The sequence below is a fragment of the Equus przewalskii genome, chromosome 4 (genome assembly GCF_037783145.1).
Source record: "Equus przewalskii isolate Varuska chromosome 4, EquPr2, whole genome shotgun sequence".
Taxonomy (NCBI): Eukaryota; Metazoa; Chordata; class Mammalia; order Perissodactyla; family Equidae; genus Equus; species Equus przewalskii.
Window position 1 is genome coordinate 38,008,944 of NC_091834.1, and position 60,948 is coordinate 38,069,891.

At 39.5% G+C, this 60,948-nt stretch overlaps 1 protein-coding gene and 1 long non-coding RNA gene across 2 annotated transcripts; one reads left to right on the plus strand and one right to left on the minus strand.

Annotated features, from left to right (window-relative positions):
- Positions 1-22,192: 22,192 nt before the first annotated feature.
- On the plus strand, positions 22,193-57,745 carry COL1A2 (collagen type I alpha 2 chain). Its single transcript, XM_008524258.2, has 52 exons — positions 22,193-22,408; positions 24,964-24,974; positions 25,574-25,588; positions 26,229-26,264; positions 27,406-27,498; positions 28,782-28,829; positions 31,729-31,773; positions 31,862-31,915; positions 32,007-32,060; positions 32,374-32,427; positions 32,659-32,712; positions 33,234-33,287; positions 34,837-34,881; positions 35,174-35,227; positions 35,323-35,367; positions 35,732-35,785; positions 36,301-36,399; positions 36,523-36,567; positions 36,681-36,779; positions 37,221-37,274; positions 37,397-37,504; positions 37,884-37,937; positions 38,036-38,134; positions 39,038-39,091; positions 39,556-39,654; positions 40,049-40,102; positions 40,557-40,610; positions 40,762-40,815; positions 41,080-41,133; positions 42,113-42,157; positions 43,317-43,415; positions 44,605-44,712; positions 45,379-45,432; positions 46,372-46,425; positions 47,127-47,180; positions 47,278-47,331; positions 47,428-47,535; positions 47,902-47,955; positions 48,787-48,840; positions 49,821-49,982; positions 50,713-50,820; positions 51,546-51,653; positions 52,053-52,106; positions 52,194-52,301; positions 52,446-52,499; positions 52,887-52,994; positions 53,466-53,519; positions 53,639-53,746; positions 54,076-54,334; positions 54,742-54,926; positions 55,615-55,857; positions 56,752-57,745. The coding sequence occupies exons 1-52, from the start codon at positions 22,339-22,341 to the stop codon at positions 56,896-56,898; spliced, it is 4,095 nt and encodes a 1,364-aa protein (XP_008522480.1). The 5' UTR covers positions 22,193-22,338; the 3' UTR covers positions 56,899-57,745.
- On the minus strand, positions 35,811-37,398 carry LOC139083027 (uncharacterized). The gene is made up of 2 exons (XR_011539522.1): positions 37,131-37,398; positions 35,811-36,420 (listed from the first exon to the last, which is right to left on the minus strand). It is a non-coding gene; the product is annotated as an uncharacterized lncRNA (long non-coding RNA).
- Positions 57,746-60,948: the final 3,203 nt, after the last annotated feature.

The following is a 60,948-nucleotide window of genomic DNA, read 5'->3' on the forward strand; positions in this document are numbered from 1 at the left end:
TTTGCCCACTTTAAGTAGATTGCTTGGTTTGGCCACTTATGCTGTTTTTTCTGGAAACCACTCATACTTCTTCTGGGTTGCACTCCCAAAGCACTGGAAGTCGTCTGGCTGAGAAGGAATTAGAGTGCAAGTACTTTTTAATGACTTTATTTTACCTGCTCTTTTGGAGCACCCTGCACTTCAACAAACACAGAAAACAAATTTATTGACAACTTTTTACAATGATGTCCTACAGGAAGACTTTTTTCTTATCCACTTCTTCTTTCCAAGTTTTCCTGCAAAAGAAGGAGCCTTGCCAAATCCAACTGGTGACTCCCCATGGAAAAGTTTACCACAGAAACATTTGCAATCAGTTAAGACTTCGGTCCCATAATGCTTAGCAAAGGAAGCCAAAGACAATTGGGACTGGAAATAGAATTCTATACTCCAAACCTTAGAGCTAAGCTTTAAAGAGTCACTCGTGATAGATGCATATTTTTCTCGCTGTTTGGCACCTGGTGAACGGAGATGACTGTGTCTTTAAGATTTTTATTCACTATATTTGTGTCTGCATCTGTATAGAACATTATCTTCCACTTGGCAGGTCACCGAGACTTGCCCACATCTGTTTCTGCTTTCGTTTCTATTACCCTATTCATTTTGGCCAGCGCTCAAAAAGAACTGCAAGTTTATAAGTGCCACGGAGGCGTATGGTTGAAGGAAATATTTTCCCTTTTAGTAAGCCCCTGTTTCTGTTTTGAGTTTTTCCCCTATTTCTCACTTAATTAGGAGTAATCGCAATTGAGTAGAGGCTTTTACTAATATTCTGGAAAACGACATTTTAAAGAAGTATTTTAGAGTGATCCAAATGCTTAGAAACTTTATGTTTACTGCTGAGCTACAGACCATATCGAGAGGCAGCTCTTTATTGAAAGGCCATGGGCTTCAGAGGGAGGCAGAGCTAATTCTGACCCTAGTTCTGCCACTTAATGGTTGTCTGACATAGATCCTGGGTTTTCTCAACTGTATTTGCATGATTAAAAAAAACCCTAACAACTTTAGGTTGTTGTCAAGATTAACTATAAATGCATGCTAAGTGCCTGGTAAAAGGGCAGTATTGTTAATAAAGAGTATCTCTTAATAATATTTTGCAGCAGTAAAATGCAACATTCTGATCACACTCAGCAATGTAAAAAACTGTGCTGGTTATCACCCTTATGAAATCTAATTGTTATGTAGTGGTTTTCCATTAGGCCCAGTAGAATGGCATCGCCGCTATTAAAGGATGCAAAGGCTTACTGAGGCATAGAAGCTTTATTTGCTTAATGTGAGAGAATGCGCCCAAGGACAACACACTTACGGTGTGGGAAAGAGAAACAAATCACTATAATAGCATGCTGAACATGCCAGAGAAAAATACAGTATTAAAATATGTGAAAATAAGTCCTGAATAAGGTAAAACAGTGATTATCTACTGAAAATCTGGAGAGTAAACCTAAACAAAACAGACAACAAGATTAGCCGAAGGACACCATCCTCCATCTCTCTCCTCTATTCTCATGATTATAATCAGCTTTAGCTCTTAACTGAAGGAAAAGGAAGGCTCTGGCTACATAAGGCCAATGCCAATCTTAGTGACCCATTTGAGATGAGTCATCTCAAATGTCAATTGTAGTTTTGCCTGTAAGCAGTAAAATCATACACGGAGACTTATGTACACTCATCTAGCACAATCATAAACATAAAAGAGACTGAAGTTTAAAATAAAGAATTTGAACAAGATTTTAAAAGACAATAACATTGTAAGTGTTTATTTCACTCTGAAGTCAAGCAAAGTCGAGCAAGATATATTGTACTACGTATTTCGATAGGACTGACATAACCAGCTGGATTTAAAGGTTGCTTCTTCCACGTGGGTGATGGATGGTCCTTGCTGTATCAGGGGAGATATTTATGATTCTTATCTTTAAAGCAATGATTATTTCCTATACTTTCTAACAATTTCTCAGGCACCCCAAAGACAGCCACACTAACCTATCTATGTTCTCTAAAAATATATTTTGTTTCTTTTCTCTCTGTCAGGTGAGGTTGACTTTCATAAAGAAAGACAGGGATTCTGGTAAACATTGGAGTTTTTCTTTAATCAGTTTTCTTGTCTCCTATTGGATATCACTTACTTCCCTCTGGGTCATTTCAATGAAATTAGACTTCACTATGCCATACTAAATAAAGGAAAAGAGGAATATGAATTAATGAAGTTTGGGTAATATAATTCTTTTAATGAAATTCAGCTTTATTGCTTTAAAGAATCTATGGTAATTAAAACTAGACTGAGAACTGCTTCGTTGAGATTCAAATTTAATAAATAACGAAGCAAGATGTGCAATTGGATTATCATATCCAGGCACCAGCCCAAGTATTGCCAACGTCTGCTTATATTGTAAGTACCTTATTTTATTCATTTATTCATTCATTCTTTCAGCACGAACTTCCTGAGTCCGTATTAGTTGCCAGGCACTATGTTAGATGCTAGGGATAGAATGGTTAAGAGAGAATTACTTCTTCACCTGCTTGCTTCTTTTATTCTTGGAAAAACTTTTCCTCTAATTAACCTTTCCCCTTATGATCTTATTTATATTATTCCATATATTCATATAACCACAAACTCATAATTAAGTCTTAATTAACGAAGCTTTATCCTACTTTTTTCTAAGGGCAGAAACTGATCAGCAACTCTTTCTTTTTCTGCAGCTGTGTGTCGTACAAGATAAAAAGCTGTCTGAATCTATTTCCTTTTTCTCTGACAATTAACAGGAAATGGATGACTTTTGACTGAAAACGACTTACTGTTTCCACTATCCAGGTCAGTCTTTTCTTTATTCCTGCCATACCAATTATTAACAAGCATTCTAATGAACAAGTTAAGAAAAATATTATGAAATCAAGCAAATATTGTACAGTAAAAATGTGGGGGAAATACATTTTGATGGAAAGAAACCAAAACTTCCAAGAGTTCACAATAATAGCTATCTCAGGTGGCATGATGACTTTGAAAAGTTAAGCACACAAGTGTTTATGTACAGTGTAGAGTGTCCAGAAGTACATTTGACCCCTAAGCAGGATGCACCAGCCAAAAAGGGCACAGAGTCCTGGAAGGAGAACTGAGTCTGGTGGTCCCAGCTCTGCAGTGACCTTGGGCCAGTCGCCTCATCTCTTAGGGATACAGCATATTCAGAAACCCAGGAGTTGAAATCAGAAGCCTGATCTGATTTGTGACTATGGACAAAGCTGTTTGGAACAGTGGGCTCTTTTGTCAAAATGAGGTCAGACCAGAAGTTCTCTGAGAGAACCTCCAGTGTTAACATCCTTCATTTCTAGAATTAGAGTTAATGCCAGAGGTCTTTCCCAGATGGAAAACCAAAAGAAAATTGTTCTGAATGGCACCTGTCCGACTCACCACTCTCCTTCACACTATGCCTTTTGGGATCAGTGAACTACACCATCCAAGGGCACAGGAGAAGGTGGTAACCCCAAATTATGGGTTTAATTGTGTCTCCCCCAAATTTCTATGTTCCTAACCCCCAATACCTCAGAATGTGACCTTATCTCAAGAGAGTTTTTAAAGAGGTAATCAAGTTAAAATGAGGTCGTTAGGATGGGCTCTAATCCAGTATGACTGGTGTCCTTATAAAAGGGGGAGATTTGGACTGAGATACACACAGAGGGAAGGCAATGTGAAGGCAGAGGGAGAAGAAGAAAGCCATCAACCAGCCGAGGAGAGAGGCGTGGAACAGATCCCTCCCTCACAGCCCTCAGAAGGAATCAATCCTGCCAACTTAAACTGGGGGACAATACATTTCCATCATTTAAGCCACCCAGTTTGTGATACTTCGTTACAGAAGCCCTAGCAAACTAATATCCCCCATGAGCTAGTTCCAAGAAAATAAAAAAAGATTCCTAGACTTCTTGCCCTTTCTAAGCACACACCCCCATTTGCATGCTTCCCCTCCATGGCCTTTCCCTCTCCCGTATCTTCCACTCCCCAAAGCTCCCTAGAGGCACATTTTAACCAGATATAAATATGCTGAGTTGATGTTGAGGATTGGTGATCTGATTTGCCCAGGCTTTCTCACCCTACTTCCCAGCCCCAGAATAGTCTCCTCTGTAAAACTAGTTGGTCAGATTTGATAGTAAGGACTCCTTTTAGCTACAATATCTGTATAGATGTATGTAATAGGTAATAGGATCCCCTGAGAAATCTTGAAAGAAGGAAAGATACAATCAAAATGGCGCTTTAGGAAGATAATTCGTAGCACCGCAAAGGAGGGATTATTAGAAAGAGAGAGAAGTAGAGGCTGAGAGACAACAGTCACTGTAACTGTTCAAACAGGTGATGTGACCAGTCAACAGGATTAGACTACCTCAGCGCTTCTCAAACTTGAGTGTGCGCCAGAAGGCCTGGAGGGCGTGTTAACACACAGATTGCTGGGCCTGCCCCCTAAAGGTTCTGTTGCAGTAGGTCTGGGGAAAGGGCCGGGTCTATTTCTAACAGGTTTCCCAAGTGATTCTTATTTTATCAGTTTAGGGACCACACTTTAGGAATCACTGGGCTGTACCACAAGTCCCACTTCTTAAAAATCTTTTTTTTTTTTTTTTCAGTTTGGCTTATGGCAAAAACAGGATTTATTTTTGCTTTTGATTTTGTTTTGGCCTGAATTATCCAAGATGTTAAATACACAAGAGGTCCAACTCAATGATAATTGATCATGCAAAATTCTGTCTTATTTGAGGCCATGTTAACCAGGAATTAGAAGCCTCAGAACCTAAAACTGAGGAAAAAGATTATGAACTGGTGTCTTCAAATCTGGCTACCATCTTCTTTAAGTTAAAAACCTAGGTGACTACCAACCTGTTCCTCCAACTTTCCCGCCCCAGCGGAGAATCATTGATTTATAATTTGCAAAGCCTTTCCACTTGATTTTCAAGAGCACTTGGTGAATTAACAAATAATAGTTTTCAGAAACCATTATGTAGGCTGAGAAAATATTACCCCCAATTTACAGATGAAAGAAATGAGGCTCAAAGAGGATCTTACCCCTGTCTCAATTTTGGTCTTGTCAAGTTTTAATAATTTGCCAAAAAAGCTCCAGAAGTTTCCATAGTTTCCAGAAGTTTAACATACATGATAGGAACAACATTACACTGATTATTAAATTCACACAACCAACTGAAAACAAATCACCATGGAATTAGAGTGCATTAAAAACAGCCAATCAGCCCTAACAGACTTCTCCATTGGTAAATTATGGATTCTGCTTGAATATTCATCCTATAGAATTGATCAAATTTCTGTTTCTTTATGTTCTTGGAATTAATTTTATATAAGGTGACTTCAAGTCACAGATTCAGCAAATAGTCCCTTGCTAAAGGAGGAGAAAATAAGCTTCATGTTTCTGATTTCCTTCAAGTTCACAAAGAGAAAAATCCCAAGAACTGTACTTTCTATTAAATCAAGAAGAGAGATGTGTAATGAGGAAAGAATTTTGTTCAACAATAGCAGCAGTGCCACATAGCTGACCAGCTGGAGCCTAGCCTAGCTGTGGCCCCACAGCCCTCCCTTCCAGAAAGAAGCCAGCGTGGCTCCACAGAGGTGCCCTGACCGAGGGCGTCTGCCCTCAGCTTCCATCTGAGAAACTAGCCATCCTTCTTTGCAGCAGAATTTCTGCGTTTATAAAACTTTCACCATCTCTTTCTCTTCCTTTCTCTCTCTCTCTCTCCCTCTCTCTCTCTCTCTCTCACTTCCCAACTCTTATCTTTTAAATCAGTTTTGTGGCTTTCACATGAGCAGTTGAGTGTATTGGGTCCACCAGGCTATCCTTGGATTTCAATGAAAAATCAGTTGCTTTTATTTCCTTGGGGACTTAATTTTACTCAAAAGATGAAGGGTACACACTCACACTTCATCTTCATGAGAGAGAGACAGAGAGAGAGAGAGAGAGAGAGGCTGTTCTGAAACCAACATTTCGACCTTTCCTTCCTGATTGCTATTTAAAGCACTTATTCTGACTCGGAGAAAATGTAATATATAGTTCCTTAATGTGTTTAGTTAAGGACCTCATGAATCATGTGGATATCTCCACAACCTAAGTGGTTATTATGCTGACCCAAGGGTGTGCCATTTTGGGGACACTTCATCTTTGTGTCCCTGTTTATTTGTAGCGAGCAAGCTCAGTTCTGTAAGACACTGATTAGAGGGACAATGGAAGTTGTTATCTACTGTAAGTTTCGTACAGCAAAAAGCTGCCAAGCAGTGTTCACATAATTGAAGATGCCGAGCTTTCAGACTTGATTGTGATTTTGGTTTGGGGCTTCCAATTCTAGCTCAGGCTCTCAATAAGGCCAAGACTGCTCCTTACTCTGAATTATTCCTTTTCAGGAAAAACACTCTAACCATGAATCTTGCAGACTGCATAGCGGTTGTTGCATTTAAAACCTTCTTTTTTAACTACAAGAATCTCATCCTTAGTCCTCTCAAAACTAATGAACCAAAGCTGCTTCCTTTGCTTACCACTGGATTTCAACTTTGTAAGGAATTTTACTAAGTGGAGAGAGGCGGTGGGGGATGGTAATGGCGGGGACTTACACAGCTCCAGCGCTGTACTTTTTTACCAGCTGTTATAGATCAAGAAGAGACAGGATTCTGTAACCCTTTCCTGGCACACTAGTGCCAAACAAAAGCAGGACACTCGGTTTTGATAAAGATTTTTCTTTGAAAATACACACACAACACACATTAGGAATTGATTCATGTCCAAACATGATTAATAAAATGTAACACTGTGTCTGTGTTTTGGATTGTCACAAAAAAGTGTGAAAACACAGAGACATTAAACAGTGTCGGTATCATTGACATCCCCAAATGGCACCGCTATTTGCTTCTTTCTCAAGGAAAGCCACTCTTTCCACTGAGGTGGAGGTTAGGAAAACACGAATCTGAAAAATATAAAGCAAAAGGCTAGGGTTGGACCTGCTCTTGGTCAAATCCCAGAAATGTATTGAAATATGCTTCCCTTAAGGGTTAAGTAGAGGGCGCCTCCCAGGAAACGACAAATGGTTCCACAGCCAACGTTTTGCTCACTCCCCTGCCCCCAATATCCAGACTTCCCAGACTTCAAATAGTTAGAAAAAGTGTTTGGTTTGAAGCAATTCCTGAGGTTTAACTTGCTTCACAAACCACATTCTTTTTACTCTCCTCCCCCAGACCTGGAAAAAAAAGAAGAAGAAGAAGAAGAAACGGAAAATGGCTTGGAATTCTGATGATATACTTTCGTAAAATTGTCCACGTTGCTTGTTGAGGGAAAAAAAAATCTACCTAAAGATTATGACTTCTGTAGTTACTAAAATGTTTGTCTTCAATTAGAAATATTTAATTGTCTTCTATGTTTATTTCTTTACATTTTGCATTCTTACTGTAGTTTTCATTTTGCAATTTTCCATTTTAACAACTTAATTCCATTTTATTCCTATCCCCATGAAGACATCAACTATTTTGTGAAGCCCAAGGTTCCTGGATATACTAAAACCCTTAAGTCAGTGTCCGTGAGCTTTTTTTAACTTGCAGATGCCTGGGGCACATTCCTAAAAATTCTCATTCAGTGAATCTGTTTTGGGGCCTTAGAAAATGCAATTGGTCTTCCAGTGATTTTTTTTTTCTTTCGATGAGGAAGATTGGCCCTGAGCTAACATCTGTTGCCAATCTTCCCCTTTTTTTTTTTTTTTTTGGCTTGAGGAAGATTGTTGCTGAGCCAACACCTGTGTCAGTCTTCCTCTACTTTGTATGTGGGAGGGGCCACCACAGTATGGCCTGATTAGTGGTATGCAGGTCTATGCCCAGGATCCAGGCTGGGGAACCCTGGGTCACCAAAGTGGAGTGCACAAATTTAACCACTACACCACCAGGCCAGCCCCTCTCCAGAGATTTTAATGCAGAGCTTGGCTTGGAAAACACTGCTACATAGTGCATACTCACACACATATCCTTCTTCCACTTAATGACTACCATCAGAGAACAACAGTCATCATCGAGAGTTCTGTTTGTAATTCCATTGTAGAGGATACCCTATTTTTCCTTTATTGCTAAACTTCTTGAAAAAATGGCCAGCCATCCCTCACTACTACTTCCTAACCGCAACACCCACTTACACTGGGTACAATCTAAGTTTCTTCCTAATGATTCCTAGATCAGTGGTCAATGACCTCTTAATCATAAAGTTCAATGGTCTTCTTTGGTCCCCTGCTTCTTAAACATATTTTCAGCCTTAATACTTGACCATCTTTGCCTACCTGAAATTCCTTCCTCCTTTGGATTAAGGAGCTCTGCCTTCCTTCAGGTCTTTTCCTATCTCTTTCTTTGCTCTTTTCTGGATCCTTATATTTTTCCTGCTGCAAAAATTCCCCCCAAATCTGCCCTTGGCTCTTTGTTTTCCATCTCCACAAATTCTCCTCTGGCAAGCTTATTCAACCCTCCAGCTTCAGCTAGCACCCCCTCACCAGGAAGTTCCCAGGTCTCTGTCTCTAATCCTGACCTCTCTCCCAATCTCCATTCTTCTCCCTTTATTGTTTGCAACACTCCTTCAGCTGGCTCCTCCACTACACCTCTAAAGTGACATGTTCAAAAGGGAATTAATCTTATTTCCCAAACCCACTGCTCATGTGGTGTTTGGTGATTCTGTAAATAGTGGCTCAATCCTCTCATCTACTGAGGGCTGAAGCTCCATCATCATCTCTGATTGATTTCTATCACTAGCCCACCACATTCAACCGGGTATTCAGCTCTGTTGATTCTTCCACCCAAACGTCTCCAACCCAGTCTCCTCTTTTCTAGTCCTACTGCAAGACTATAAATGCTATTGTATTTTAAATATGGTTCCCTATATTTTTTGAGAACAAAAGTATTCAGAGAAAGATTCAAAATGCTCAAGATGAGACTTGAATGGTCACTGAACGACAGACAGGGTTTAGTTAAGTTAAAGGAGAGGTAGAATGGAATCTGATGGGAAGATCAGCCTGGGTAAAGGCCCAGAAGCAGGAATAAGCATGGCATGTGCACGCGCAGTGAGAATTCATCTGACTAAAGCCAGTCATGTTTATTAGTCTCCAAAGGTTGCTCCCTCATAAACCCTGCTTCTAGGTAATGACAGCCTGTGGATTCCCATCCTCTGGAATCTCAGCCGGCACTAAGGCTCTCTTTGTGATTACAGAACGTAGTGGAATTGACACTGCGTAACTTCCACGGCTATGACAGAAGCAGTCTTGCAGCTTCTGCTTAGTCTCTTAGAACACTCTGTGGGAGCCAAATAAAAAACCTGACTGCTGTGCTAGAGATGCCGCATGTAGGCATTTCTGTCAACAGTAACAGCTGAGCCCAGGCTTTCAGTCATCTCTAAGGCAAGATATACATGTGGACAAAGTCATCCTGGACCTTTCAGACCAGACCAGCTGCTAGCTGAACCCTGAGCGACCTCAGTCAATACAAAGTAGAACGGAATGATCACCTAGCTAAGCCCTACTTGAATTACTGATCCATAAATAAGAATTTGTTGTTTAAAGCCACTAAGTTCTGTGCTAATTTGTTAGGCAGCAATAGATAACCAAAGCACAAAGGCAAATTTTGTTGAGTAGTAGAAAATAAGATTAAATATGATGGTTCCAAATCATAGAAAGCCTTGAAAACGTCAAGCAGAGAGGTTCTTCTTGCTAATATAGGATAATAGGGAGCTATTGAAAGTTTTTGAGTAATAGAATAATCATCACAGTGTTAAATGATAGATAGTTTGGCAGAAATACATAAAATGCATAGATGAATGGTAAGCATCTGGCAATTTGATACAGAATATCTAGGGTCTAAACTTAGCTTTACTGACATTGAGAAAGTTATTAACTTGAACTTGTTACCAACTTAAGGGATTGTCGTGATGGCTAAACGGGTCATATACATAATAGTACTTTGAAAGCTCATTCTAAATACCATATGAAATAAGTTCTTAGTCAGATGAGGGAGAGACTAGAGACACTACAAGTTGGGACAGTAATCTGGGTGTAGTGTGATATATTCCTTATTTAAGATGATTGATTTGGTCCCTCTCTAGCCTTATTTCCAGCCATTTTCTGCTACATAATTTGTGCTCTAGCCATACTAACCATGGAAAGCAGCTTCAACATGCTATAGGTTTTCTAAGCTTCAGCTCTCTTGTTCATGCTCTGCCCTCTCCCTCTGTCTTTCTCTTCTTTATCTACCCTGCCATCCGTATTCATCTTTCAAGACTCAGCTAGAGTTTTGCTTCTCTTGTAAACTTTTCCTTGATTTTCATAGTTTGAATTAATTGCTCCCTCACTGTGGCCTCCACCATACATTGTACTCTATAATTAAATGGCATTTGTTCATTTGTGTATTTGTCTCCTCAGTGGTACTACACTCTGAGCACCTTTGATTATCTGACACACAGTACGGTCTTAACAAATGTTTTTCTTTTCTTTTTATCAACTAGAACATTAAGGACAGCAATATAAGAAGGACTGAAATAAGTAGCATCTTCAAGGAAAAAGATAGGACTTTATGACTGAATTTAGGAAACAAAGACTATGAAAGAATCAGAAATGATCCTGAGGTTTCAGATGTGTATGACAAGGAGAACATTATTGCACAAAGGGACTCCAGGAAAATGATAAGGATTCTGGACATAACGGAAGAATCTTGGAAAACTTAGATGAGAATATGTTGAATTGAGAAAATGTCAAAACATCCAAATAGAAATATCCAGAATTAGTTGTACATATAAGGCTAACACTGAGTTCATAGAACAAGAGTCAACCTTTAGTGGTCATGCTTACATTAGAGTGATGATATCCAGTTACCTCCTTGATAAAAGGTCTTTTCAGAGGAATAGTGTACAGAGAGAAGAGGAACCCCATCTTTACGGACCAAGAGAAGGAAGCAAATTATAGAGGGGAAACTGAAATAGGTCAGTATTAATAAGACTACCAATGGTGATGTCACAGAAGCCAGCAGCAGTTGCTTGCTACTCAGCAGCGGATGGATGTCCTGTTCCATCTCAAACATACCGTGTGCAAATCTAAGTGCGCATTCACGTCTGCCTTTCCCTCTATTTTTCCCATCTCTGTTAATGACACCATCATCCACTCAGTGTTCCAAAGAACATTTAGGAATCAGTCACAATGCTTCCCTTAATCCCACGGAATTTAAAGCCACTAAGCCATTGTTGTTCTCTCAACAAATTCTATAAACCCGTCCTTGAAATACGAGTCTCCTCCTCTTCTGCTATCCAACTCACCAGCACCATGTTATGTGAGATAATTGCTTTTTAACTGCTCGCCTCCAATCTCAGGTTCCTATGATCCAAGCTTCCCACTGCTGGAATAATTGTCTAAAACCCAAATGAAGCCATAGAAGTGCCCTACTGAGAATCCCTCAATATCTCCATCCCTTACAAGATATACCTTTGTCCTCCACGACATGGATGTTGCCTACTTCTCCACTTCTCTTCTGATTCTTTGCCATAAGCAGCCCCCTTGTTCTAGCTGTAGGTAATTATGTGCAGGTATTTCAAACACAACATGCCTGAAAGGGAATTCATGATTTTGTCAAACTCAGCTCCACTCTTCTGCCAGGATTCTCTTCCTCAGAAATGTTACCACAACAAGGCAGAAACCTGGCAGTCATATTTGATTCCTCCCTTTTCCTGATTCTCACATCCCAAGACCACCTAATTCTCTTCATCCCTAATGTTATCACCCCAGACCTGGCTACCAAATATCTCTCAGCTGGGAGAGTCTCAAAGGATCGTGTTCCACTCACCTCTCTCCAATCTGTTCTCTAGACTCCAGACAGTTATCTTTGTAAACAAAATCTGAACAGGGTTAGAGGTAGAGTGAGGATTAGGGTTAAGGTTTGGGTTAGAGTTTAACACTCTTCAGTGGATTCCCACTGGCCTCCATCCACTAGACGCCAGTAGCACACCACCCCCTCCACTGATGACAGTCAAAAATGTCTCCAGATAGTGCCAAATGTCTCCTGGGGGCAGAATCATCCTGGGTTGAGAACCACTATTCTAGAAGGAAATTATTACAACATTAATTATTTTAAGTACAAATTATGATAAATGTCACCAGCCTGTACACATGTTGTACCATCTTCCTAGAAAGAGTTTCCTCTCCTTTCTGCCTGGGGTATTCCTCCAAGATTCAGTTTCAATGTTCCCTTCCACTTCTCAACCTTCCCAAGCAGAAGCAGTTACTTCTTGGTCTTTAATCCTCCTTATGGACTCCCTTAGACCTTGTTAATACATCGTTCACTGAATAAATGCAAAATATCTTTGTCTGCGTCTACTAACGTGTTGCTTTCTCTGGTTAGGTCAAGTAATCTCTCTTCATTAGTGACTTGCCCCTACTTCAAATTTTAGTAAACAAGGAATTTCAGTTTATGCAGATTTCATTTTATATACTTTTTCCCAACCACAAGAATTTTAGTTCCAGCATATAAGAAATTATGAGTCGCTCCTGTTGAGGATAATTAGAAAAAGAAGAAACTGGGTGTCAGGAAGAAAAAAGTAAAGTAAAGCAGATGGCATGGCAGTAACAGAGGTTTTTGCCCTGAGGCTTTAGGGAATAAGAGAATCGGAGGAGACATAAGGCAGCACCTTCAAATGGCACTCCTGCAGCTGCAAGGAAGGAGGGAGGTGATGTTTGTGTAAGAGGGGCCTGGCCGCACGCGCTGTGGGAAGTTATCTCTGGGACTGAGGATGCAGGACTCAACAATTCCAAATCATGAAATCAGAAAGGCATTGCACATTTGGATGGAGAACTAGATACAGGGGAGAAAAAATCCTTTCATATGCATATTATCTTCAGCAAAGCAAAGAAAATTTATGGGCATTTCATTGAAATGGCAGAGAAGAAAGACCCTGAGAAACTTCTATTGAGCAAAAGATGATAAATGGAAAGCAATTGTACCATAACCATTATTAGTGATTTAAGATGTGAAAATGTCACTGATACTCTATTTAGCATGCTCTCTTGATGGTTCTACTTTAGAGATGATTCAAAGATTTATAAGGGTTTGCACTTAGTTATTCTATAACCTTACTTCCCCCCTAAAATCTTAAGTGCCTCAAACTGAAATATCTCCTTGCCCTCACAACTGAGGAGGACCAGTAGGTATTTGTGACATCTCCTGAGACTGGAATCTGTATCTTCTCCCTCCATCTATCCTTGCATCTGCACCTGGCATACCATTGGAATTCCATCATCGCTTGTTGAGAATACAATCCAAAACAAGATGTGGCTGGAGGAACTGGCAAAACCATTTCTCCTCTCTCAGATAGAGATTCTGAGAGAAAAGTGGAGACTGGGAGTAGGCACAGTAGAAATGAACTCCGCTGCAGGCAATAGCTGGAAGTCAGGAAGCAGGGAAAGCACAGAGATGACTAGTATGTGCTTGGCCAAGCCAGGACTGCCATCAGTGAGGGCCTGCAAGAAGGAATGCAGGTGTTGCAACAGGTGCTGGAATATACAGCCCTGGGGAAGCACTACTGCAGATCCAGGCAGACGGGTCTGCAACAGTAACAGACATGAACATAGAGACATGGTGCTGAAGTTTAGGGGCAGGACTCCAGTCTCCAGGGTGTCGGGAGAGGGAGGTGAAGGGAGGGTTGCCAAGATCATGTCTTGGGCCCAGTCTCCAACATGGTATCTTACATAGACAGTAGTAGATTTGTTGAGTGAGTGAATGAGTAATTAAAGCCAGTGATAGAGGAAACAGATAGATGACGCCCAGACAAAAGAACAGTGCCACAGAGTCAGATCCGGTGACTTAGAAAATGTCAGAAATGTTAGAAAATGCCAGAACTAGAGCTTCTTAAATTCATCTTATACAAGGATAGGCCCTGTCTCCAGAGTCTGCGCAGGACTGAGTCTGCAAGTATGTATAAGTGGTCACTGTCGTAAAATAAGGACCCTGTTGGAAAACCCAGCAAAAACTCACAGTTAGAAACAATGACTTCTGTGATTGTTTTAGACCAGCATCTTTGACATTCTGAAGTTCTAAATAGGAAGATCCATTCTCTTACTTACTCTTTTGGGTTCTTCGGAAGGAAAGTCCGTTTTTTAAGTCTCTGGAGTCCTATTTTTATTCAAGTATTGAAACATGACATGGGAATTACAGGGAAGAGAAGCACATGTCTGTGACGTCAATATATAGATAAACTATTTCAAAACATCATCTGGACCTTTGGGGGCATTTTCTAGAATGAGTAAGGGATTTGCAGTAAACCATGAATCTTTCCTGTCTCACATGAACTGTTTAGTTATCCAGGGAATTACACCCCTGGTGCACAGAGTGGCAAATTCCAAGGTCCTGTAACAGGGAGAGGTTAATTGGTCCATAGAGGAACTGAGGCTACAACCCAGACTTTATTAGCACCAAGTTCTAACCATCAGGCCAATCACACTCAGTTTTCTTGAAGAGTTGATGTATATTCTTCAGCACACATTTTTCCAGTGTAAATGTTATGTTACCCACATAATCTTAAACAGAGTTTGGATCAAAAAAGGGTTAAAACAATCTTCCTTTGATGTTACAAATACTGTAAATAAAGAACAATTAATAGATTTTCAGAATGTTCAGCTACCCAAACACTTGAACCAAGGAGAATCAAGGAAAACAGCAGTAAGTCAACAGATATATTAGAGAGAGAGCAAAACTGGATGGATGTGAAGGGGGCTTTTTGGAGTGAAGGAGAATAGAGAGAAGGAGCTAACACTTTAACTGGACCTCCCGCTTTTCCATCTTGTCATGCTCACAGCTATTCTCCCTGAGCTAGTTTTAGACCTATTTAATTCTATTCTAACCACAACAGTCACATTCCTCAATTCTAACTCACCTGGAGAGCTGTTAAAACATAGATTCCTGCTAACACATGTCCAGAGTTTCTGATTTAGTAGGTCCAACATGGGTGCATGTGATTTGTATTTCTAACCAGCTCTAACAAGTGATGCTAATATTACTGGTCCAGGGACCACACTTTGAGAACAACTGACCTGGAGGAAAGCTTTAACTTTGTTGAGTCTCAATTTTCTCCTCTGTAAAATAATAACTAATCTTCAGAATGCTGTAAAGCTTAAACATTGCAAAATATTCCAGACAAATCTAGATGTTATTTTAATCTAAAGGAAAGGGCAAGAGACTGGAAATCATGAGAGCCCCTGGTTACAGGTCTACCATAAGCTAGCCAGGCACAAAACCTCTCTAGGCGTGTTTTCTCATTTATGAAATGTATTAATTCATTCAACTAAAACTTATTGAATATCTGTTGTGTACCTAACATTTGCCAGACATTAGAAATATGGTAGAAAAATGAATCCTGGTTCCATACATTTATAATTATAATTATGATTTGGATAATATCTAAATTACCTTCCAACTCTAAAATTTTGTGACTTTATAATTAGTAAAATCAGCTTTTTCCTATTCTTCAATCACTTCATTCCTCACTAATTTGACTTAATAAAATTAAATGCTTATGGGATATCAAGGAATAATTAGGTGCTACTGTTGGATGAGTTGGCTAAAATACATTCATGTATTCAAGTAAATTCAATTTTCAAGTAAATTTCACGTGTTAACTGACACTCTTACCTATCGATAAAAAGAAATTTTAAAATATGTGGATTAAATAGTAAACCATTAATGAAGATAATAACCAGAATTTACACTTAAGTTCCATAATCTTCAGTTGTGTCATGTCAAATTCGTCTTCATTTATTGAGTAAATATTTGTTGAGCAGCTATCATTCAGCAGGCACTACACTAGGATCTAGGATTGGAAGTGTGAATAAAACAGGCATCGTCTCTGCTATTAAAGACCTCACATTCAAGTGAAGCCAGTCAATGAACAATTAACTCTTTCAACTAATTTATTGATTATTGTTATGATAGATAGTAGATATTAGAAGTACAAGGGATTTTGAAAATGTGCAACAGGGGGACGTGACCCATTCGAAGACGCCTGGGAAGCCTTAGATAAGTCACTTTACCTCTTTAAGCCTCAGGTTTTTTACTTGTAAAATTGGAAATAATAAAACATACCCCACCAGGGTTTAGATAATGATTGCTAGAGGTTTGAGATAATTTACGTAAAATTCCTAGCACAGTACTTAGCACACTATATAACAGGTAGTTATGATGTCACGTTAACTAACTGGAAGATCATCCCAGCAAGTAGAGAATTCCAAAGGTCAAAATCAAATTTTAAACTCTAAAGAGTTCATCAGTAATATCATTAACTTAATTTACTAGTTATTTTTAACAGATGAAATGTAAATTATAGAAATTCTAAATACAGTATCATATACAACTGTTCATAACTCTTTTCTATATGTAATGTAGGAACCAAAGAGAATGTATCTCAATTCAACTTAATGGGTGAATCAATCGATTACCAACACCCAGAATCTTTTTTGCAACTGAAGTAAAATTCTCCTTATTTTTTCTAGCCACTTGAAAAGAATTGAAAAATATGAGCCTGGAAACCAAGCCAACCAAGGTTCTAATAAGCCAGAGTGGACTTTTGAAATGCATCAGAATTCTGGTGCTCTTCAATTTAAAGATGGATTTGGAACTAGTTGAAGAAATGTAATCAGCATCTTCTCAAAGAAAAACGTGGATTTAATTGAAAGCTGAAATTTGCGTGCCCTAATACATCCCTCTGATTTATGGAATTTGGAATAGTCAATAGCAAGATACCACAAAACAACTATGTCCATACAATCTGTACATGAGAATACTCAGAGTCATGTGTGAGCAAAGAAGTGACTGTCTATTCCATATTTCTAAACTTGAAAAATGAGGCACGGAATCCCAGATTAATCCCCCAGATTAAACTGAGGATTCATAAACTATGAGATAAATTGATTCTGTGTACAGATTTTATTTTATTTATTATTTTTTTTTGAGGACGATTAGCCCTGAGCTAACTACTGCCAATCTTCCTCTTTTTCTGAGGAAGACTGGACCTGAGCTAACATCCATGCCCATCTTCCTCTGTTTTATACGTGGGACGCCTACCACACCACGGCTTTTGCCAAGTGGTGCCATGTCTGTATCCGGGATCTGAACCAGCAAAACCCAGGCCTCCAAGAAGCAGAACGTGCAAACTTAACCACTGCGCCAGTGGGCCGGCCCCTGTGTACAGATTTTAAAAGGGACCTCCTGAAAAAAAATTAGTCATTCACTACCAAGTGAAAAAAAAAAAAATCTGCAAGCATTTAAGTGCTTCTTGCTTCAGTAATAAAAAGCAAATGAGGAAGGCTATAATGTAGGAAGCTAAAGAAGAAGAACATTTCAATGGAAGACTTCAAAATGGGATTCATGTTAAGATTAAACATGTGCTTCGAACAGTCTCATTCTGATGTGCATAATTCTCTTCCATGTTAATCCTAACATCATCCTTAAACTATATCCCAGCTCTCTCTCAACTCCTCTTATACTCCTGATATTGCTTACATTCTACTCTAGATGTGTGTATACCTCACTCTTCCATTTTCTCTCAGCTAGATTCCATTCCATTGAAACCATCCTCACCAAGGTCACCAGTGACCTCCAAGTTGCTAATTTAAGTAATCTTTTTAGCCTCACTTGACCTCTCAGAAACATACGAAACTTTTCAGCACCCAGAAAACTATGCTCTCCTCCTCTAAACAACTGGTTCCCTTCTGTGACGGAGACATTGTGGTTTTCCTCCATCCCATGTGGCTGCTCCTTCTCAGTAGTCTTTATGGATTTTGTTCTTCTGTCCATTGTTTGCATGCTGGAGCTCTTCAGGGCTTTGTCCTAGGCTCTACTATTGTCTACTTCCAGACACAACCTGGGGGATTTCATCCAGTCCCATGACTGGATCAATAATTTGATGACTCCTTTATCCAATATCTAATCATCTATGAGACCTATCCACTTGGAAGGTCCACAATCACCCAAAACTGAACATACACAGATAGACCTCTTTGTCCTCCCCTCCTTCAACCGGAGCTGTTCCCTCCTCAAATGTTTCCAACCCAACGGGTGATACCTCCAGGCAGCCAGCTGCTAAGGCCAGAAACCTGGTGATGCTCCTTGAGTCCTCCCTCTCCCTCGCTCCCCATAACCAAACAACACAGTCTTTTTCTTCTACTTCCAAAATATTTCTAAAGCCCACTAACTTCTCTCCAACTCCACTAGAACTACCCTACTTCCGGCCACCAGCTTTTCCTACGGAATTACTGCTGCAGCCTCCTAACCGGTTTCTCTGTCTGAACGGTGTCCCCCTTCTAAGCAATTCTCTACACTGCACCAAAGCCATCTTTGTAAAAGCACTCTCTCATTACATAATATCTCTACTTAAACTCATCCAAACACTCCCCATAGCACAATTCAGAAAACACAAACACCGGAATACAGCTTAAAATGTGCACTTTGATTTGGTCCCTGCTAAATCCAGCAATCTCATCTCTAGCTCCTTCCTCTATTCTCCCCTCTTCCCTCCACACTCCCACCATGCTGAAATGCTTTCATTCTTCACAATGGCCACATTTTCCAGGGCCTCTGTGCCTGCTTCTCTCCCTCATCTCTACTAAATCCTATTCATAGTTAAAACTTAAGCTTGTTGTGTCCTCCAGAAAGCCGTCCTTGACCCCACCCACCTAAATTTACATGAGATGCCTATCCTAAATCCTCATAAACACGCAAGCACCCTATACCGTCCCCTCCCCCTACTCCGAACTACTGCAGTATTCCCCACACTCTTCTCTACCTTCCAATAGACTATAAGCCCCCTGAGGGCAATGACCAGGTCATTCTATTTCACACTTATATACCCAAAAACTAGTACAGCGTCTGGCACAACACTAAATATTATGTGAGTGAATATAATCTGTTCTCATTTAAGTAACCAGCGGGAACTGAATAACCCAACTGACATGATGCAGAGCAGGAATCTCCATGCCTTCCAAACTAATAACACACAGAGTTGTCAGCCCTCAGACCTTTTCAGCTGCCACTTAATTATCAGCTAACACCTTCTTAGCAATTGTCTGACAAACAACTCAACTAGAACTAGAACTCGAATGAGATAGTGTAATATTAGTGCTTTCCACAGAGTGGCTCCTCTAAAAATGTTTAAAAGGAGATGTCAGTCAGATGCTTACTTTGATCAAGGAAAAGAAAGAAACAAAAGTATAAGAGGACATAGCCTTATCAGGCTGTTCTCTATTCCTTTATGAGTCAGACTCTCAGCCATTCTCTTGCCATACTTAAGTTGTGGCCCAGCTTCTCATTTGTGTGTTGTAGGCAGCTAAAGAGATCATCTTTTTTCAACAGAGAATAATTTAGGTGTTAACTGTCTAGCAACAAAATGCAGAAATCTTTGATCTCCGCCTCCCTTTTCCATGCCTCCACTCCTCCACTCTCACCCTCTACCCAATCTACTCCCTTCCTCCTTTCTCCTCCCACTCAGTCTCCAACCCCCCTACCCCCAGGACCAAGGTTTCCCCTACACTCACACACATCATCACAGCCATCACCAGGACATTCAGTCTAGGCTTTGGGTCAGCTCTCTTCCCAGCCCCACCCCAATCCACAATAGAAGCTTCTCACTGTTTGGAGACACAAAATATTTAACAGAGATCTAAATGTAAGCATTAAAAAATTCCTCCTATAACACAAACATTTAATTAACTATCTTCCCCAAAGAGAGAAAGAGAGGGTCAACATAACGTGTAAAAACTGCTAGAACTGGAATATGTCTCCCACTTAAAAAGGAAAAAGTTCTTCGGTTTTCTCCATTTTCATTGTTCCATTTAGACCCAGGGCCTCCCACCAAACGCTGATGACGGACTGCCTGCTGCAACCCTGCCACATCAGCAGGGAGGGAGCCCGCCCGCCCGGCAGCATTTGGTATTTGCATCAGTTTCCAGGAATGCTTTTTGAGTTATCAGTTTACTCTGCAGAGATGTTTTTCCTTTAAGTTTATAAATGTGTGCTTGAACTTCTATTTTTCTAGTTCTCAACAACTAACTGAATGTTTTTTTATGCTAAAAGGGAAATTATAATCGCACTTCCAAAAAATTTAAACGATCAGATTTGACTGCAGATTCCTCCTTGTAAACACCCTCGGAGAACTGACCAGACACCCTTTCAAATTCCTTCATTCCAAGTTATTTCAAAAAGTCTTCTAAAGTTATATCCCAACTCAATGCCTTTGATTAGGATAAAAGAAGAGTTTATTATAGTTTTTGGTTGTTCTCTATTTTCATTTACACTTTTGTCTTTTTGTTTTTAAGTTTAGAAGAAGTAACCAATTTAAGGATATTCAATCGCTTTGGTTCATAGCAGCTGCTGATGGAGTTAACTTGGGCAGAAATTCCTCCTGAAAGTATAGGGAAAAAAAGAGAGAGAGAGACAGGGCAAAGAAAGGAAAAAAGATTAGCAAGGAACTACAGCCCACTCATTTCTGTTTGGTGGAGTTAGAATTGACCTAAAGATGCCCCTTTTGCGTTAACTTCGGGGAGAGGATGGCACTCTGAGTGGGCCATGGCTACTTCATTGGGGGTGCTTGGCAAGCAGGGATGTAGTCCCAGACCCAAGACCTTGTCTCCGTGCCTAGAATGACTTCTCAAGAGGGCTGGGAAAAGGGTCATCCACTGAAGTTGCCTGCACTCAGTATTTCACGATTCTCAGGAGCTCTGGCCTCACTCCCAATGCATCAGGGTCAAGGTCTCGGCTCCTCCTCTCCCTAGTGGGGAGTAGAGAGTGGGATGGGGTGGCAAGAGGAGAAGGAGGTTGGGTGTTGGGGAGAGAGTTAACATCCAGGTTGGTGGGGGAGCTGTTTGGGGTGTTACCAGAGAAGACTACCGGTTACGCCAAGCTCTAGTTAGAAGCCCCTCTAGATGGGCTTGGCGTTTTCCCCCAGGTGTAGCGAGGAGTCGGGACACAGGCAGGAAGGTTAGGGTGTTGCCTGTAAGAGAAGGGTCAGCGAATGGGCAGCGACATCAAGAGGGATTAGGAGGCTCATTGGAGGGTTATCTACGTCCAGGCTCAGGATGGAGCTGGTAAATCCAAACAACGAGTCTGCGGAGAAAAGGGGGAGACTGGAAACCTGAAGGGGAGGGGGCGCATTCTCCACCGCAGCCTCAGAAAGGAGAGACCGCGTAAGAGAGGTGTCCAGGTCGGTCAGTTGTAGTCATTTCGCAGGGCCATATAATCCCCAAAGCCTCAGTTTAGAATCAGCCTCAGCAGAGGGAAGCGAGGAGGTCGAAGGACTTGCCCGACGGCTTGGTCCAGCCTAGCGCGCGCAAAGCATATCCTCCCTGATGCTGGGTGCCACGCCGCCCCTAGCCTGCTCCTCACCCCACCCCCCAACAGTAGGCGTCCTCGGACTCCAACCCAACCCTCCACAGACAGAACCCCCCTCTCACCCTCTTCTGGAACCAGAAGAAAGACAGAGGGTTACTGCTGAAAAAGTAGGCACACACACACCCCAAAGCTGGAGAAAAGCTAGGAGGGGGCGGGGGGCGGGGGGCGGGGGGCGGGGTGGAGGGGGCGGGGGAGGACGGCCTCGGGCTGCGCCACGCTGTCGAGTCCTCGCCCCTCCTCCCCTGCCCGCTCTGCGCCCGCCGGGCCCCCTGCACCCTGCCCGTGGCCCTCAGGGCACAAGGTGAGGCCGGGCTGGACAGCTCCTGCTTTGATCTCCGGGCTTTCGTGCCCTCTACAGCTGCCCGGCCGCCCCAGGATGTGCAAACTTTGCCCACGTCGGTATCTGCAGAGCGCTCCGACGTGTCCAAAAGTGTTTCCAAACTTGGAAAGGGCGGGGGAGGGCGGGGGGATGGGGAGGGCGGAGGTATGCAGACAGCGAGTCAGAGTTTCCCCTTGAAAGCCTCAAAAGTGTCCACGTCCTCAAAAAGAATGGAACCAATTTAAGAAGCCAGCCCCGTGGCCACGTCCCTGCCCCCCTTCGCTCGCTCGCTCCCTCCTCTGCGCCCCCGCAGTCTCCTCCCAGCTGTGGCTGCCCGGGCCCCCAGCCCCAGCCCTCCCATTGGTGGAGGAGCTTTTGGAGGCACCCTCGGGCCAGGGAAACTTTGGCCGTATAAATAGGGCAGATCCGGGCTTTATTATTTTAGCACCAAGGCGGCGGGAGGTTTCGGCTAAGTTGGAGGTACCGGCCACGACTGCATGCCTGCGCCCGCCAGGTGATACCTCCGCCGGTGACCCAGGGGCTCTGCGACACAAGGAGTCTGCATGTCTAAGTGGTAGACATGCTCAGCTTTGTGGATACGCGGACTTTGTTGCTGCTTGCAGTAACTTCGTGCCTAGCAACATGCCAATGTAAGTGCCTTCGGCTTCTTTGGGGCAGACGGGGGAGAGACGTTAGATGGGTGGGCACCATGGTCTGAAAAAGGAAAACCTAAACTAAGTCCGAGGTACAGCTCGGAGGGAAGGCTCTTTGGCATGTGGAGAAACGCCAGCATTGATAAGAAACATGGAAATTACTTTAGAAATGAAAGCATAAAAGGCTCGACTCTTGCCAAAAGTTGGGGAACTTTTCTCTTAACTCTTAACTCGGAGTGAGACTGTTAACTTGATCTGGATCCTCTGGTTAGTGAAGCTCAAGGGAAACAAAAAGTCTTTTCCCTGAGAATGAAATATTAACTGACGTGATGAAGGAACATAAGGGCCTCCGTCTAACAGGCCCCATCACTACACTGATGCCCACCTTGTAAAATTTGAGGCCTGCTTTAGAAAGCTCTTTAATTTGGTAATATAAAATTCATCCCCTAAGGGCTTTTCTCTACTGGACGTTTTAAGACTTGTCCCGATGGTGATGATGACTATGAGGCGCCCTCTGGAGGGAGGACAATGAAAGTACAGGGGACCAGGCCTTAGGCTGATTGAACCCCCTTTGAATACTCCACACGTTTATACAGGGAAGTGATCTGCACTCTGATTGAAGCTATTCCCAATAACTAGTCATTGTATCCTGGGAAGGAAAATGGATGCTACGTGGAATGGATACATTCTGAAAAGTAAAATTAGCCTCTCAATTCCTTGCCTGGTTATGGAAATGGTAACATTATTCAACTGAAATCTGCTCTGCCCTTTGGTGAGCCTGAGAGTTACCCCTTCAGCATGTTCTCAAGGACAATCAGACATTCAGACACAGCAAGTTGGGAAATATCAACACTGATCTGAGACTCAAGAGACCCGGGTTTTTCCCATGACTTTGCCACTAATTTACCATGTGACCTTGGGCAAGTCAGCCTTTTCTAAAATGCAGAGATTAAATAAATGGATTCCAAGGCCACTTTCCAGCTGTAGGTTTTATAACCAGACTTCCATGCCAAGATAGAATAAAGAAAATCAGTCCGTTTTTGTCTTGAAAATGGCTGCCTAATTACAAGACAAAGATATTGAATTGATGCCGTATGAGGGGTATCTGGCCACACCCAACACTCCAAAGTTTGCTCCACCCACATGCCACGGTGTCTACCATTGCATCATTACTGGTGCATTTGTGTGTGTGTGTTCTCTCCCTTCCTCCACTTTGGTATATACACTACTGTGGACACTAAGGCATAATTGCATTGAATAAATTCCAAGTTTACCAAGTTCTTTTTTATGAGATCTGAGGGTGGGGGCAAAGTGTTGATTCCTAGAGAAAAGATGAAGACAAACCTAGGGAAGTTTGAAGGTACAAAAGGCAGCTCACCTTGTGATCGACAGCCAGCCAGAGTCTGGAATAAAAGTTACCAAACACACATTCTTCAAAATGGCTCAGTCTGAGTAATTAAAAGGCAAATTTCCAAAATCAGAAGGACTTCCGTTAATCAAGTCCAGGCATAATTATTCTTCCTACTGATGGACACAATGAAGTAAACATATCATTTTCCTAATTTAAAAGTAATTCTCATAAATTGCCCTTAAATGTCAGTGCTGGATGTGGTCCACCCTTCTGAATTGTGACTGTGGCAACAGATGTTCCCACTCCAAATGACACACTTCTCGGCCACCTAATTAAAGCAATTTTTAGGGGTGATTCATCTTGTTGCCAGCTTGGCCACATGTATATCTTTTGTTAGCCTATAATTTTTATACCATAGGAGAGGAATTCAGTCTTTAAGGATTTATAGCAATTATGGCCAAGGGGGGGGATATTACTTTGGTGTTATTTTTTCCCATTATTTTTCAAGATCTTTAATCCACAGCTTTTCCATTTATACAGAGCAATTCTTTCTCAGGAACAAAAGTGATACATACTGGTAAAATGACCTTACCCAAGTGAGCCAATTTAAAGTAAAATTTCAGATGTCCGAATGAATCCCTTATCATAGTGAATAATTTGCAAATTAGATCTTTTGAAAAAGGACATTAAAAATGGTACAGACTCAGTGAAGTGCTAACTTTAATGTTTTATGAAAAGCAAAGTCTACTTTAGGTAACATGCTTCCCTAAATTTTCTCTTTTTTTGATTTTTAAGTATCAAAAATTATCTAAACCATAAATTATTTCCTCATTCCGCCTCTGGTCTTGCTCACTTCAACGATCCACTTGTGCAATTTACCAGCTTAATTACTAAATATTAGAAATATCCTTCAGACACATTAATATTTCATAGCATTTATAAAATAGTAAATAATTAACAATTTAATTCAAATTATATTTATGTATTAATATTGTAAACGAATCACCCCTGATCCCTGCCATGCTTTTGACCTGCATAATTTCCAAGTCATTAGAATATTCTTAATAAAAAATTGAAGAACAATTGGGCCTTCAATTAGGTGAGTCAATTTTGTAGACTAATATATCTATTTGTTAATCAGTGCTATTGATCAATAAAATGATACTAATAATCATTTCCTACTTTCCTTTTTCTTCTGCAGCTTTACAAGAGGTAAGAGAAATTATTTTTAGAATTTTTTTTTTTATGCTTAGATTGCCTTGGGCACAGTAATACCCTCCCTGGGGAAGGAAGGGGAAGCTACATTGGTGTTGACCAACCTGGATTTCCAAGAAAATCATCAAGGGTTATGGTAGTCAAACCTTTCTGGCTGTGTAGAAAGTACCCACCCCAATTTCCAAAATGGGCGGGGCTACTGAATAAGCCCACCCTCAGAACACTCATAAGAAATAGACAGTAAATATTCCAGGGGAAGTTTGGGGTTAGCATCAGCTACTACAAAGCCCAAGACTTCCCAGAGCTAGAGAATCCTGTCGTTCCCTTGGAATCATTTGCAAGAGTATTATGAACAAATTGTTAGCTCATGAGTTGAATTTGAGGCATAATTACAGATAAGTATATATTTCAGTTCTGTACATATTTTATTTGATTTATTGGTAAAATTTTAAATTGTACTTTGAACTATTAAGATATAGTTATGCACAATATATATACTCTGTAGATATATTTGTATACTTCTCAGAAATGGGAGCTATTTTAACCTATGCATATACAATTTTCCTCATAATCATATTTTTTTTATTCTTTTCTAGGCAACTGCAGGAAAGGTAAGAGTCTAGTACTTCTCCATAATATCTAAAATGATCAGAGATAAGTTATAATTTAACTAAATTTATAGTATACTATAGAAGGAAGATGCTTTGTCAAGATTTTGCCCACATGAATATGCATTAGTTAAACCATAAAATAAAGTAGCTTTGATATTTAAGATACCAAAGCTTTATTATCTTCCAGAATCATCTCTGATTACACTTATATTAGGCAAACTGATGATTTACATACCAAAGAAAAAACAAACTTGTTTTTATTCTGGAGATAGAATGAGTATTGTGTTAATTATAGGTAGTAAAAGAAAGTTTATTTTACAAGGCTTTGACTATATAAATATGCCATTAACGATGTAACAAAATAGTAATTTTATCCACAGAAATCTTTCTAAGAAGAGTAGTTATAATATTGGCCTAATAACTGGAGACCATAGCTTCTAGTCTCCGAGTTTTAAAAAATTACATTTAATAATAATAAAAACAATATACTTTTATCTATTGCATGGTACCATTTTTATAGCTACTATCTAATAGCATTGTTAGATCAGTCTTACCCACTGATTATTATCAAGAATGCATTGCTCGTTCACTGGAAATTGCTTAGACATTTATGACTGTGCTGCTTGCATCTTCCCTGTAGGGCCCAACCGGAGATAGAGGACCACGCGGAGAAAGGGTGTGTAATTTTTGAACTATTAAAGGGCTTCGGCCTATATTTAAATAACTACATATTAGAAACTACAAGAGACTGACAATTTATAATAATATTGTGTATCCAGATAATTGCACCACCTTTTCAGCAGATAATACCCTACAGAAGAGGCAACTGGGTGTTATTATATATAATCAATATTCTTTTTCAGGTCAAGATTATCCTTTTAAAAAGCAAAACTATTACAGACAGCCATATTCTTTGCATGTTCTATCTTTCTTTGTTTTTAGTTGATTTGTCCAACACGTACATAATAGAAATGTATCTACCTACCACCACCCAGTCCTTCTCTTGTTAAAATGTTTTGTTTGCTTTTCAAGTAAGATCTCTACGTAGCCTTGAAATGGTAGTGAAACAGCAGTCAACAACATCTTTCTGTCTACATTCATAATTGTGCAAGTTACGCTTACGTTTTATTCATGTGTTTTTAGATCTCTGTGCTTATATGGCACATATAACTACATGGTTTGCATTATATGACACTTTTGCCAAAATATAAATACCCATATCTTATATCTATGGGAAAGTGCAGATGTAAATGTACTCGGCTCACACAATCTATTAGAGGTGGTGTAATGTCAGTAAATTACTTTAACAACATAAATAATGTTAATGGTAGGAAATCTGCTTTATTATCATTTCAGTTAATCTGCTATTCATATGTAACATACCAAAACAATTGAATAATTTCATCCCAGACAAATTCTGACAGTCAATCAATACATATAGTACATCACTGTGCACTGTTAACCATATGAAGTTTGTAGAATAATAAATTTTAGGTATAATTTCTATCTTATTTGAATGCTGGAGCTCCCTTATGAATTAATATTCATTGGCTGAGATATTCTTCTTCCTAGAGGAACTATCCAGTCTTATGTCTTTCTTCGAACATCACTTACTAAACCTCCTCCTAAAATAGACCCATATCATAAGTGAATTTCAATCGGTGACAAGTATGACATATTACATTTCCACACCACTTGCACATTTGAAAGGCCTGAACAACTGATCTTACCACATGTATTCTTAGGTCTCCTTTTTTCACGTATGGGTTTCTACAGGGTCTGTCTAACCCTCACCTAATTCACTTTTTACACAACAGGGTCCACCAGGCCCACCAGGCAGAGATGGAGATGATGGTATCCCAGGCCCTCCTGGTCCACCTGGTCCTCCTGGCCCCCCTGGTCTTGGCGGGGTAAGGTTTTTCAAGTATTGTGAACTTTCAGCTAACTTTGGTTTCTTATACCTCTATTGGAAGAAGGCTCATTGTGGAACTTATTTTTAGTAGTTAAGGGAGAGTCTGCTATTTGGATATTAGTATATTTTATTTCATTACTTTGGTTTCTTCATTCAAGATTCTGCTTTGCCGATTCTCTTTGTGAGCCCTTGTCAATTACAGGACTGACCTTTGTGTTCACTGAAGGTAGCTGCAGCCTTCGCAACCATTATTTAATTTGGGGATTTAATATCTTTTATCAGAAGGGCACAAATAAGAGGTGTTGCATTATTAAAGGGTTTGATTAGATTGAATTATAAGTGAAATCCCTGATCTTAAGCAATTTCGCAAACATCCTACTCTTTCTATTCTCCTTGGCTTGAAGTCTGCTAAACCAACATTCAAAGCAGATTTAGGCTTAATTTGCTTGAAACTAATTTGAGAAAAGTACATTTCCCTTTTTCATTAATATCTTCTTTTAGCTTTATGTCTTTAACAATGGTATGAGCGCCAAATGGCCTCGCTGCAGGAAGGAAAACATATTTGCTTAATTGGTTAGCACTATGAATCAGAAGCCTGATTCTCATACCCCACTGTATGCCTGTAAAAGAAGACCTTTCTGCCCCAAAGATCTTATTATGATTGCTTATCTACTGAGTGTATTAAAAAGCACCTTTTTTAATAGATCTACCGCTATAAGAGAGATCTTTAACAGTAAAGTTATTACTGTGAAGTATTTTTTAAAAGTTTAATCTTCCAAGGGGCATTTTAATTTAATTTTCCTCTAAACTTGAAAATTCTTTGTATCTTTTTTGAAACTCCAGCAAGAAAAAGGTCCCTTAGTCATTTTGTGTAGTTCTGGAGGAGCCGGGCAACAGGTGGAGATGCAAAGTTGTCCTCTTGGTCTCTGCTTAATTTATAAGGAACGCTCAGCGATTTCTAAAGTTTGGAAATCTCCCCTTCCTCAGTGTAGAGGGGGGGCTTGGGGAGTGGAGAGAGAAGGGTAACAGGGCAGGAAAGGGTTCGAAAAATAAAGGAGGGAAGCTGCCCACCTCAAACTAGGTGTGGACTAGTTTTAAAACTTGTGTTTCTCCTGACCTTTTAGGAATTTAGCTGAATATAGAATTCTAAATTCATAATTATATCAAAAATATCGCTCCTTTTTAAATAACAGAAAAGTCTTTACTAGGAGAATGAGAAAATGAACTACATCAAGTATAATTATGATATATATATAATATATGGGTTTTTTCCCCCTCTAGAACTTTGCTGCTCAGTTTGATGCAAAAGGAGGTGGCCCTGGACCAATGGTATGCTTATCTTTTTTATCTTAGCCAAAAAAAATACTGAATAGAGAACTTATTTTATGTTAAATTTCACATTGCCATTTATTTAGCTACTTAGATTTACACTCAGTACTTAGATCAGATAAAAGCAGCAACTCTTTTTGTATTCAAATCTATGAAAATCTAAGCCTAGGTAGGGGGGGGTCAATTTTCTCTACAAAGATGCCTCCTTAGGATAGATTAGATATTTATATCCAAGAAATAATCTCTGGACATAGGAACTGTAACTTAGGTAAATCAATTAAGTTCAAAAGAGTGATCAGTCTGATAGTTTTTTTACTCTTTAACGTTGCTTAGAATTTTAAGCAACCCTTAGAGATGCAGAACTATTAAATCCTGTGAACTTGCTAGAAAGGATCAACCAGTTCTAGTCCGGTCTGTTCATTTTATAGCTAGAATTTTAAGCCCTTCCCCAAGGTCATGCAGGTCGTTAATGACAGAACTAGGACTAAGCGCCAGGCAAGATGTCTGAGATTCAACATCATGGCTCATGTGTCTAGGACTTGAATAAAACATTAATTTATTTGACAACTATTTATCAGTTGTCTTCGATGAGCCCAAAACTGTGTTATGCATTGTGGAGATAGCAGTGAATATTCTCACTGATTCTTATCTTCTCTCAAGGAGTTAACAGTATAGGAAATGTTTCTTTTTATCTGTTTTGATAAAAATTCCTTTTTTAGCATATTAATTATAAATCAACATAAGAGAATATGAGGAAAATTAAGCACTTAAATCACTCAGAACAAATATTCAGCAGTATATCCTATAATTTGAATCACGTTTAGAAAAGTTTCATATGTGATTATGATCACGATGGTCTATCTTTAATAAGCAAACCTTCTAACAAGCATTAGTGAGATGTTAGGAAAGAATTGATATGAACATGCAAAATATTTACTACTAGGTATAAGATAGAGGGGAAAATTGCCAGAAGTAAAAACTTTAAGTTAATCAAACACTGCAGTTCAATACACATGCACACACAATTTAGTGATTTTAATTAATTACTTCCAAACAAAGGTATTTATCTGCCCGAAGTTAACATGGTCTTGAAAATACAAATTTTACCTGGACCATGCATTCAGTGCTCTATCTTCGAAAGAAGATGTTCTGCTGGAGCTAATGGTCCGCAATAAGCTAATGCACTATATGGGCAAGATAATATTTTCTGTAAATTAAAACTCTCACTTGAGAAGTAATATGCCTTTAATTGATGATTTCCAATTTCCTGATTTTTCCTGGTAATTTAAAACATTCGTATGAAATGAAGAAGTAGTGATTTTCTTTTGGCTTTGTTTATATTAGATGTTTGAAATTAGCCATTTCAGCTAACGCTGGACATTAGTCAGTTTTAAAACAGTACCTATATTTCAAGAAGAAGCTAAAGGGAAAAAAAAAGTAAAGTGTTAATAAAAAAGCCTACATAAGCCCAGAAAATTAATATGGATTTCAGATTCCCCTGACTTTGGAACATCTCTCTGTGAGGCCTAAAGCAGAGTGTTTTACTTTTAAATATTGGTGAAATAGAGTTTAAGCTTACACATCCACATAAATTCACAGACATATGTAATCAAGAGATATGTGTTTCACAAATAGCAAATATAGGCAGCAATAAAGTATCAAAATAATTTTCCCTGTTGAAAAATCAATAACTATAAAACCCCACAGGGTTCTTCCCTGAATTAATGAGTAATCATCATCCATCTCACAGCCTCCACAAAATAAACTGCCTTTTATGTAAATGAAATTGTTGCAAATACACGGAAGAATGAATAAATATAATTAAAAATTCATGGTGTCAAAGAAAATTATTTTTAATGTATGACTAAAAAAATTATTTTGATTGAAAAGTGACAGTTTCTTTTAATGTTGAAGCAATTTCTAAAACCAAATAAGGAATTCTTATAATTAATATGATGTACTTTTTAATAAAATCCTTATTATTTCACTCTAGGCATTAATACAGTGGGGCAGGCTTGACTGCGGAATACCATGGTTGATGTGTCATGAACAAATTTCTCGAGACTTGTCTGTGCAATTTTTCAGCATTAGAGAAACAGGCCCCTACAGAAGAGCTTGCACAGGCATTGATTCCTGCAAAGGGGAGTCAAGAATGTGTACTTAGCTTGCAAACTAGTAACGCTGTTTTTCTCTACTTGTGTGCTACAGAATGAAGGACAAAAGGGAGAACAATATGCTGACATTTAGGCCATATTTTCAGTAATAATACCATATAATAGACTCTTCCAGTAGGATATTTCAATAATATTTTATTTTTCCTTCATCTCTCATTGCATTCACTTTTGTTTGACATTTGCATCAGTCACCAACAGGCCTTAAAGGAGCTGTAAGTTTATAGGAAACTTCCCTCCAATCACTAAGAAGGACTTTTGATCCTTTTCAATTTATGCCCTTTGTGGCAATAAAAATATCAATTTCTTGGCCAAGGATGACATAGGGAGATGACATACAACTGAGGGAATCCAAATGGAAATGCTTCATCAGCTGCATACAAGGTAGTTGTATATTCTGTACCGTGCAAAGACTGATTCACTTCATCGCATGAGAACTATCTCCACGTGTTCACTGTGCATGACTTTAAGGAACCACCTCATCCACTTCTCATTGAGTTCTGCTGATTTGGGTTAGGAGGAAACGAAAAGCAAAGACAGAGAAATAGTGAAGGAAACTTGGGTCCTTAAGTGTTTCCTTGGGAGGGACAAAAACTATGACAAAAAACCAGAACAATTCTATTCATCTGTCCATCACAAAATGTCTAGGGCACTCCTAAGCTAATCCTTTCTAACTCCAGCCAAGGCCATGACAGCTCATCAGCTCTAACTATCTGTCCTCTTTACAGGGTTTGATGGGACCCAGAGGCCCTCCTGGAGCATCTGGAGCCCCTGTGAGTACCGAAAGCTTGTCATCTCTCTTATGTAAAAAGACAGAGAATTAAATAAAAGCTTGGGGTATGACATATTATTTTCTTTTAGGGCCCTCAAGGTTTCCAAGGACCTGCTGGTGAGCCTGGTGAACCTGGTCAAACTGTGAGTACATTTTCTCCCTTTGTGATAAATTTTTTTTCAGGAAATTTATTACTATAGCCTTAACAAAACGATGCGTCTCCTGTTTTCTTAGGGTCCTGCAGGTGCTCGGGGTCCACCTGGCCCTCCTGGCAAGGCTGGTGAAGATGTAAGTATTTACTCTTACGCATTTCCAAAACACCCTTTAAACACTCCTGCCTCAAGGAGAATTTCTAGATTCAAACTAAGTCTTCTGCCAAGAGGTGAACATGCCTAACATACTGTCCTCACGTGGAAAATATTATTTTAATGAAGTATTCATTAATTTGATTGTATTTAAGGAAATATAATTGTTATTTAAATATATATTTGCATCCGCATTTTTATGTGATGGCTTTTTCCCCTATTGTAAAAACTAAGGTGCCCCCACTTCCATCTGTTTACCAAGAAGAGCTTTCCCCTGTGACTCTTTCGTGTTTTAGGGTCACCCTGGAAAACCCGGACGACCTGGTGAGAGAGGAGTTGTCGGACCACAGGTAAGGCTTTTTACAACAGTTTATAGTCCAAACGTCTGAGGCATCTCAAATACCATAGTATTAGTTACTCACATTAGAGCAAGTTAATTTATTGTTCTGTGCTTAAAAACATACCAGTCTTTGATTCCAAGTTTAAACTTTGATAAGAAGAAATACTTTGGAGGGAAGAAATCGTTGTATTTTTATTTACAACAAACACATTATTCATCTTCTTCTGTCTTACTTTTTAAGGGTGCTCGTGGTTTCCCCGGAACGCCTGGACTTCCTGGCTTCAAGGGCATTAGGGTAAGCACATTCTTTACCCCATGAGAGAAAATGTTGATTATTTTTAGGAAAAACCTCAACTATATTTAAACTTCTATATGATACTTACTTGCTTCCAAATTTCTGGGGTTCGCCAGAGTGGAGAGAGTGTTAAAGAGTAAGATCGCTGGAAAGTAAAATGGGGTGGAGGTTTTCCAATCTGTTCATAAACTTCCAACAGATGAGGATCCCCACGGAGAAAATGGTATACAATGCATATAACTTGAGATGTTTACAACCGTCTGAAAATCATAAAATTACTGAAGATGGAAAGGATGTAAGACAGCATCTAGTCTACATCCTTCCCTTTCAAGTCCAGGGAGGGAACAGAACTTAGCTAGAGCAGTGGAGCGAGTTTGCCTGGAGCTGGAGCACGGGGCTTCTTTCTACTGAAGCAGTCACAAGATTCACCCTGGAGATTTTAACTGCAAATAAATAAGATGTATGATTTGCCCAAGCTGTCTAATGGGACAACATTTTAACAATAGGAATTTGCCTTTTAGGGACACAACGGTCTGGATGGATTGAAGGGACAGCCCGGTGCTCCAGGTGTGAAGGTAGATACTAAAACAGGAGCATTGTTTTTAAAACAATTCTTTGTAATTCTCCGTCACCATCAGGAAGTATGTTTTTACTGAAGGTACTCAAATTCTGAAGAGTATCTTATTTCCTCTTCTGTACTTCAGATCCCTCAATGATGGGGACTATGGGATTCTGTGACCAAAGGCCAACCATTAGTAATATTTATTTAATTCAATATCTATTAAACAATTGAGATCAAAAATAATGCCAGTAGTTTCTTTCTCTATTTCCTTTTGTCCTATAATTTCCATTGTTCTCGGCAGCCAAAATGAAAGTAAATAAACATATAATCAGATATTAGAACACTGTGTGTGATTTTAAACTGTAAATTCTCCTTTGCCATGCACTAATTAGATACATACATTCATGTCACAATACACTTTTCAACCTCTTTCCTGTGATTTATCTGTGCACACTCAAAAAATTTTTAATTAGGTAATTAAAGTCTCAGAAGTGTGTTATCTCTTGGCTAGGCTCTTCTTTGACAGCGTTTTCAACTATAAAATGTTCTCTCTCCTATTAAGGAGATAATGTGATATTAAAGTGAATACCAACGTAATTACAAATTAATGAGTAAGGAATACTAGTGGGACCAGAAATGAACATGAATATGGAGAATCTGTTCTAACTTTCCAGCTGCCACACAAATGGATAAGGTCAAACTCATTCTCCCAAGAGCCTAATATAATAGCTCAGACTACTAATCACAGCATCATAAAATGCTAGCACTTGCGAGGAGCTTTGGAGACTTACTCATTTTGCAGATAAGGGAAACCGAGGCTTAGGGAGAGTGAATGACTTGCCCAAAGTCAAACATCTGGTAGTTAGAAAGGCATAGGCTAGAATTCCTGACCCCCATGCTAGAGCTTCTGCCCAAAGAATATACTTCACATAGGATTCTAGAAAGGAAGGGTCCTTAAATGGTCTCTCAAACCATGTTTCTTCTGTATCTAAATCAGATTATCTTGAAGTTAAGTTCTTTGACATGTGCCATTGTATTAAATTACCCCACCACTACAACCACTGCCATGGTTTTTACTCAAGAATATAGATTGGAAATAAATAAGACAGCTCTAAGAAATATTATGAGGCTTGAAATTTTCATGCATATTTTACAAAAATGAAAATATCGTGTTCAAAATAACTTTAAAGGGGGTAAATATGGTTATTGAAAGCAAATTTACCCTCTGCCATAGCTTTTTATGATATCATTCCTGATATATAAGCCTAATGTAAATGATATCCAAAATCTAAGGGGAAAATTGGGGAGGGGGTAAGTAACACTCAATTTAACCACATCTCCCTAGTACCGTGATATGTGGTATTATCCAAATATCAACCCTTACTTTAGAAATTTTTTAAATTTATGTGTTTGGCATAATTGAGAAACAGTCTATATGTGTAAGAAATACTACAAAATGTATGAATGGTTCAAATGGAAATAATAGGATAAAAATTATCCAATCAGAAAAAAATAATCAATATATGTAATGAACAAAAACTCAATCCTTCTTTTCCATGTAGGGTGAACCTGGCGCCCCTGGTGAAAATGGAACTCCAGGTCAAGCAGTAAGTACGGATTACCTTATTGTAAATCTAAATGTGTACACTCTTTGCAAGCTGGAACTTCTTTAATGTTTTTGCTAATTACTCTTTCCCTCAGCCTTGTATTCTTTGCAATTCTTCTAATAGCCTTCTGCATACTTAATTGAAATCCATTGCCTTTTAGTTGGAACTAGAACAAGACCTATTTATTGCTAGTGGATTCTTGCACATGTTGGAAATTGGACAAAGTAAATGATGCCTGTGCCTTTTGTTAAATGAGCGTTCTGGATTTCATTGAAAATATTTCTGCTTCTAGGGAGCCCGTGGGCTTCCTGGTGAGAGAGGACGTGTTGGTGCTCCTGGCCCAGCTGTGAGTGCTTACATTTTTATCCATTTTTATACCTTTAAAAAATCTTCTAATAACTTCCATTTAACTTCCCACTTGACGTCTTATTTTCTTTATAGGGTGCCCGTGGAAGCGATGGAAGTGTGGGTCCTGTGGGTCCTGCTGTAAGTTTTGACACTGAAGAATTTGGGAGGGGTTGAGCCTGTGAGATGGGAGCTATCTTCTTTATTAATTTCCTATGGAATAATAACGTTTTAGACACCTTACCAAATGTTTTATGAGGTATTTCAAAGGTTTCATTTGTAAGGACTACTATCCTTGGGGGTTTTGATTGATATATAAAGTAAAATCTACCCTACCTTGGACACCTTCAATGTCTTCCCTTTGATAAGATACTAATAACGGAATATCTGTCAATTTTTCCTTTGCCAATATTAAATAAGGTGAAGCCACTCTAAGCCATTTTGATCCTCTGTTGTTGCTATGTTAATTTACTAAGATTCTTACCACTTTTCTACTTGATTTCAGGGCCCCATTGGGTCTGCTGGCCCTCCAGGCTTCCCAGGTGCCCCTGGCCCCAAGGTAAAAACACTGATGACCATTGTCATTACCTTGATAAGCTTTTTATTGTGATGTGAAAGATAGGGACTGTGTTTGCAGATAGAGGGATAATTACAGAACAGGTACTTTAATTAGTCCCTCCTGAAAAAAGGATATACAATGACCGGTTTTCTCACTCCAAGCTTGAGGTAGATCATCTCTCTTCACTTGAGCATTGTGAGCATAGATATAGATGGCGGCATGGAAATTGATTCCATGGGATCCCTCTGGGATGTACTCCCAAACGAGTCAGGGCTGACCAACTGAGGACCAGAGTCTCTACCACAGGGAGACAGAGGTAGGTGAAGATAGCAACGTTGCCAAGACAACAGAAGCAGGCCAGGAAAGCAGGAACTCAAACCTAAATCTTGTGCTGCCAAACCAGATAAGGGAAATGATTACAACTGAAGAAATTCGTACAACTTGGTGTTCTAAAAACAGAGATACGTTGTTTTGTTGTTTGCTGGCTAATGGCTCAGTGTCGTTTCCTCTTTTAGGGTGAACTTGGACCTGTTGGTAACCCTGGTCCTGCTGGCCCCGCGGGTCCCCGTGGCGAAGTGGGTCTTCCGGGTCTTTCTGGCCCCGTTGGACCTCCTGTAAGTAGCCTTGTCTTTAACCTTATTGAGTGAAAGAAAGTTAAAAAAAAAGAATGACGGTGAGGACAAAGAAAAGAAATATTCCTGTTAACAGATATCCTTCTCCCTTCCTTTTCCTCTTAGGGTAACCCTGGAGCCAACGGCCTTACTGGTGCTAAGGGTGCCGCTGTGAGTATATGGGGGTGGCTAAGATGTGCTGCTGTGGTTTTAAAGGCATTTAAATGAGTGCTGCCTCTCCTGCCGATCGCCTTATGATGGATGATGCTGTGTTTCCTTCCCAGGGCCTGCCCGGTGTTGCTGGGGCTCCTGGCCTCCCTGGACCCCGTGGTATTCCTGGCCCTGCTGGTGCTGCTGGTGCTACTGGTGCCAGAGGACTCGTTGTAAGTGGTCATGGCAGAGGCTTTCATCATCCTGAAGTACCAACTCCACCTTCATTTCAGCACTATCTAGACTTCCTCTTGTAGTTTTATCATTCTTATTTTTTCCTTTCTTAGCATTTTTAGTTTGTATTTCTTCTATCAGTGCATATACATACACGTACACTTTCTCCCTCTCTAACCTCCCCCCCCACACACACACACACCCCTCCTGCTATCCTATAATATTACCCAAAAGTCAGTGAGGCACATTTCTACAGTATCAGTCATGTCCTTTGAACCAAGACCATTTCCCGATAAGTCACTTAAATATGAACTGGGCACATCTTTTAGAGAACTCGAGCTTCTCTTTACCTTGATCCATAAGTATTTCAAGATGTTTGCCTGCGAGAGAGTTGTGACAGATGTTAGTCATTTTGACCACTGTTTTGTCTTGGGCCCTAGGGTGAGCCTGGTCCAGCTGGTTCCAAAGGAGAGAGTGGTAACAAGGGTGAGCCTGTAAGTAGTTCTATAATCACAATTTTACGAAATTATTACATTTTCAATCCATTTTTCTCTAGCTAGATATGACAAAAATTATTTTTCCTGTTTCCTCTTCTTTTGTTTTTTTTATTAAACAGGGCGCTGCTGGGCCCCAAGGTCCTCCTGGTCCCAGTGGTGAAGAAGGAAAGAGAGGCCCCAATGGTGAACCTGGATCCACTGGCCCCGCAGGACCTCCTGGACTGAGAGTAGGTTCCAAATGCTCTTGACACTCAGACACACCAGAGGCAGATGATGACACCCCTTCGCTGGGAATTGGTCAGAATTACTGAGTACATTTTCTAGAAGAAGGAAGTATTTGCTTTCCATCTGCTTTGTTAAATCAGTGACTCTCGACTTGGTGTGTTATAAAATTGGCCTGGAAACAATATTGACCTACTTTTGCAGAATGCCTCCTCCACACATTCCTTTGGGGTTTGGGTGAAGTTTTTTGGCACGGTTTGTGTTTATATCTCCCTCTTAAGGGGATCAAGATTTCTTCCATACGTGCCATGTTTCAGTAACCTCGGCACTATCTGATTTAAGGGTTTTCTCCAATTCTCTTCTGTTTCATGTACTTTCTTACAGGGAAGTCCTGGTTCTCGCGGTCTTCCTGGAGCTGACGGCAGAGCTGGTGTCATGGTAAGTTGTCCGTTACTCATTTGCTGGGAAGGAACCTGATGCTTCTGGGGTGGGGTATCATTTGCTTTGGGCTCCCTCCTCCGCCTTCTTTTTGATAGGGCCCTGCTGGTAGTCGTGGTGCAAGTGGCCCTGCTGGTGTCCGAGGTCCCAATGGAGATTCTGGTCGCCCTGGAGAGCCTGGCCTCATGGGACCCCGAGTAAGTTTCGGATTGATTCTGAGCAAGTCACACATGGCACTGTTTCCTTTTTTAAAAGGCCTGATTAATATTTGAAGACAACAATAAAAAACATCAAAAGTAAATTTGTTAGTAGGCTTGCTAACAGTTGCCTTTTTAGTTTAACTTTATCAAAGCCCAGTAGATATTTTTACAAATTTGGTGAGTCCATAAATTTCCTATTTATTACTTGAAAACAATGGCTGTGAGAATAAATTTATTTTAATATATATCCAAATTAGGTTGATTCTCCTATCAGCATGAATCTTTTATCTCAATTTGTGAGTTTTATATAAGGTGTTCATGAAATGTATTAGGACTATATATTATCAGTTTATTAGATTCATAAGAGAAATCATTTTTCCAGCAATCACAAAGTGCTGTAATGTATTCAGCATCACACTAGCTGTGGAGAAATGACCTTTAGATCTGTGGACACTCTAATCCATTGCAATAGAGTAATTTTTTTGCCTCCATTATCTCTTATGGATGAATATAAACTGTAATTGCACCATAAACAAGTAATAAAGACACCAAATATAGCAATAAAAATTCCACTTTGAAAATTGCTTACTAAAAGTATTTGTTTTTCTATTATGAAGTAAATAACATGATATGTTTTGCCCATATAGTATGTTGCTTAACAGTTTCTTGAGATATCTGTAAACAGATCAGTTGCACAAAAATTCAATAAGAAAAAAGGCATAAAGAATAGAAAGAAGAAAGATTTCATACCTCCCAGCTAGTGGCTAATGCCCCTAATGATTTGCCACAGGCAACAAACAAAACGTGGAGGAAAAGTGCTTTTGTGAGATTTCGATTAATCAGAGCCTCGAGTATGTGTGTGAAAGTGCCAGTATGAAAACATCCTCGCTTATTTTATAGGGTTTCCCTGGTTCTCCTGGAAATATTGGCCCAGCTGGAAAAGAAGGACCTGTGGTAAGTATGGCCCATTTTCCATTATATTTTCAAGGACACTTATTGTGCCTTTATCAAGTCTGTCCTGCACCCCATTTATACGTGAACACATTGAAAATAAATATCAGCCACATACATCATCTGGGAATGCAAAATAATAGATTGTAATTATGGAGTCCAAATGAACACAAGGACTGAAAGAAAAGAAGGGAAAAGAAAAACATGGCAAAGAATATTGAAGAGGGTGACAAGGGTATGGAAAGAGAGGGGAGAGGGAAATTGTGTACATATGAGATTGACTTGGCTCTGTGTGTCCTGACATTCTGTTTAGAAAAGGAAAATGTATTCGTAATTTATTGACACTTTATACAGGAAGCTCTATGCATTCAGAAAATGATTCTGTTTCATCTCGTGGCAGCATCACAAGCCTGAGGTTGTGAGACCCTGTCGATGCTGAGTAAACCTTAAATAAACTCTGGTTTCAGGGCCTCCCTGGTATAGACGGCAGACCTGGACCAATTGGCCCAGCTGGAGCAAGAGGAGAGCCTGGCAACATTGGATTCCCTGGACCCAAGGGCCCCTCAGTAAGAATCACCACAACCTCCTTTCTCTCAGCATTTTTTTGCCATATTTCACCAAAACTCTAGTATTTCTCTCCTGCCTCAGTTCACTCTACCTCAATGGAGCTCTTTTCAACACTGGAAGACTGCAAGCCACTTAGTACATTAACAGCTCATCTCCAATATATCATTGTACACCTGCTGAAAATCCCTCTCCTGAGTCATATGCTTCTGTAGACACAGGTGTACCTTGTTGTACATGGAACTGCTTCAGGATGGATTATGCCTTAGATAACAGAATTCAAGGACTAGGAATGTCAGAGAAAAAAAAAAGCAAGCAAGCAATTAACATTTCAAAATTGTCGTGGTTAATTTGACATTAAATGTGTAAGGTGTTTTTTTTTAATGTTTGTTATAGGGTGAACCTGGCAAACCTGGTGATAAAGGTCATGCCGGTCTTGCTGGTGCTCGGGTAGGTGATGACTTCTGTACGTATCCATCCACATAGTATTCACCTAGGAAACACACCCTTTAAGGCCATCTGATGTCATTCTTCCCAAGATGGCATCCCCAAGGCTCTTTTCGGCATCACAAATGTCTTTTTTTTAACCACACTTACAAGGCAGTCAGCTATAACAAATCAGAATTTATATTAAGTCAAAAATATTTATGGACTGGTTTAGTTTTTGTTTAATTAACTTTGTGATTAAAAGGCTATGAATATGCTAGTAGCATTCTCTGACCTTCATAAATTGCCCTCCGTCCATGGACTTCCATGAGCCATATTAAAATTAGTAGGCACTATTTGGGCATTGGCAGGGAATCCACAGTGAGTTTAACTCATGTTAAAATGACAAGCTGGTTTTGAAGAAGTAACACCTGAGGTTTTGAGGCATCTTAAACTGCCTTTCTGTTAAACGTTTTAGGGTGCTCCAGGTCCTGATGGAAACAATGGTGCTCAGGGACCTCCTGGACCACAGGTGCGTATTTCTCCCACTCCTGTTCTTTTCTGCCCTAAAATGAATCTAGTCTCGCAAAAGGACCATCTCCTTTTTCCAGTCTAGAAGTTATATAGCTAGACAGAAATGGTGGCATACGTTTCTATTTATGCTATCTTTCTCTCACTTTCAGGGTGTCCAAGGTGGAAAAGGTGAACAGGGTCCCGCTGGTCCTCCAGGCTTCCAAGTAAGTCAACTAAAACATACAGAACACTGCCTTTGGTCAGACCATCCAGCTGTATGTCACCACACCACTCTCTGCCGCCACACACAACATGACTTCAGAAATGAAGCAAAGAAGGGTGCAACAGGCAAACTTTTGTGTAATCCTTCAATAACACACAGTATTTAGTGATCATGTTGCTATTAGGTAGTTCCCCCCAAAAACCCAATGATTAGCAAATTCCCTAAATATAGCCATAAGATTGAGATTTGTATTTCTTTCATCTAGGGTCTGCCTGGCCCCGCAGGTACAGCTGGTGAAGTTGGCAAACCAGGAGAAAGGGTGAGTAACACAAGAGATAGTAAATTCACCTAAAATTGGAACTTTCTCCCTGTTTAATACCTTACTGCAGTGCCATTATAATATGCAACAGGAAATTTCATATTTCATATGTTTGTGATACTCTTTCACATATGTTGGTACTGATGGAGAGAATGAGCCAAGTTACTCATTTTCATTCACATTCCTTTGTTTTAAGGATTGAGTGAAACATCACATTATGGAAGTAAATATATCAATGAACATTCCATTTAATAGCCTTACTTTTTGTGCTATTCGTGGTAATGTTAAAATACAAATTATTTCCTTCCCCATAGAGAAAGTAAATGCACTGATTTTCCACCAAACTAGACCCTGAAAAATTGCTTTTAATGTTTTTCTTGGCATTCAGACATGACACTGCCATCCACAATCAGGGCAGGAGTTCTGAGTCATTTTCTCTGTAATTGTGATGAATGTGCCTCAATTCAGTTACATTCTGTGGCCTGGTCTCCTTTGTCAACAGTGGGGCACATTAAGGAGACAGCTGGTCAGTAATAAAGGAGACACACTTGGGTATACAATTAACTAGGTAATGTGCAGAATATGATCATTTCTATTAAGAAAGCAGTCTGTTATATAGCTAAAAATAGGCAATGTCTCATATTGTTCATCATTATTTTTCATATTATCAAGGGAGATAGTCTGTTTTATCAGTTTTTTTAAAAGCAATAACTAAATAATGGGAAACTTAAGTTTTCTGAAACCAGTTTCTGGGATAGATGCATCTTTGATACCAAGAGAATTCTCACTTTTTGTATCTTTCCATATGCAACTGAAAATTCTCTTGTTCCTAATAGCCTGAGTACTTATACACTCATGTAGGTAGAGCCTATCCGGCCTTATTTCACTCTTTCAAAACCTTTCTAAATATCATAATTATAAGTGGATTTAGAGAACATACATAAATTTCATGCTTCAATTATTTTCGTGTTTTTCCTAGGGTCTCCCTGGTGAATTTGGTCTCCCTGGTCCTGCTGGTGCAAGAGTAAGTGTTACTTGATTAACCTTCATAAACTTCTGGTGATGTGCGTTTAAAACAAGGAGTACTTTGTCCTAAAAACCATTGATCAAGTTCCTGACACTCTTCTGTTGTCAAACATAATCTCTAGAAAGCATTTGATTTCTAAATTGATAGTAGACTATTTTACTTAATTGCTCATATTTCCTATTCAAAAACCACATGATTATAAGAAATATAAATGAACTAATATATGTATTATATTCAGTGATTTATGTAGACAAATATGAAGTATTTATGACAGTGGCTCAACTGAGCCAAAGAAAAGTAATGACTTACTAAGATTTAAAGCCAATTTTTGCAATGTATGTTGATGTTCAAAGTCTAAAGCTGAAATCTTGAGTCTGCTCTTATAAAGAAAAATAAAATAGATTGTTTGTCTGTTGTCATTAAAATAACTGGAATGATCAGTTTGTCCTAGAGTGTCCTGTTATGTGACTAGTTACCGTATATCTAGGATGCCCAAACAAGTTTAGTACCATAGTAACAAGTTATAACAAGGACCTTTGAAACAGTTGCAATGTGAATTTCCATGTTAAATATTCTGGGCCATCAAATGCCATGCCATAGTGATATTTACATGAAAATTTGGAAATATTTAGATAGATAGATAGATACACATATATATACAAATACACAGATATATATATATATATGTCCTGTGTTAAATATTATAATTGCTGTATCATTATTGTATGCAGTTGTAAAAGGAAAGCACAGATATGAGAATATATGATCTTATCTACACCTGGCATTGCTATTCACCTAAAACGACACAATCTTTCCCTTTGAATACTATGCATAAGTGGCATCTCTATTTTTACCTATAGATCTATCACAGAAAAGACCAAAAAAGGAAATGAGCTCCCAAGTTGGAATATTATACTCTAGCAGCAACAAATTTTGGATTTGTAGCCACAGAACGTTAGACCTGAATGAAACTTTCCAGATTATCTCAACCCATCCTTTCATTTTATTAGTAGAGAAATTAAGGCAAAAAAAAATTATACTTTGCTAAGAAATAGCAGAACCAAGATTCAAAAGCTCAACAAGTGTGAACTCTGAGGTGTAAAGTGTCTCCACAGCGAGGAACAGTAGAACACTTCTTCTAATCCCTTTTTTACAGGGGGAGCGTGGTCCCCCAGGTGAAAGTGGTGCTGCTGGTCCTGCTGGTCCTATTGGAAGCCGAGGTCCTTCTGGACCCCCAGGGCCTGATGGAAACAAGGTAATATGTTCTCTATTGATGTTTTAGCCCAGGACGCTCTGGAATAAGTAGATCCTTTACAATAGTGCATGAATTATTTTTTAGGATTTTAATTTATTTCCAGTTCTGTGATGATTTCCATCTCAGTAAATAATCTGATTCCAGTGGACCTGAATTATCCCAAAAGAAGGGAAATCCTAGTGTTCCAGCCACATAAATGAATTAGTATGGGTGTTCACTCTTTTCTCATCAGACTGCTCATACTTTTGTTTTAATCCAGAAACATCATATACATTTGGACACTATTTGTAGAGAATAAACTTTTACCTTCTCAACATCCTACTTAGTAGAATAAAATTTCAAAAAGTAACCTAAATTTTAATAATAAGAGAATTTATGCTGATAAAAATTAAATGAACAGTGTATTCACCCCAGAAACATAAGCCTGAAAACTTGTGTTTCGGAATAGAATCTGTGGTTTCAATTTTAGAATAGATGGAATTACATACTTCTGGAAAACAAATTACTTTAACCACAATAAAGAGAAGGCAATTCATGTGACTTCTTATTCTTACCCTTAAGAAAAAGAATTTAAAGATTAGCTACAAAAAGCTATTTTGGTATGTGGAAGGATATTGGAAAAAAGTGAAAACAAGTTAAGAGGGAGAAAGGAAATATGATTCTATTAGGTAGTACTTTCAAAAGGTTTTATATCTCACAAGCTAGTCAACAGGTTTTAAGTATATGGAATTGTAGGGTATATATAAAAATGGGACCTTTAGTCCCCACTCTTAGGGAGATTAAAACAGAAACATCTCACCAGTTGATGAGGTCTCTTTCCGTATTTCCTGTCTGGGCTAAGAGTCTTATCCTTGAAAAATATTTGTGGGCAAATATTTTTCATTCTCTGCCTCCCATTGTCCTATCCTCTTCTTTTTCCATGCCTGCCTGCCTTAAAAGAATTGGGAGCAGACTATAGAAAAAAAATCACGGCCACCCACTCCCACTACCCTCTTCTCTTTAGTCACTGTGTCATTAATAGCATCTCCCTCTGTTATATTCTCCCTTCTTTCAATAGCCTTCCTTTGTGTCTCTAAGCAGGCAAGAATGCTTTCTATTAAATGTCTAAATTGGAATCCTTCAAGAGTTTGAGTCTTCATTTTCTTCTTTTGCCATTGAAATAATTGATTTCACATGTCTTTGATTCAAGGGTGAACCTGGTGTGCTTGGTGCTCCAGGCACTGCTGGTCCATCTGGTCCTAGTGGACTCCCAGGAGAGAGGGGTGCTGCTGGCATACCTGGAGGCAAGGGAGAAAAGGTACCCTCTCAGTGTTGGACCCTGATACACATTGTTGATGAACTCTAGCAAAGAAGGCTGCACAAGGTTGTCCAACTTTTACAATTTTTGGCAGGTGGTCTGGTAGCATTTTGATATCTATCTATATACATTTCCCTCTGCCACCTAGCACCTACGCATTTCTAAACTCACTAATCTGGCAAAATTCCTTGCTACCATGGAATTTCACACAAACAGATGGTGTTGAGTAATACATGAGGCTCATTTTAATGCCACTAACAATAATGCCTCATCCTGCCCTAATTAATGGGAAGAAGCTATATTGAACAGCTGTCATCCGTGCTGCTGCATTAGCTATGCCGTAAGAGCCATCAGGCACTGCAGCCCATTGTAGTGCTGCCTTATAATTCTGTCCACATGAATTTTTACCTTGCTTGATTATGCTTCAGGAGGGTGTATGGAAATTGGAAAAGAATATTGAACGATAATCTGGAAAGGGCCCTGAATGATTTTTTCCTTATTTTTTTCCTCATTCAATGTCCTGTAGAATGGTAGGGAATCCAGACATTTCTAAAGATCTTAAATGACTGACGGTATTATAGCATCTTCCATAAAAATGCTTCAGAATAATTTTGACTCAAAAATTTGGCCAAGAAACAAAAAGTTGCTCTTGCTTTTTACTTTCAGGGTGAGACTGGTCTCAGAGGGGAAATCGGTAACCCAGGCAGAGATGGTGCTCGAGTGAGTAGAATTTTCTTTGTTTATTTGTACTTAGATTGTTTTGTTTTTATGTTTCACTCAATTTGAGTGGAGAAGCTTTCCAAAATAGAACTGATGAAAGAAGGATTCAGGTTTAGTAAAAGAGTTTCCATTCCTTCCTGGACCTATGACTAATAACAGCATTTTACGTGTTCCAAAAGAAAAATTCAACAGGACTTATACCTTTGAAAATCAGAGCCTGAATTTTCTACCTTCCTTAGTGTTAACTCTTCCAACTACAAGCTGCAGACCGAAAGCCCTAGGTTAATAGAACTTTAAATGATTAAGTTATTGTGGGACTTTAGAAAAAACACTAATTCTTACATTTGAAGATGCCGGAACCTTTAACAAGGTCCTATTTATTCAAATGTGTAAATTCAAAGAATTTACCACTCAAAGAGCAGCCCCAAAGATGGGCTGTTAATGCCATGGAGATGCCAAAGATAATCCTATGCAGGTGTCACAACCGTACCTAGAGTATTGGCTTCATGACTCTTCAGGGTCATGAGCTGCCTTGGTTCTTTCTCCTCACCTCTCCCTCAGAAAGGATAACTTGCTGTGGCACATTCGTAACAGACCTTTCTCTGAACCACGCATCCTAAGAGTTCCAAACAAGGCTACTCATTTCTGCTCTCCAGGAAATTTTACAAGTGCAGAGACTTCAGATCTCCCCAGTTCCTAACCTGCCCCTGACTTACACATTTCCGTAACCTTTGTCGCTGGGGTACTGTCATCCTGAGAGTGGCTTCTAATAGTCTTGGTAATTAGGACTGAAATGCAGCAACGGTTTTCTTGATGTCCACCCAAAGTGTGCTGTAAAAGCGTTCAGTCACTGTAGAAGCGTAGCAAGGGGAATGGCAAGGTTCACTTTTGATGGCATGGGGGTGTCATTACTAAGACTTGTTTCCTTTTTGGTACTAGGGTGCTCCTGGTGCTGTAGGTGCCCCTGGTCCTGCTGGAGCCAATGGTGACCGGGTAAGCACTCATTTTCACTGAGTTGCATCTCTTTGAACCGAGAGCAGTATCTAAAATTTCCTGCTTGCCCCAAAGAGGCCCAGCAATTCATTTATGTGGCTTGGTATAAAGCCCACTTATTTAAAAACCTGTCTGTTGTGATGCGGCAGCAGGAAACAAATGCTGCGTGTTTAAAGCTGCCTTTCCCTTCCTGTAGATGTGCCAGCCATCTGATCTATACTTTAATCCCTATCATTTGTTTTAAAGTCTTTCCCTGTTGCCCGTTAACAATATCCTAATGCACTGAGCCTTCTCAAAGCCTTCAATTGTAAAAAAAAAATCAATAAAATACATAGTGTGCCCATTTCACATCGAGCAGTCCACTTAAAATAGACCTTATTTATTGTATTGCACAGATTGCAGCAAACATCTCAGCCCTGTGTCCATCTGAAAATTAAAATGTCCTCCCCCGGTATTGTGGGCACTGATTTATAGTGTTTTTGCAAGTATGTGACAATACCACTTCAGCCCCCAAAATAAATGCAACATAAGGCAGAGTATGAATTCACTTCGTTTTACTCAGTGAGATGTGTATTCGTTATCTCTTCCCGTACAACTGCAGACTCTGACAGGAGCCTGCTGTCTCCCACTGTTCCTTCTTGCCTCCCTCTTTGAGGATCTGTGTGAAGCACATTAACAAACTCATCTTTGGTCCATTGTAGGGTGAAGCAGGTGCTGCCGGTCCTGCTGGTCCTGCTGGTCCTCGTGGCAGCCCTGTAAGTAGAAACCTGGGTCATTTTGGACACTCATAACTTTGAGATATTGATGAATCTAAGATTGCTAAAACATTTTTAAATCTCTTCTCCCACCCAGGGTGAACGTGGTGAAGTTGGTCCCGCTGGTCCCAATGGATTTGCTGGTCCTGCTGTGAGTATCATGTAATGAAGGTTAATCTGAAAACATCTCAAGTTGGCAAGTAGAGCGACGTGGAATACCTGAACTATAACTGTTCCTTTCCAACAGGGTGCTGCTGGTCAACCTGGTGCCAAAGGAGAGAGAGGAACCAAAGGGCCCAAGGGTGAAAATGGTCCTGTTGGTCCCACAGGCCCCGTTGGAGCTGCTGGCCCATCCGTAAGTTGAATTCCTTGGTGGTCAACACAGCCTGTGAAATCTTATAATTCAACATAAATCAATCAAGTGCCTGCTGTACACTAGACTATGTACCAGATAGGAGATGATTGAAAAAATAAGAATTAACATTTGCATACTGCTTTACAATTTATAAAATTTTCATAAATGTTATCTTATCTTACTTCAGTAACCCCATGAGGATGATAATATTGAAGTAAGGACGTTTATTTTATGTGACACAGATAGTCATTTTAAATTTCTGGATTTGCTTTTAATGGACATAAGAATGATCCCTTTGAAGAAAAGAGTAACATTTGTAAGAATTGTTTTGTGATTTGATCTCATCTTTTTTTTGTTTCCATTTAGGGTCCAAATGGTCCCCCTGGTCCTGCTGGAAGTCGTGGTGATGGTGGCCCCCCTGTGAGTATTTACAATGGACTCTCATAACTTTTTTCTTCAGACTCTATTAGGGACAACTTGAGAGTTTGGAAATTTTTGGTAACTTTGGACTGTAAAAAGGATACTCTTGAAATTCAAGTTGACTCTATTCAAAGAAATTCTGCTATTGAAGTTAAGGTCAAGTTCACGGGATGTTAACTGAATTCCAGTGCAGTGTATGTTGCTACCACCTCACTTGAGGAAATAATCAAAGATAATCTCAGGTAGTTTAATTGTGAGATGCATAAAATATTTCTTTGGTGCCCTTTATCCTTTTGTAGATGCCTCCCTTCTGCCTGATGAAGTCCTTGCCCTTGGCATACTGACTTTTTAGAGACTCAGAGCTCCCTAGGAATGAACTCCACTGACTCCTTCCTTCTTTCATTGGGCAGCAATTAATACTCTTCATCTTTTCTTGTACCTTCCTCTGTAAACAAAATTACTTATTCAGTGTCCATTCACTTAGCACCCAGCCTGGTTAAGACAGTTGCTAATGTCCACCCATCAATGTGTAATAAGGGCCTAGTGTCTTATCTTCTTGCTCTTACAACCATCGGGTAATATGTTAGCATTTCTAAAAGGATCATCAGAGCCTCAATGCAAAATATGGTATTGCAACTGGGAGCATGCTGGTCAGGAAGATGTGTAGAGGTGGAGGGTCTTTGGGATCCTGGTTAAATAATACCATATATGAGGCTGCCACTAACTACTCTTGGTCACGTGCTTGAGGATTTGCCAGAGGAGAAATTTCTGTCTTACCCAAAGCCCTGGAGTTGGTGTTGACTGTGGAATTTTAATGTGCTTGGTTCTTAGGGTGTTACTGGTTTCCCTGGTGCTGCTGGACGGACTGGTCCTCCTGGCCCCTCTGTAAGTAAATCACTTCAAAATACATTTTCATTCACTCTAGCCAAAAGATCTGGCCTTTAGTAGGAAACCGCTCAGAAACTCTATGAAAACATGCTCCTAATACTTTGCTATTACTTTCCTGATCTGAAATCACTTTTTCTGAACCATTAAGGCAAAATCATCACAAATTATATTTTATAATAGAAATTTAAGAGGTTTTTTATTCATGTGAACATAAGTCCTCTTTTAGGGGCAAGTCTCTCTGTTAAAAATAAAAACCAAAACAGTTTTAGTCACATATCAGATATTTCTATATCTAATTACCCTTTATGGCCAACATTCTGCCTCCATTGTTAAGGTATAATTGTTCCTGAATTTAAAGGTGGTTTGGCCTCTAATTTAATTCTGATTCAGACTCTCCTGTCAGGACTCAAGAGAATTTAATTAATTACCAAGGATTCAGTCTTCCGGTTAAGGTTTCAGAGGAAAAAAATGGCAAAGATGTTGATTTCTTGGAATCCTTTTACAGGTTCGTAACAGAAAAATCTTCATCCCTATAGGCATTTAATTAAAGCTAGTTGAGAGCATATGTGATTCCTCAATTATGAACAAAATGCCAGTATTGGCTTTCTTCGAAAAGAAATGAGCGGAGTCCTCCAAAACACAATGTCTCATTCCTTTACAATTCAGTCTTAGAACGCTACACAGTTCTGATTCCAATATGCCAGGTTACTGGTGGCACAGCATTGCTTTCCCTCACATTTGCCATAGCCTCTGTCTCAGCCTTTCACTTTATTACAGCCTCATAAGAAGGAAGACAGGAGTTGCTTCTTTCTACAAGACAGAATGTTAAAAAGTCTGAACATTTCCCCCAAATGGCCAGGATATTATTTTGTTGCTTCACACTGTTTGCATCTTACTACTAAGTAGAACCTCAGCATCTGTTTTCCAGGTCCGTGATGATTAACCAAAAGTAAATGACCTTGTACGTTTGCTCACAGGGTATCTCTGGCCCCCCTGGTCCCCCTGGTGCTGCTGGTAAAGAAGGACTTCGTGGGCCTCGTGGTGATCAAGGTCCAGTTGGCAGAGCAGGAGAAACAGGTGCATCTGGCCCCCCTGGCTTTGCTGGAGAGAAGGGTCCATCTGGAGAGCCTGGTACTGCTGTAAGTGATTTCAAAGTCCTCTTTCCTAATACCTTGTGTTGAATTAAAATAAAGCTCTTCCTCAAATCTTCAAGTGGCATATATTCATTGACGAGTATTGCGGGCTCTCAAGTAGAGCTCAATTGAGCCAGGAAATCCGCCCAACAGATATTGAGGTGTCATAGCTTCAGCAGATGCTCAGCAAGCACTAGATGGGGATGACAATAAATGAGAGAACTCATTGTTTTATCAAAATGGCCCTTTAAGCTGTTGAAGGCACCTTACTGGTACTGGGATTAGAACAGAATCCCATTGCTGTGCTCATCCTACTGTAAATTAATCAATCTCAGTAAGTACCAATTCCTTAAACATGCGCTGTCCGATATTATTGCTACTCTGAACATGGCTTTACTAGCCCTGGTAGAGTTAGAGGCCAAGATTGAAATTTGCTTCCCAGTATAGATTCCGTAAAAACTATTCCATGACTCAAGATGGCTTCATTAATCTCAACCACATACTTTTTAATGCTGTTCCACTGGTCTCAAGGAGGAACTATGCACAAAGAAATATACATGCCAAGATGTGAACTCATTTTCATCACTAGAGAAGATATCCAAGGATATGTCCTGCTAATAGGAGGTCACTAGCCTTTTTGTAAACTGAAGATAGCTCATTCTCACAATCCTCAAGCCAACCTCTGTTATCATACAGGGTCTTATGAGTAATACTCAGTGTTTTTCCTCTTGTTCAGGGACCTCCTGGCACCCCAGGTCCTCAAGGTCTTCTCGGCGCTCCCGGAATTCTGGGTCTCCCAGGCTCTAGAGGTGAACGTGGTCTACCAGGTGTTGCTGGATCTCTGGTGAGTGTGTGACACCATTCTTATTCTCCTTAACATAATAAAAGATTTTAAAAGCTGCCACTTCAAATCTGACAGATTGATCACTGAATAACTCCACTTAAGATTTTCTTATTCATGGCATTTTCTTTATACAGATCACATGTCACTTATCTAAGAAGCTTTAATACCACCTTACTTAGACACAAGCTACAAAGACACAGCTTAACATTATGCAGAATGATTTTTGTTCCTTTTACATGCTTAAGAATGATATAAACTCTAATTGCATTTACTCCTCTGCACTATGAAATGCTGGCATCATTTATCCTGTAGGAAGAATGAAACTCTGGAAGTTCTGAATCATTCCAGTAAACCTTATATGTGACAGCAACTAGGTACCATCTCATCTCCATAAACTCTCTCAACTTTGTGAATTCATTTCACTTGGGATATGGAATGAAACTAGCCTCACTTTGTACAGAGCAACGTTCCAAAATTACCTAAAGCTGACCATCTCAAGTGTGTAGGAGGAGGGCAAAGATGACACTAATGACACTTCTTATCTTTGTGCCAATTAAGGCACAGGCCAGGTCACAATGGCCAATCTTACCCTACTTTGTGGCCCATTCACTTGCAATTTCTTCTCTCTTCAATCTGGAATCTCTTGGCTAGGTTTGTTTTGGGAAGATGATATTATCATTCAATCCAATGAGAGAAATGTTGTTTTGTCTTCTCTGCCTCTTTAGGGTGAACCTGGTCCTCTCGGCATTGCAGGCCCACCTGGGGCCCGTGGTCCCCCTGGTGCTGTGGGTGCACCTGGAGTTAATGGTGCTCCTGGTGAAGCTGGTCGTGATGTGAGTCTGACACTTGGTTTGTAAAATAAAACCTAGGAGTATTTCACTATTTGAAACTTTATGTCCTGAGCTGAGGTTCTCTTGTTCCAAGTTTCTGGACAAGATGGTTTGTTTTTCCATAATATCAACATGTACTGACCACTCCTAGGATTGAAAATATGAAAAATTACTTGGGCTTGGGAATGGTTCTTTAACTAGCATACATTGAAGTTGGCCAAAATATTAGAAACACCTCTAAGAAAAATCTAGGTTACCAAGTTCTTGTTCCTATTTTTTAACAGTCTGAAAGGGGTTTCACTATTGAGCACTGGGAATGATGAAGGCAAAGTAGCTGAGCTATAGGGGCTGATGGGCTACAGCGCCTCACTAAGTTCCTTAATTGGCATGGTGTCTTTACAGGGCAACCCTGGAAGTGATGGTCCTCCAGGCCGCGATGGCCAACCTGGACACAAGGTCAGTACATGTCGTCATCTCTCCCTAATTTCAAAGCAACTAAAATACAGGCCAGATTGATGCTAAACTTCATTTTGTCTTTGGTAGGGAGAACGTGGTTACCCTGGCAACGCTGGGCCCGTTGGTGCTGTGGGTGCGCCTGGTCCTCATGGCCCCGTGGGTCCCACTGGCAAACATGGACACCGTGGTGAACCTGTAAGTTTGTAAATACCAGTGCCTTACTGATGTCATCCTCATAGGCTTCACTTCTGATTCCCCCACACTTGGGAACTATGGGAGCCTGGAGAGGAGGATCTTGGGCTTGGCTGATGAGTTGCATTTTTCTTTTCCAATTCACAGGGTCCTGTTGGTTCTGTTGGTCCTGTCGGTGCCGTTGGTCCAAGAGGTCCTAGTGTATGTACATGGTGAAGATTTCTTTACAAATTAACATTTAGGGAGGATCGGTCCAGACTGCCCATTAAGAAAATACATAATATAGACTAGACTTCATATTTCAAAAAAAAATTAATCCACGTTGAGAATTTCTGCAAATAGCTGTTAAATCTCTTCTATTTCATATCTCTTCTGCTTGTTTGTACCAAATACTCAAGAAGATCTAGCCACTTCACAGATAGCTCAACTAAAGCAGATTAAAGGAAGAGATGGGAGTAGCATCCACATGGCTTTTAGACTTTTGAATGTCTTAAGTTATCTTTATAAACAGATTAAACAATATTTGTGGAGAAGTGAATGTCATTTTTTAAAGAAGGTAAATGTCCTATCTGTCCTCTTTCTTTACAGGGCCCACAAGGTGTTCGAGGTGACAAGGGAGAGCCTGGTGATAAGGGGCCCAGAGGTCTTCCTGGCATAAAGGGACACAATGGATTGCAAGGTCTTCCTGGTCTTGCTGTAAGTAAGATGTGGACATCCAGCATGTATACGGATCCTAAAGGCCTTCAACTCAGAATGATCTTCCTCAAATTTTCACTGCTGTTGTTTTAAAATGTCCTGCATTATATCCATTTCCCATTTTCTGGCTAACTCCATCTCTCGGAGATAATGCTATTTCATCCCAACATGAAAAGGTGAAGGTCACAGGAGATAGAAATATACAGATATTAAAATCTCTTGGCAACAATGTCCTTCAACCCCACTTAAAATAAATATAATTAGAAGAATGACTAATATTGCGCTGCTGAAATTACTTGTAGAAAAAAATAATTGAATGTAATAGACATAATGGGAGAAAAGAGCCCCATTTTACATTTTCAATTTTCTCAATCCAGAGCCCATTGAAACTAAAGTTTTCCATTCAGTTTCCAAAAATCTATTTATTGACACATGTTCTGAAAGTGTGATTTTCCTTTTCTCTCATTAAAGGGTCAACACGGTGATCAAGGTGCTCCTGGCTCTGTGGGTCCTGCTGGTCCTAGGGTAAGTCAATCTGAGACTTTCTCTCTGAAACAGAGCCTGCTACAGGCAGCAAACCCCAGCCTCTGCTCCCTCGTGGGGTTTTTGCTGACTCACACAGGCTTGATGTCCTTCTTCCCTAGGGCCCTGCTGGTCCTACTGGCCCTGTCGGCAAAGATGGTCGCAGTGGACAGCCTGGTACAGTTGGACCTGCTGGTGTTCGTGGCTCTCAGGGTAGCCAAGGTCCCGCTGTAAGTATGATTTTGGGAAATAATAAAGGGCATCACTAACCCAAGGAATATTTTCTTCAGACTAAACAAGATAATTATGACAGCACATTAAAGTAGTTCTCCACTTCCATGTTTTCTGAAATATATAAAAATTGTCTGTATGTAATGAGCTGCTTAAGCCCATCCCTGCAAGTATGCCTGGGAGCAAGTTGTTTATTTACATGAACTTGATTCTTTTTCACTTATTAGAATATGCTTTTGTGTGACGCTCAACTGAAAACCTGCTGTCATTGATGTGTCTCGCCGTAACCAAATACAAAGCCTCTTCTTTCTTACTTTCACCTTTGCAGGGCCCTCCTGGTCCCCCTGGCCCTCCTGGCCCTCCTGGCCCAAGTGGTGGTGGTTATGACTTTGGTTATGATGGAGACTTCTACAGGGCTGACCAGCCTCGCTCACCACCTTCTCTCAGGCCTAAGGATTATGAAGTTGACGCTACTCTGAAATCTCTCAACAATCAGATCGAGACCCTTCTTACTCCCGAAGGCTCTAGAAAGAACCCAGCTCGCACATGCCGTGACTTGAGACTTAGCCACCCAGAGTGGAGCAGCGGTAGGTCAAGGTGTCCAAGCCAGACTGACCCTTCTCACATGTTGAGCTTTTCAAAATCACTTGCCAGTGACATTTAGAATGAAAAGGTATTTGGGTAAAAATTGCGTTATGTGAAATCAAAGCATTTTCTTCTCCCAACTGGCACCCATTCGCAAGCTTCTCTTAATATATGGTTTTGCCCTTTTCGTGGTAGTATGTCCCCTGATTTGATTTTTTGTAGAGGAGAGGAGAGGAGGAACTGTCTAATCTTGAAAATAGCCACTCTTTCTGTTAAAAGTAGGCTAGACAATATAGCAGTACAATCAAAAATGTTATTTATGGGAATCAAAATCTTTGACTAGTAGTTATTAAAACCTAGACTCCACTTAATGAGAGGTTTTATGATCTGAGTCTTGTTTTCTTAAAAGGTTACTACTGGATTGACCCTAATCAAGGATGCACTATGGATGCTATCAAAGTATACTGTGATTTCTCTACTGGTGAAACCTGCATCCGGGCTCAACCTGAAAACATCCCAGCCAAGAACTGGTACAGAAGTTCCAAGGCCAAGAAGCACATCTGGTTAGGAGAAACTATCAATGGTGGTACACAGGTGAGGAATCCTACCAACATTCCTTCTCCTACTAAATAATATGTTGTTAGGTTTGGTTGCTTTATAATTATCTACATTTTAATCCCCTGTCAAAATAGGCTTATTTAAAGAACCTGCTCTTTTCTTGGATCCCAGTTCTGTCCAGGATTGCACATTAACGATGGATTGATTGGACATATCCATACAATTCAAAGTTATTATTCAGATTTGACTTAACTGATAATCACTGGAGAAACCAACTCATGTCACTTAGTGTGTAGGAGTCCTGCCAGCATGTAGCCCCATACCCATGCATATGGATTTTCAGAACATGAGCCTTTCTGAATTTTTAATCAAACGTTTTCACCAACTTCATTGAATGCCTACTGGTGAGAATTACAGAAAAAGAAAGAGGTCGAAATCTCTATCTCCTTGCTCTCTTATTCTAAAGAAGTAGCGTACACATGAAAGCTTATTGAAACAGGTACCTTTTTGAGATGACCTTGTCTCAACCAGGTAGTTCCTGTGTTCCTTCTCGGTACCTAATACTTCAAAGCCAAGTGAATTGGGTTTCCTTGAATCGTACCTTTTTTCAGAAGGTTCAGATCTGAGTCCATTGTTCCTCCTTATCCAGACTTTTTTTTTAATTTGACTCTTAGTATCTGAACCCTTCTCCATTTAACTAGAATTTCCATCTTATTCTCTGTAGTTTGAATATAATGTTGAAGGAGTAACCACCAAGGAAATGGCTACCCAACTTGCCTTCATGCGCCTGCTGGCTAACCATGCCTCTCAAAACATCACCTACCACTGCAAGAACAGCATTGCCTACTTGGATGAGGAGACTGGCAATCTGAAAAAGGCTGTCACTCTGCAAGGCTCCAATGATGTTGAACTTGTTGCTGAGGGCAACAGCAGGTTCACTTATACTGTTCTTGTAGATGGCTGCTCTGTAAGTAAAAGTGAAATATGGGAATAGCATTTATTTGGGGAATTGGGAGAGGTGGAGTTCTAGCTTGGACCATTAAATGAACAGATGAATGAGAGAGATCTAACTTATTTGATCTTTCTTCATAAAGGTATTTATTTAAATTCAGATAGTAGATCCAGAGTATTCTTATCAGATCTTGCCTTAAGAAACTATCTGAAATGCTAAAATATATACTATGTCCATGTATTAGTTGTGTGTCTTTTAACATGAGTTTCTTAAATGATGATGTGTGCCCATAACTTAAAATTAGTTGAGGTTAAAAGGGCCCAAGCCAAAATTTATAATTATGTGTACTTTATTTTCCTTATTAGTATGGCCTACATTTAATTTTTCTTTATGCTTTCTCTACGATATGCTATAAATTGAAGAAAAAGTAAAATTTACTAATAGCAGCATGCATACCCACCCAACTCTCCCCACCCCATACACACACATCTGGAAAATGAAATATAGAAATAAATCACCTAGCATATGTATTGAAATGTTTATTTTAAAATTAGACTGATAGGAAACCTCTCACCCTAAAGATACTCCTAATGCTGGTTTTTCAAAGATGAGCTTGTTGATCTGGGACACACATCTTCAGAATGACATAAGCCAAAAAGTGGTTTTCATGATATCTAATGTTCATTACATAACATTATATAATATACAATATTATATATTAATGATATTATAATATATTATTATATAATATTATATAATATACTATAGTATAGAGTTATATAGTTTGTAATAATATAATATAATAAATGCAATTGTATTGTATTTAATAATAATTTAGTATTATATAATATATTAGATTTGGAACTAGTGCTGCTTTATGCATATTTTTTCTTCTCTTTTTTTAAACAGAGAAAGACAAATGAATGGGGAAAGACAATCATTGAATACAAAACAAATAAGCCATCTCGCCTGCCCATCCTTGACATTGCACTTTTGGACATCGGTGGCGCTGACCAAGAATTCGGTTTGGACATTGGCCCAGTCTGTTTTAAATAAATGAACTCAACCTAAATTAAAAAAAAAGAAATCTGAAAAAACTTTCTCTCTTTGCCATTTCTTTTTCTTCTTTTTTAACTGAAAGCTGAATCCTTCCATTTCTTCTGCACATCTACTTGCTTAAATTGTGGGCAAAAGAGAAGGAGAAGGATCGATCAGAGCCTTGTGCAATACAATTTAATTAATCCCCTCTTCCTCTCCCCTTCCCCAAAAGATTTGGAATTTTTTTCAGCACTCTTACACCTGTTGTGGAAAATGTCAACCTTTGTAAGAAAACCAAAATGAAAATTGAAAAATAAAATAAAAACCATGAACATTTGCACCACTTGTGGCTTTTGAATATCTTCCACAGAGGGAAGTTTAAAACCCAAACTTCCAAAGGTTTAAACTACCTCAAAACACTTTCCTGTGAGTGTGATCCACACCATTAGGTGCTGACCTAGACCAAGATGAGCTGAGGTACTTGTTTTGTTTTGTTCAAAATACAAAGGTGCTAATTAATAGTATTTCAGATACTTGAAGAATGTTGATGGTGCTAGAAGAATTGAGAAGAAATACTGCTCTGTATTGAGTTGTATTGTGTATTTTTTTTATTTGATTGAGCATCAGTATTTTACATCTTAACCCCAAATAAAAGTGTGCAGAGCATTTGCCCAACATTGTCCTCTTCTTTAAATTCAGCATTTGTTCTTCGCCAGTCTCGTTTTCATCCTTTCCCATGGTTCCAAAGAAGCCTTGTTTCTCAGACAAGCAGAAAAATTAAATTGTACCTATTTTGTATATGTGAGATGTTTAAATAAATTGTGAAAAAAACGAAATAAAGCATGTTTGGTTTTCCAAAAGAAAATATTGAGTAGAATTCCTTACTTCAATGCTCTTTGCAATATAAAGATGGATTATAGCATTTCTACCAGCTATTAGACCAAGTGTTTCTTGTTAGATAGAAACTATGCAAAAAAGGCAGTTTGATATGGTAGAAAGAGCAGAGAACAAGGACCCAGAAGATGTGAGCTCTGACTCAGACTCTGCTCCTTGCGGCTGAGTGACTTCGAGCGCTTCGCCTTTCTGAGTTTCAGTTTCCATGTCTACAATACCGGTAAGACTCCCTCTCTGAACTACTAAACATTTGCCCTACTCAAAATACATAATGCTTAAGCAACATGACAGTGTTGACCTAAATTTACTCTGAGCAGAGGTCCACGGAACCTTTTGGTTTATTATCCATTAAGCACATTGAAAGAGTGGCTGAAAGTTGGTCTATGCACAATTAATACTATTAACTAAAACAGTTTCAAATATTCAGTAAAAATGCCGTACACTTAAATCTAATGCAAGTGAGTACAATGCCTGTTAAGAGGTAATGTGTGTGCTGTCAATCAGCATAGACAGTTGTAGATAATAGTACTGTGAACACCTACCTGCCAAATCAAGTTCATTTTCCTCCCCTGCACCTTTCAATGACATCTTTAATACACTTAAACATAGTAATGTGTCAAGTAAAATGTTAAGATTCATTTAAAGCTTATTTCCTGTTGCAGAATAGAATTGTGATTGTAAGATTTGCCTCCTATTCTAAGTCGCCTCAAGATTCAATTAGTTTTAAAAGCAAAAGACTGAACATGATGAAAACCTAACATTAACTCTAAAAAGTTAGCAAAGTCTACTAGCCAAATGGCAACTTCAAATTATGGTCCTTCTGCTGCCTGAATCAGAACACTGGGATGCTTGTTAAAATGCAGATTCCCAGTCCTCATCCACCAAATTAAGATTTAGTAAGGAATCAGTATTCTTAAGCACCCTGCAAAATTCTGACGTGCAGCCCATTGGAAATCATTGGCTAAGGTGATTTCCACAATCCTCTGCGGCTCTAACATTCTGTGTCTGGTAAGAATGAATCAAAGTACCGGACCAAATTATATAAAGAAAAGTAAACCCCTGGGATCAGAATAACAATACTGCCCACAAATTAGAAATTGAAATCGCCAGGGCAAACTTACATGATAACGTTAGAAATCTCTGGATTAAATATATGCCATGCCCTCAGGCTTGCAGTACAAGAAATAATATAAGGTTGGTATAAAGAAGAGAGAAAGAGAAGAAGAAAGAAGAAAACCAACATTACTTGAGTGCCAACTGTAGAGCCAAATACTATGCTAGATGATAATAATAATGATCTTTGCCAACTGAATCCAAATAGGATTCAAATTCCTAATCCAAATTCCTAAACCAATAGTCACTTAATAATAATTTAATCATCTGTGTGAGACTATGAGAAAACAGGTAAATAAATAGTGGTATAGCTGATAGACAACAATAAGAAAATAAATGATGGTATATCCAGTAAATACCAATGAGGAATAAATAATGTTGTTTCTAAGAGATAATAATAGGAATATAGTGAAATAAAGTTTGACATCCTAATAATATTTATGAGGATGATTAAACAAAAGAAAAAATGCTTAGAATGGAGTATTACAATCTTCAAAATATAATATTTAAGTACACTGTCCTTAGAAATATATTAAAGATGCGTATAAAAGTGCTGAGTAGCTGCATTCGTGTAGTAACAACAGGAATGATTCTCACACCTAAATTGTCCAAATTTGCTGTAATATATTTATATTACTTTTATCATTTACAACAAATTTACTCTTCAAATTTGTGAAAAGAAATAAGCGGTCAACACGTGAACACAATTCTGGTTGAGGAGCGGTTGTCTCCAAGGAAAAGGTGGTCAACCCCCTGCCCATTTATCGTCTGGAAGAGAAGGAAAAGCCTAGCCTAAGAGTCATCATTCACCGTGTCCCAAGGGTGTACAAAGCCATACCAGGCAGCAGCATCCTCAGGGATCTCGTAGTTGAGTTGCAGAGAGAATAAAATAATGTGTGAACAGAATTTTAAACAAAGTGTCCCCTGAGGATGGCAGAGGACACTATTAATTAATGAGAGGGAATCTCAGGAAATTAATCTTAGCCTCATGCAGTAACAGGGATATTTGGATTGAGCAGACCAGTTCTTGCCAGAGATCTCATTTCACCTTCAAGCCCTCTTTCTGGCTAAAGCTTCTTTGGAAACCACATATTAGAACAGTCTGGTACTTACCTAGGCAGGAGATCCACTGCGAGTGTTCCCAGGGCCTGGGCAAAGTACTGAACGCTTGACCCTTGCACAACTAGCCCCCTCTTTAGATGCTAATCTGCAGGCCCAAGAGACCCTCCTCAGCACATGTCCTGACCCTTGGTCCTGGGAAAGTCGGCCGCCTCTAACATGTGCCAGTGTGAGAGGGAAGACAATTGCACATGAGAGAGGGAAGGAGCAGGAAGCCAAGATGAGGGGAGGAGACATTAATCAAGTCTGGTAAAAGGGTCATTTAAAATTCTAAAATCAATACAGCTAATGCACTGGCAAAGAGCAAAGACACCTGAGCAATGCTGAACACATTTATTATCTTTAATGCCAAAAGAATTTTTTCTGCTATTCCACTTAATATCACTGAAAAGGAAGTTCAGAAATTGGATTATATATAAGAAAAGTTGGAAATGTCGTTTTGGGTCAGAACAACAATCCATCTAGATGAGTACTTTCCCTTGACAGTGGCACCAAGGGAAATTTGGGAGAAAGAGTGGTTGGCACTTCCCACGGAGCCAGCCTCAAAATTCCCATTTAATAACCCATTGTAAATCTTTTTTGTGCATAGATGTATCTAAACCCTTCCAGAGCCCTCTATCTGTTTTGAAATATGTTGGTATTACAGCACCAACAGGAGGGAGCTAATGCTGAATTGTTAGCTCAGCTTCCTGGCCCCCTGATCAAGTAACTAAAATATGTTTTCTATCCCTGTGCCTGGATCAGCCAGGGGTTCAACAACTCAGTGTCCTCAGGGAGCACTAGTAACTGCAGCAGTGGGACCATAGACAGCCCATAACGATTGACTTATCCCTGTGGTTCAATGAAACGAGCACATAATTTGTGGTCAGCAGCCAAGGTTATGAGCACCAGCTCCACCACTGACTAGCTAAGGGCCCTTGGGAAAGTCTCTTAAGTTATCTG

Bases quoted from the DNA above. Each gene is read 5' to 3' on its own strand.
- COL1A2 (XM_008524258.2), top strand. From the start codon at position 22,339: ATGCTCAGCTTTGTGGATACGCGGACTTTGTTGCTGCTTGCAGTAACT. The intron at 43,416-44,604 runs GTAATATGTTCT...CTTTGATTCAAG, and splicing joins CAGGGCCTGATGGAAACAAG to GGTGAACCTGGTGTGCTTGG. The intron at 53,747-54,075 runs GTAAGTATGATT...TCACCTTTGCAG, and splicing joins AGGGTAGCCAAGGTCCCGCT to GGCCCTCCTGGTCCCCCTGG.